The following is a 72089-nucleotide window of genomic DNA, read 5'->3' as shown; positions in this document are numbered from 1 at the left end:
CACATAGGAGAGAATTAACGAAGAGCTAGGATCACTCGTTTAAACGTTACAACCCTCGAAAGTTCGGGTTGTCACATCATCCCCAACTTGAAAGAAATTTCGTCCCGAAATTTGACAAGTAAGCACAAAGGAGTGAAGTGAGAAATCAGGGTTGTTGCAGGTTTTCCCCAGGTGCCACATCATCCCCAACTTGAAAGGATTTTCGTCCCGAAAATTGATCTAAAACCATGGCTGGAAGTGAGTTCCGACGAACTCGATCTATAGATACTTTACAACGCCTGGGGGGCTAATCTTGTGATCGGTGGAAATCATGGTATGGTTGTTAGCGTTTTGTTATATCAGTTGCCAATCAAAGAAACAGGGAATTAATGAGGTCCGTACAAAGAATCGAGCGAAACAGGGGTCCATTAAACATCCGAAGGATTTGGCCAGCAAATTTGTTGTCTAGAAGTAATTTCCAGTAGTGGTGCATGGCGGCATGGCACAACAGGGAGGTTCGTTACATTGCGGTCGCGCGAGTGTATCATTTGTCCAATACAGAGTTTGGTGGGTAAAGATTAGTGTTGCAAAACGACAAACGCGGGTAACTGTGACTGCTTCACTTCTAGCGGCGATGACAAGTGAAAGTGATACGGTTCGTTTACAGGGATGCGTGGGTATAGTTCTCCTAATCCCGTGTTCGTTCGGAAGTTCCATCTAGCGATGCCATCACATGGTTAGCTCTATTGAAACAAGGGTGCACTGGAGGCCCTTGTGATCGGTCTAATTGGTGCATTCGGTACCGTCCAAGTAATGCCTCCCACTTAAATCCAATGACCACGGTTTCCACCGGAGATTGTAGGTCGTGCAGTTCCTCTCCGTAACACCATCATGGTATATCGCTGGATCATCGGTACCCTCGGATAGAAGCGATGCTCCGCGTGTTGTAGGGTTGGGTTTCAAAAGCTGAAAAGACGTTCCCCGATTTTATTTCTCAGGAATCCACAGCTCCCCGCTATGCTAAGGAGGTTGAAGTTGCGAAACCTTCGAAAATCCTATGATGAAGTTGTGATAGTATCCAGCGAACCTAAGGGATTTCTGTTTCCCATAAGGAATCTGAAATTGCATAAGGTCAATCTGAAATTCCACCTAACGATGTGGAAGTAAACCAGCTCACTCTTCAGAAGGCATGTCAGGAAATTCATGGATAAGTGGAAGACACTCGATCTTCCTTTCTTAAAGTGGCGAATCGGTGACAAGAGCTAGTATAGCAGAGTAGCCCTTTCGTAGACACTTCTGGGCTTTCATGACTAAGACGATGCCGACAATGGCACCACTACAATGACCTTGAACTGATAAGGATTCCCCACTGGGGAGAGGGATACGCACGATTTTCTTTTTGCAAAGAATTTCTGCTCAATGACTACGTCAAAACTTACAAGAATATCGGGAAGTAGGTCAATGTCGAACACTTGACCCACGAGATCAAGTTTACAACCAAAAAGAACATGAGAAGCTTCTATCGATTTACTATCAGTTAATTCTACTACCAAGTTTACACACAATAGGGCAGAACCCTTCTCACGCTCATTAAGCCTCACTGGGACTTGCATGCACCTCGCGTTATTATTATGTGTGCACCCATAATAATAAGGCGATTTGCATGCTTATCTCAGTGCCTCTTAACTTGCGCTAAAAGGTTCCCCACATTCAAATAGCAAGCGAAAGGTTTTATAGGATCAAGAATCACAATGGTCGAAGGGTAGTGTCACACTAACAGTTCACATAATAGGGGTTGGTAATATAAGGGCTCATGCTGTTGTGCCAAGTGTGCATTCACGTGCAATGTCATACATAAGTGTACACTAGATATACTATGCAATCGTAAATGAGAAACGAACCTTGCAGTCTGGAGCTGAGTGTCATGGTCGATTTCGGTACTGTTCGGTTATAGTCTGGTTTTATAAAAACGTTTTAAAACCAAGTTCACTATAACCAATGGCTCTGATACCAAACTGTCACACCCTCAAAATACCACCTAGGGAGTGTCCCTGATAGGCGTGTGACGTACCAATAACGAGCCACCAATTACATTGAACCCATACAAGTTATAATTAAAATCCCCATTATTAATAAAAATATCTTCAATAAGTTTAAACGAAAACCAATAAGTTCAGCGGAAGCAAATAGTAAACGAAGTTAAACTGTTTCAAAACCAAAGTATAATATCAAGAAAACAGTCACATAAATCCTCCCTGTCGACCCATGACCACTCCAGCTACTCCAGACAGCAAGTTCCCCAAATCCAAAATACCTAACGACCTGCGAGCATGCAACAAGTGTATCAGACAACGCTGGTGAGTTCATAGTTTTACAAAAACGTCGGTTACCAAGTGTTTAGTTAATCCATTGAATTTAATTCCGAAAGTAATGTTGAAAACAATGCTGATAATACCCCAATACAAGACGGCTTCTGATTATTTTGCCCTTTCTCCAATGCTCCTATCAAAGCATTGGTCATGACTAGGTCATTAGTTCAACACCCGTCCTCCCAGGTACGGGGTGAGGTTGCCAAACCTAAGTAGCGCTACTAACTAATACCATGTTACCTTCCTGGTAACCAAACAACACGGAGGGACTTTAAAGGTGATAGGAAGAGTATATTATCCAACATTCCCGTTTTTACCCAAAAGACTTATCCCTCCCAGGAATACCCACTGACTGTCCCAACCACCGGGACGCATGCTCAAGAAAGATGAACTCACCTTTGGTTTGCTCGGTTAGATTAAATGCTCGTTAAACAGTTGATCAGTCAAATCCTATCGTGGTTACCAGAGACAATCAGTTTAATGAATTCACAATTCACGTATCTTGTCACACGTATTGCTCAAACAATAAACAACCAAACACGTAACTATCACGTATGTCATAATAAGCGTAGTTTGTACGATCACACAAGTTGTAGCAAGTATTCATACTGGTACACACGCACATTGCAAGTTAGAGCTGTACACGCATGTTTCGTTTTATCACTTGTATCTAGTGTGCCAATCACAAGAGATTGGAACCCAATCGATTAACATGTAACCCAAGTGTCTCTTACCCCTCTTACCCGGCCCAACACGTCCAATATATAGTATGCACCGTACAGGTGTGGGGCCCAATATAACTGATCCGATCTAAATATGTGTGTGGCCCAAATATATGTGTGTTGCCATCTTAAGTTTTATGCAACCCATTAAGGTAAGGCGGCCCAACAACCAAAACATCAGAATACATTATCATGCTAAGTTCTCGTGCTTCGTACTAGACTACTCTACAAATCTGAGTTTCATTTATACTTTCAACAACTCAGTCAATCATGAACAACACATACCCTACACTCTATGTCTTATTTATCGTATTAACACCTAACATGCAGTAACCATTTGAATCACAAAAGTTTTGCATCACAATCACACTATCCTAATAAAAATTGACAGCCCACAGTGGTTCTTGCGATGGTGTGCGGCCCAGCGACTACGTGAGGCCCATCACGAGTGCTGCCCGGTCCAGTGGGATACCGGCCCGACATATCCTGGCCCGCAACTCTTTAACCCATTCTGTTTCACCTTGCGGCCCAGCGGAACAGACCCAGATCTGTTGTGGTGCAAAGCCCCGTTTATGTATATAAAGCTCAAGTATGTATGAAGCCCAGTTTATTAAACCCCTTAACCATCCTTTTATCATTCAAAAAAATCACAATTCAAAAGTCATAACATATTATATGATCATCAGTTACGTATGAATCCAATTCAATAACAATATTTAGTGACATATTACATTATTATGTTGAAATCATTTATAACCCATGTAAATCATGGATAGCATGTGCAAACACAATATAAATCATATAAACTAGTAACCTATATTCCATATACATCCAAAACTCATTAATTATCCTGTCAATTCATGTATAAGCAATCCCAATACATTAATCAATCATCAACATATCAATCATACCATAATCACTCATGCATGTTAACATAATAACTCCTAATCATCATCACTATTGTCGGCCATCAACTATTGTCAGTTGCTGTTGTTTGAGGTCCAATAGGATTTGTATCTATTAATTTAATTAATCTAACATTAACATGTTATGATCGATCCATTTATCCTGTAACAAGCACCCTCCTAATATCTTATCATATAACCACGCAATCCAACAACATATTAATCAACACAACCTAATCGGTAATCATAGTCATGATTCGTACCACTATGCATGAAAGACAAAGATGATTTAGAGATTTGAATCAACATAAAGATATTACATACTTTTGCTAAACATACACATAAAGAACAATCCAATAACAATTAACATAGGAGGAATTTACTAACCAAGATCCTTGATAACAGTAGGATATCTTCACGAGGGGGGGGTATGCCGCTGTCGTACGTATGAAGGAGAATAGGGTTTTTGTTTGAGTTGATGATATGAGATAAAACAATTCACGCACCTAATATGATAAAGGTTTGGGGCTGCCAAATCCTTTTCTTGATCAAATTGGGTTGCCATATAAGTTGTATCTTATAAACATTGAGTTTACGTAACATGAAGGGAAGGAGGGGATGGGCCGAGTTTACTTAATGGTTGAAACGGCCCAATGAATGGTGTGTGAGCCAAGGGTAAATTTCCATCGACCAAGAGAAGGAGAGTGTATGATAGGGTTCGCTACTTGTTTTCCTAATAATACGTAGCATATCTTTGATATATATGCATATACTTCACGGGTAGAGACCATGATTGTGGCATCACAAGGTGTGTTTTCGGGTTGGGCTCCAGGTACGTGGGCCGAGATGAAAGAATTAAGGAAATCTGACACACTCACAAGCATACTCGGATACGTTACACATTAGACACATTTATAAAAGTTACTAGCGTTTAACAGGATATTATAGTACGGAACATGTAACACATAGGAGAGAATTAACGAAGAGCTAGGATCACTCGTTTAAACGTTACAACCCTCGAAAGTTCGGGTTGTCACAGTATGCATCCGTAGTTTTTTTTTTTTTCTAACACATACACACATATATTATTATATTATTATTACTACTACTATCCTGTCATCACGTTTACTGATATGGATTCATCCAGAAATCCATATTGCGCTCGTCGTACTTCCAGACGAGACGCTCTCCCACCTGTCGCATTCGATCACTGCTTTCTAAAATTTCCTCCCCAAAAGTCCTAAGTTCCTGGACATTTTCTGCACTCATTGGGGGTTCCTGATACGGAGGCATAGGGGCCTGGTACGGGTATGGATTCTCTAAAATTTCCCTACCGTATGCATCACTAATGTTGTAGGGATCTTGAGGATCTAACCCTGGATAAGCTCCTAAGTTGGGTATTGGCACATTTTCCTGAATTGGGTTTTGTTGCACGTAGTCCCTAACATCGTCCCACCAGGGGTCGTAGTTGTTTGGGTCTAGAGGATCAGGTGCAGGTACCCTAGGTATCTCCTCCGGGTTGAAATCAGGCATTTCTATCTGGTCTTCTACTTCCATTGGTTGGTCAGGATTTTGTGGTTGTGGTGCTAGCATTTGTTCCAGGTTTGGGTCGGCAGCAGTGGTTGCTAAAATATGGATATTAGCGATACCCCTATTGAGCATATCCTGATTATAAGCATCAGTTTCTCTTTTTGCTGCGGCTAACACTCGCTGTTCCTGCAACTTTTTCATTCTTTTCCTACGCTCGTGCGCTCCCCTACTGAACCATCCCCTCTTTTTCTGAGGAAATGGCTCTTCAGACTGAGCCTTAAACACAAAGATCCCTTCTTCTGTGTCAGCAGAATACCCTGAGAGGGCAGGCTGAGAAGAGGAGGTGCCTTCGCTCCTAGGCGAACCAGACAGTTGACGATAGGCGTCAGAAGGTCCTTGGTCGCTCATACTGTAAACTAACAAATAGTCAGATAACACATAGCAAGAAATACAATTATACATGTATTTTCATAATTTATTTCCTAACACTTTGAATTTTGATGTCAGCAGAACACTTCTGTGGCGGAATCAGTGGCATAGCTCTGATACCACCTTCTGTTACAGCCCCCGATCCCTATCTCCCGGGAACGGGCGGCCGTGAGCCAGTTTCGGTGGTATCACATTTATTTATCCAATTTGGCAGCGGAAATTTTCATCAGGACCGTAGTTAGGAAATATTTAATCAGAGTAAACCACCATGTTTTATTCCATTAAACATATGGGTAAAAACCCAAGTTTTCAATACACACGTTTCATAGGGATAAATTCTATTTATTTAATAAAAACATCCATTTTATTCTTAGGTAACTTTATTGCCACTTTTCCAAGCCTTCAGTGCTGTCCAGCTGGCTTCTATTTGGCTTTCACATATTGTTACCTGAAACGCGTTTTAAAAACATTTTGTCAGTGGGAAATACTGGTGAGTGAATCCCAGTTTAATCAAGTTTAAATAAAAATTCACAGTGAACAGTATTGAGGGCGCATCCGCAATTACATTTGTTTCCAAGTTATATCAATTACCACCACACGGTAATGTCGTTCCGACTTATGGTCATGTTACTCCTTTACCAGGTGGTAACAAATTTTGTATACAAAACCCCAAATTTACCGACTGTAATTGTATTCTTACAAATACTCAATAACTGTTATTCGCATGGAAATTTAAGGTTTTGTAAAAACAGTTAACAAAAAGGTTTACAAAAAGTGGATCAACTCACATTGCTGTCTTAGGTGATTCTTTAGGGTTTCCTGGTGAATATCTATAATTTACACAAATGCACGTGTGTTAGTATAATAACCCATTTTAACATTAGTAATACCCTCCCCGAGACGGCATTCCAACGACTACGTCGGGCAGAACCACGACAGCCGTTACGGAACCCTAGATCAATCGGGCAGCGTATCTAATACGTCTCCAGGGGTTATAATACTTACATCGTAGCAGAACCTCGCTATTTTAGGGGGTATAATGCCCGGCTATAATATCACTACTACAGAAATTGTGATTGAGGATCGAAAATTGAACGAGCAGACTGAAGGCCCGTTGCCTTCTATTTATAGTTGTGAAATCTGGTTCCCACGCGGCCCGCGTGACATTTGGGCAGGGCCTACACGGCCCGCGTCAATCTCGGTCAACGGACTAGCTTGTCCGGCTCACCCCCTAGACTCGCCACGATGATGACACGTGCCATCACCGGGCTGCGCCACTATCTTGGTCGCTCGCGGCCCGCCTTCACTTAATCAAACATGTACGCGGCCCGCATAAACTTATGGTTTTGGCTAAGTCTGGTCTCATACTTGCGCGGCCCGCATGAACCTGAGGTGAGGCCCTACGCGGCCCGCCTCAGCTAAATAATTATTGTTTTTATTTATTTTATATAGTATAATCTATTTTGGGGCTCGGTTTTCACATACGGGTTGCATATAAAGACAAGTTGATATATTTAAAGATATATTAGGGTGACATAATTATTATGAGAGATGTCGGTTTTACCGAGGGTTGTTATACCTACATATCTTCTCTTCTTTTTAGGTTTTGCTTTTTCCAGTGGTGGAGCTTGAAATTCCAGTGGTTCCTCTATGTCAGCAATGTAACCAGTGAAGTTGTGGGAGACTTCAATTGGCACTGGATAGAGGTTGAGATTCTGAAATGCTTCCGACATCTCATTCATGCTGAGCAGCATATATGCAAAATGTACAAAATGCTAAGTTAAAACTTTGGAACAAAGTTTAACAAATAAACATTTTTATTGTACATTTAATTTGTACAACATAACAGGAAGGAGAACACACTCAGGTTTATTTATTTATTTACTGGGAAGTGTTGTTACTAAACTTAGGGTTTTAAAGATTTGCATGTTCTGCTACAGTAGCTAGCATATACAGGTTTGCCCATTTTTCATCTAAATTATCTAATTCCTGGACTTCTGGATTAAACCTCACTCTCTTGACTTGGGGTTTCTTTTTCTCTTGACCCTTTTTAAGAATTGAATTCCTTTTCTCCGGGGTAAGAGGGTTTTCATAATTTGCCTTACGGACAAAGGTTCTTTCCTCTAACTCGATGGGAGATTTGGAGGAAGAGGTTCCCTGTTCTTTAGGTGTACTATCTAATTTGCGGTAGATAGCAGAAAGCTTTTGTTTACCCATACTGTACTACCAAATAAGCAGTTAATAAATCACAGAATCACAGAATAGAGGTTAATAGAATTAAGTATTTTATTAAATACTTAATTTCATAGGCTTAAATCAGTGGCTCGATCAGTGGCTTAATTAATATGGCTCTGATACCACCTTTTTCCTGTCACGGCCCTCGGGCCCGGTTTGACCCGGTTCAAGAGCCGCGGGGCAGGAAATCCCGTGGTATAAATTTTAAGCGACAGCGGTAGTCTTTTACTACAGGATCTTTTCACCGAAAATGCTCGTTTAATATATTACACAAAGGTTTAGGGATAAATTCCCGTTATTAACAATAAGTTGATTTCACAAAGAAATCTTTATTTTCAAAACATGTTTTATTTATTTATATTGAGCCAAGCCACTTCTCTGAGCTGGTAGTGCTTTACTGCACTTTTCCTGGATCATACAGATCACCTGAAACATGTTTGAAAAAGGTTTTGTCAGCGGGGAAATACTGAGTGAATCATTCAAGTTTCTAAAACGACCCGTTAGTTACAATTTACAGTATTAAGAGCGATTACAATGTTTCTGATATCAATCCAACTACCCACAGTATTTGTCACTCGACCATCCATTGGCTAGCCCATTTGTCCAATGGTGTCTGTGACTGTGGTCAGATCACCCCTTGGCCACCCGTTTGTCCAAGTGTGACGGGAAACAAGTAATGTATACAAAACCCCACATACCGGCTGTAATTTGGTGATTACATAGACTTAATCCCTGTAATTATAACTTTGGAAATAACTTTGGAGTTTTGTAAAACAGTTGATAAAAAGAGAATGACTCACAAACTGTGAGAAAAGAGTTTATAAAAAGGGAATGCAGATTTACGAGCAGAGTATAAGCTTTACTGATTAGCCTTCTAACCTAATTTAAATAACCATGCACACACAAACGAGATTAGTAACTAATTCAGCAGTTACGTCAATTCACGAGATTAAACCCTCACAACTATTATCAAGTGCGATACTTAACAATCCAATGGATTCACAACGAATGACAGAGCATAGTCCGAATTCGAACAGCACTCAAACATTCAAGTCGAAATCACAATGAATAACAAAGTATAAGCTCAATTTGAGCAGCACTCGGACAATCGTTGGATAGTTATAATCGACCAGACGTTGAATCGTAATAGCGATCGAGTTATTACCCTGATTGCGGCAGCACTTCGTGATCGGTGTGTGTTGTGAATGATATTCGCTATAACTCGATGGTTACAGAGAATTTGGACGTCGAAGGAACAGAAAACTTCAAGTGCCAACCCCACCTATTTATACTGAAATTTTGTCTTTCTCGCGTGTCGCGACAGGGACATATGTACCTGTCGCGTGGCGCGACGGGTAGCAATTCTAGGGTAGGGTAGGTTCGTGTCCAGATAGCTTGGATGAGTTGACACTGAAACGAAATTTTACTTCTACAGCAAGAATTTAAGATAATTATCAGCTAGGGTTTACCCCCCCCCCCTGAGTTTTAGGGGCCCTGATCCTGATTCCGATTGTTATGAAAATTTTAGGGTATATGCAGAATTGCTTGGGTTTCTTAATTAGGGTTTCCTTAATAGTTAATTACCATACTAAATATTAATTTTAATGAGAGTTGTTACAGCTGGGGACCCCTTGGGCCGCACGGTGAACACTAAACATACTCGGGGCCCTACTGTACACTCGGGTTAGGGCATTGGGTCTAGAATAGTGTCTGTTACACATTGATTAAGTTGCAAAACCGATAACTTGTATGGTATTATTTTGGTGCTACTTGTGGAATGTGGTGTTTATATATGTATAATGGTTCACGTGTTGGATAAGCAATATGTAAATATGATATGGTTAATACGCGATTCCTAGGTGCTATTTGTTATATATTTGTGAATGTGACCATACTTGAATGTGAGCCTAATGTTAAATGGAATAATAATAGGGCGTGGTCGGTTTAATAACTAAAACACGTGAAACACTCTGCCGAGCACACCAAGGTGAGTTCACACACTTCCTAAGGAATGGGATTCCCGGTGGTTGGGAATGGGTTAAAGAACTAAAACGGAACCTACATATCCTCCTTGGGTAGGATATTTACTGCCATCCTCCATGGGTAGGATGCCAATATTAATCCTGCGTATTCTCCTTGGGTAGAATGCGTACGTTCGTCCTCCTTGGGTAGGATAACAACCTTAAAACTTACTAGACAAAACTCTATCTAGAAGTCCCTCATTTTTATATCGACTTAATCGTCGGGCCAATGGCGAGCGGGTCATTAGTTAATAGCGCTATTAGGGTTGACAAGCCTCACACCGTGCCGGTAGGACGGGCGTGTACTAATGGATCTGGGCACTCAGTCAATGATGATAGACATTGACTTAGGGCACAACTTACTTTCGTCAGTTGTCGATATGGTAACGTTCTAGTGGTTCATATGGGGAAGCCCCCACTGATTATCAATATGATTTGGGAAACAAAGATACTGGTTAACTCGTGGTTTACGAAACAACTTATGGTTTTCAAAACAAACTTGTAAAACTAAACAACCAACTGTGAACTCGCTCAACTTTGTTGTTGACTCGTTGTTACATGCCTTGCAGGACTTTAGGTGCATATTGTTGGAACTTGCTGTCTGGGATGCTGAAGTGGTCATGGGTCGAGATACATGGAAACGTGAGACGAACTTAATGGCTTTCACACACTTGGTTTATGAATTTCTTAATTAATGTATTATGCTTCCGCTGAACGTTAAATAATGTTTTGTAATGCTTCTATCAATAATAAATGAAAGTTTTATTTGGAATAATTGTTATGAGTTCAACATAATTGGTGGCTTGGATCCTGGTACGTCACACGCCTAACAGGGACATTCCCTATGTGGTATTTTGAGGGTGTGACAAAGTTTTTATATATAAAAGGTTATAACCGACCTTACTTTCAAAAGTTTTCAAAATCCACTCTCATCTTCTTCTCTAAATCCGGCGATCATCATCATCTTCACACGAAATTCTCACACTTGGTGCACATTTCACTCTCATTATCTGTTTCAAGTCGATAGGTAATCCGCACCATTTTTTCTCATAAATCTTCCTGTTTGATGGTTGTTGTTCAAGTACTTATAATTATCTATTAAATTCGAAACTTGATTTCATGAATCTGTAAATGTTGAGATGTTTTGAGGGAAGTTGGACATAGGATCATCGAAAGTTTGAAATCTGCTAAGTTATTTGATAATCAGAGATGATCGTTATGTGATAACAGTTAAGGGGTTTTAGAGGGGTTTAGTAAGAAAAAGATGAAGACAGCGAAATTACGATGCATGTGGCAAAGTTGGCGAAGTTACCATAAATCAGGGAATATCAAAAGTCTTGAACGCGAGTTCGAGCAGCCGGCGAAGTAATCTTATTTCGCCGGTAATTCGGCCCAGACGAATGTCTTCGCCGAACTCTGTCTTCGTGACCAAACTCTATCTTCACCGATGTTCGCTAGAAAAATTAAAAATTGAAACATGTCTATTATCGGCGAAATCACTCTTCACCGGCCTTTGACATCGGCGAAAATGTTTGATATGTGCCGTAACCATCGGCGAAATACGGGACGGTCGTTGCCAACGAAAACACACATGTTCCGATGTTGTCGCCGGCGAAATAGCATGATCTCGTTAACAGTTATCTGCGAGACAGACATCTGGGTTGTTAGCGAACTTGACTGTTAATTATTTTTAAATCTTTGTAATTATCTATTTTAACTTTTTATTATAACCTAATTTTCGTAAATATTTTCTAATTTTATTTTCCTTTAATAAAATGTAAATACTTTGTAAATACTGTTTTATTTATAGTATTTCATTGTAAATAGTATACTTTTATCTCGAATATTTTCTAACTTGCCTCGTTTCTCGTGTCCAAAACAGGATGGTGAAGAATATTGAGTGGGATAAGACGTTGAAACACAATCAGAGTATCAATCTCGAACAAGTACCACAGGATTTCCAGGACGCAGCAAGATGGGTAAGATCTAGCAGGATTGGCTACGTAGTTGAAACAGAAGTTCCCGTTTACAGAATCCATATTCAAGACTTCTGGCAAACCGCTAAACCAGAAACTATCAACAATGCCAGAGGAATATCTGCAACCGTCCGGAACAAAAAGATAGTCGTAATGGAAGAAAGGATTCGCAAGGTTTTAAAGCTGAACGACAATGCACAAGATCCAATCCGCTTGAGCAAGGACGATATTTTGGATGGTTTTTGTGGCATGGGATATGCAGGAGACTTCAGACAAAAGAAAGAGATAAATAGAAATGGGCTCACAAGAGACTGGAGATTCATCGTTCACTTAATTGCCATGAGCTTAGCTCATCGTAAGGGTGGTTTTGATGGCATGAATCTGGAATGGTCGGCAGCAATGTTGAACTTGTGTTTGAATCATAAATTCAACCTCTCTGGTCTGATTTTCAATTATATGATCGAGAATGTAAGAGGGCCGACTTGGGCAATGTATCCCAGATTCATCCAAATGCTGATAAATGATCAATATGAAAATCCACCGCATGATGGAAACCTCTACACCTTTCATGTTCCAACAAGTCGTCAGTACACAGAAATCAAGACAAACGAATGGGTAATGTTACACGACTCGATGTATTCTGCAGAAAGGCTGCCATTGGTCAAAGAAGCTTACAGAAAATACAAAGAGGCACTTCGAGAAAAGCAACAAAGGATTGCACAAGCTGAAGCAGAGGCTGCAGAAAAGGAAGAACGATTGAAAGGAAAAAGGAAGGGAAAGCAAGCAACTGAAGATGAGCCTCCAAAGAAGAAAAAGACATCTGAAAACCCAGAAAGACTCATGGGTGCAAGCTTCAGAGCTCCTGAAACAGAGGAACATCATCGTCATATCCAAGATATGCAAGAAATTCATGCGATGCAGGAAAGAGAAAAGAGAGAAAAGAGCCTCAAAAGAAAAGAAATGTCAGAATCTGAAAGACCGGTTACAGTAACAGAGGAAGTACAGTCACTGGATGATTTTGTTGATGCATTGTTAACAGATCCGGATGAAGTTTCAGCAAGCAAGAAAACTCCTCCAAAGAAGAAGCCAACAGATGAAGGGTCTTCCAGAGTTCCTCTTGTAAAGCCAACTAGGATCTCAAAGCCACCGGTTCCTCCACAAAGGGTTCGTCCATTTCAAGAACTTTATGATAAACTTGTCAAAGAAACCGGTCCATCTGCAGCCAAAGAAATATGTCTCCTCAAGAACCAAGTGAATGATACTAACATCTTGAGAGAAAAGCTAAAGGATCAGCGGAAGAAGAACAAAGAAATGAATGCTTACGTGGCAAAACAGTCAAAGTTCATAAGATTCCAACAGCAAGGGATTGAGAAACAGTATAGAATGATAAGGAGTTTATGTGCCAAGATGGAGATAGAGCCTATGTTCTCGTTCGATGAAGTTTTCGACTTTGATGCCTTCATAGAAGAAGAAACAACTCGAAAAGCCAAAGAAGTCGAAGCTAAGAAAAGGCGTCTAGAATCAACCGAAAAGGTAACTGAAGGAGATGAGAGCGATGAAGAAGAGTTTGATAGGGATGAAATGCCTGCCAAATTTATCGAGTGGGGATTAGAAGAGGAAGTCGTGTATGAGCAGGAAGATGGAAGAACTTTCTCCCCACAGCATCCCGAGTGGTTCAAAAAGGAAAGAGAAAAACTCCCTGACTTCTATCAGGTGATAACTGTTGAAAAGACTGAGGCCACTGACAAAATTATCAGCTGGATGTATAGCAATCTGAGGGGAATGTTTGTGGTTAAAAGAAGAGGCAGTGTAATTCAGTATTTCAGAACTGGGTTTGATCTTTTCTCACTTCTAAGGTGGGATCTACGTGAGCTCGGTCGACTGGATATGCTAAATCCAGAAGATAGAAGCGTTGGCGGGGATTTTGAGCGCCTAATTGCTAAAGAATGTAACAAGGGTTTCCCAAATCACAAGCCACAGCGTCCAAGACGGAGAGTGTCCAAAACAACTAAGGATCCTGTTACTGGAAAAGGCAAGGTGACGTGGGTAATTAACCCTGCTAAAGTTGTCACAAGAATCAAGCTTCCTGACAAAGTTCCAGTATGCCTCAACAATTTCAAAAAGTGGTTTTATGATAGCCACACTGGTGAAGCAGTGATTTGATCAACTGAAAACGTAGATATTCGAATCTTGGATCCAATGGATGTGTTTATGTTTGGACTCTCCGGTCTAACAGTGTTGAATGCAAGTCGTATAAATGTTGGAGCTGGGAATGCTAATCTTGAAAAGGCCATGTTATTTCAGCGAGCAGTGGATCGAGCTTGGAAGATAAAGAGAGAGATGCTCGACCTCGTAGATAAAATCGAGAAAAGAAAGGAAGCTGATGAAAATAAGAAGGAAGAGAGAAAGAAGAAAAAGCATGAAAGAAAGAAAGAGAAGACTTCCGCATCAACAACAGAGCCCACCACAACTTCTCAGACAACATCATCACCTCCGGCCTCATCCACATATGAGGCCACTATGGAGGATCCACCAACAAGTGAAGCTGTTATTAACCAAGAAACTCCCGCCACTACTATTGAAATTCAAGCATTACCAGAAGCAGCCGGACATGAAGAAGTCCCTCAAGAGCCTGAGAAGAAAGCTACAGAGAATCCAGTGGAAACTACAGAAGAATGAAAAGACAAGTATGCAACGATCTAGGGGATATTGTTGGAACTTTTGAGATCGTTCATACTTGTACTGGATTAGTTTTATGATAGTTTGTAGCTTATTTTATAGTCTAGGGGCTTATTTTGTAATTATTTGAAACTAGCAAACCTGACTTGGTGTAGTTAAGATTCCAGCATAATTATAATTATGCTGGCAAGTCAGGATCTATAAATACCCAAGCATTGTAGCCCTAGCCAAGCTTTTGGCTCTTTGGTGAATGAAGTGTTGTTTACATTAAATCTCTTGATATTGTGCTCTAATCAGATTTCCAAGGTGCTTTATTGATTTATATACTTGTTTGGATTCAATACAACACTTGTTGTATTCATCAATCCATTAGCTTCATCTTCATTCTTGATTGTTCTTAACTTTTTCATAGTTCAAACACTTAATCAATAGGTGTTTTTGACTAAAACAATCAACCACTCTGATCCGGATTGATATTGGGATCTACAACATTATTGGGCAATATATTTTGTAGTAAAATAAAATTAAAAAAAAAACACCTAAAAATCTTATTGGCCAAGCAAATGGAATCTCTAATGTGATTGGCCAATCTTTTCCCCATTCGGCGTTTTTCAAACCACGCCAAGGAGCATTTTTTGCAAGATAACGCCCAATAACGGCCAGATGCAGTAGGGAAGGGGCGTTATTGGGCGTGATTAGGCAATTTTAAAAAAAAAAAAAAAAACTCCACTACGATCTAATAATAAAAACAAGCTAAAACCTAAAAAAGTAACGATATGAAATTAAGTTAACTAATAAAATCTTCCAATTTTAAAGATAAAAGATTAAAACCAACGAAGGCAACGTATGTGCCGATCAAAGTGCTGACGAACCCAAATGCAACAACTAGCTGGCATAGTAGCATATACAAAGTCAAAGTAATAGAAAGATAACTGAAGCTAAATAAGTTGGTTATATTATGTGGCAAGGTTGAAGATAATAATGGTTTATGATGATTTTATTTTCTAAAAAAACTATTCCATTCGATCAAATTATATTAAATGAAATCTCTTTCCAATATTTTATTACATCAGGTTATAGGGTGTAGTTATTACTCTTATGAGGGTGTGGTTATTACTCTTATGACCACCATGACCATCCACGTCAGTGTCATGTAACTCACCTCTAATCAACCATCCAAAACCATTACCCCTTATTTATTTTAATTTATCTTTGTCTAAATAAAAAGGAAATGATTTGTTGAAAAATGAAAAGAAGGATTATGGTTGTCATGGTTTAATCCATGCAAACCATGGTAGATCAAGCAAGGGGTGGTGTAGCCTTTCATTCATGTTCATAGATGACAAATCATGACCCCCACACCCTTTAGCCTCATATTAGGGTGAAGGGGGTGCACCCCTAATTAGGTGAGTGAAATTTTTTTTTAACCCAATCATACGTTGCCATGTCATTTCCTCTCTATAACTCCCCTCTTGTCCAAAAACGTACGGGGTGCACCCCTCTTAGGGGAGTTGTTTTTTTATTAAAAAAAAAACAAAAAACAAAATATTGATTGGTTGTTACAGCCATGGGGCCCACCATCTCTCTCTCTCTTGTTCGGTGACTGACCACCCAAACCGCCTCACCGAAATGGGTAACCGCATGAATGGCGGTGCATTACCGCTCGGCAAAAACAGTCCCCGCATGGGGTTGCCGCTTACACCCCGTTCAGCCTTATATTATATTGTATTATATCATATAACATTACATATATATCATATAAGGAATTTTCTTTAAAAACTATTCCATTTGATCAAATTATATTAAATGAAATCTCTTCCCAATATTTCATTACATCATATTATATTATATCTTATCATATCATGTAACATTACATATATATCATATGAGGAATGTTCTTTAAAAAAACTATTCCATTCGATCAAATTATATTAAATGAAATCTCTTTCTAATATTTCATTACATCATATTATATCATATCGTATAACATTACATATATATCATATGAGTAATGTTTTTTTTAAAAGTTATTCCATTCGATCAAATTATATTAAATAAAATCTCTTCCTAATATTTTATTACATTATATTATATCGTAGGGTAGGGTATGTTATGTTATTACATGTTATAGTTATACTTATACTTACCTAATTATTCAAAATCAGTGCTATCCTGTAGTTATAGTTATTTTCTTATATACTTTTAAACACTTATTATTAGTCTCAAAACATTTATTAATAATCTAAATAAAAATTTCAAATAACTTAAAACCAAAGCAAAATAACTCCGGGAATTATGATTCAACTTTTTCCGACAAACCACTCAACCAAATTTATGCCTCTTGTGTTAAAACATGAACACATTTATATCCATTATTATTTTAGTAAAATCATTATTCATTATCCTATATATTAAAAAAGGAATGTTTTAAACAGTAGAATATATTTAGTTTTTTTAATAATTTTTATTCACTCCTTTACTTTTTAAGTTAGATAAGCTTGTGTCAACCGGTATTAGTATCGAAAATATCAGTACGGTTATTGGTACATGAAGGTAAAAACCGACACCAGCTTAGTATAGAAAACACCAAAAGTCGATATCGAATTTATTTTGAAAATCTTTTAGTTCGGGAAATTCAGTACTGCTACCCGGTATCATTTGCTCATTCCTAATCACGGGTGTCGTACGAACAACAACGGTATCGTTCAACTTTTTTTTGTTGATTTTCTTCAACTTTTAATGATTTCCTTTTTTAGTTTCAGGGGTAGGGATGTGCTTGGTGCCAACCAATGCCGAATTGGTACTGGTACCGAAAATACAAGTTATGGTACCCGTATATGAAGGTAAAAAACGGTAGCTAACCGGTACCGGGAACGCCAAAAGTCGTACCGAATTGGTACTTAAGATCTTTCGGTTCGGAAAATTCGGTACCGGTACCAAATATCATTTGTTCATCTCTGACCACAGGTTTCATACGAACAACATTATTACCATATAACATTTTTGGTTGATTTTCTTTTGGTTATCTTTTAGTGTTTTTTTCTATATTTTCTTTTTATTCTTGTCAAAGGTTTCCGTACGCAACGCGCTCGTAGTGATTTCAAAACACATGTAAACACAGACTAAACAACAAAAGACGTTCGCCGCAACGCGACGATAGTTAAAAACTAGTTATCTTTAAATCCTAAAATTATGTATTTAAGGGTAATTTGGGCACCCTTCGGTTTCGTCACTCAGATTCCGGTTTAATTGGCAACACCATAGCCACCCATTCGGTTTGTGAAATCGGTTTTTGCTACCTGATAAGTGCATATGTAGTGGGGCGCCATATGTGGCTTTTTTTCATCCATAACGCCCCATAACGCCCCGCACACCGTGACGGGCGGCGTTATGGGAAAAAAAAGGGGGAGGCGCCATATATTTCACGGCGTTATGGGTTTTGCTTTTCAACCTTTGACCAATCAAAATAAAGCATGGTTTTTTATAATTAATTAATAAAAACAAAAATTAATAACTAGGTAATGATGGGTAGGGGCTTTATGACTACATGCTCTAGTGATATAACGCCCCATAAAGCCCTTGTGTGACGTGGCACGACACGTGTCGCATAACGCCCCAATAGGGCATTATGACTACAAATTACCTAAAGAAACTGTCCTCAAACATTTAAATGGATAAAAGCGAATTGGATACACTTCCAACACCACCCAAAATGATTTAAGTACTTTTAATTGATTCCTTAAAAGTTAAAAGTAGTTACTTTGGGTTGTGCCCATAACACTTTAACCATTCTTATAAATTTCATTAGGTTTTTCTAATAACCAAACATATTCTTGATTTTTTTTATCAATTATGCATTTTATTCAAGGCTAATAATGTATTAAACCTTATAGATATATCAACTTTTATTTTAGTTTACATGTTATGTAATCATATAACTATAAACGTTAGATAATAAGGGTAAAGTCATCCTACAAAGTCTCTTAAATTTAGAAATGATATAAAGACAGAGTAGATCGCAAAATATAACACGATGGATCATAAAATATAACACAGTGCCGATGAAAAAAAAAAGACATAATGGATTGAAAAAAAGACACAATGACGAAAAAAAACACAACGTCAAATAAAAAGATAAAAATTCCAACATCTACAAGCTAAGAAATTCAAAAGCGAAAACCTAAAATTTAATACCGTAGAATTCATCAAAACAGTTCCAATATTGCTAGTATGAGTTCAATCGTAGTCCATCCATTTTTAAGAAATTATGCATATTATATGAGCGTTTTCCCATGTAATAAATGCATATATGTTTATTTTTGTTAATAATATTATTACTGTATGTTATAAAAATCTAGAAAAAAAAAAAAGATAATTCCAATTGCTAGATAAGCAAACACGTCACTACTTTAGTCTCAAAAAGTCTCCCCATCCGTATAAAAAGTCCTGAGAAAGAAAGAAAGAAAGATAGACCGTGGTGTGATAGACAGCGGTTGTTGAGTCAAGTGTGAACTGACTCACTGTGACTCGCTCATCGGGAACCACACCCGACGGTTACTCACAACAACTTCACCAATCGGATTCCAGAACCTTCACGAATGACACACTGCGCACCATAGCACAAGCATTTTCATCTCCATCTCACTTGTTGATCTCCATGGGCAATTGTGGCACTCGCGAGGAATCTGCAACTACTTCCGATACAAATAATGATGGTACACTCGTTATGTTCATACAGTTTTCAGATCTAGGGCACGTTGTTGTTATACGAACGGTTTTGAAAGGTTTAGGTGCTGTTTTTGTTGTTTTGTTTGTAATTTAACCTGCATTTGTGTTGTTTGTGGTTGATGAGAGTTAAACTGTGTTGAATTGCAATCGGTGTGCTATTAATTTGCTGCAGGTGAGTGTTTTTTATGATTTTTTAGGTGTTAGTGTTGTTGTTCCGTTTGTAAGTTAACCTGCATTTGTGTTGTTTGTGGTTGATGATATGTGAACTGTGTTGAATGGCAATCGGTGTGCGGTTAATCTGCTGCAGGTGACATCTGCATTTGTGTTTTTGTTATGAAAATTTTAGGTGTTGTTGTTCAGTTTGTAATTTAATCTGTATTTGTGTTGTTTGTGATTGTCTGATTGATGATGTGTAAACTGTGTTGGATTGCAATCGGTGTGTAGTAAGTTTGCTGCAGGTGAGATATGCGTTTGTTTGTTTTTTGTGATTGATTTAGGTGTTATTGCTGCTGCTCTGTTTGCAATTTAACCTGCATTTGTGTTGTTTATGATTGATGAGAGTTAAACTGTGTTGAATTGCAATCGTTGTGCAGTTAATCTGCTACAGGTGACATCTGCATTTGTGTTTTTTCCTTGTGAGTAATTTAGGTGTTATTTTTGTTGCTTCGTGCACAATTGAACCTGCATTTGTGTTTGTCTATGATTAATTTAGGTGTTATTGTTGTTGTTCCATGCACAATTTAAGTTGTATTTGTGTTATTTTATGAATGATGATGGCTAATTGCAATCAGTGTGCAGCTAATCTGCTACAGTTGACATCTACATTTGTGTTTTATATGATTAATTTAGGTGTTATTGTTGTTCCGTTTGCAATTCAACCTGCATTTGTGTTTTTTTATGATTCATGATAGCTAAACTATGTTAAACAGTGTGCAGTTAAGTTAATCTGCTGTAGGTGACATCTTCATTTGTGTTTTTATGATAAATTTAGGTGTAACTGTTGTTGCTCTGTGCACTATTTAACCTGCATTTGTAATTTTATGATTAATGATAGCTAAACTATGTTAACCAGTGTGCAGTTAAGTTAATCTGCTGTAGGTGACATCTTCATTTGTGTTTTTATGATAAATTTAGGTGTAACCGTTGTTGCTCTGTGCACTATTTAACCTGCATTTGTAATTTTATGATTAATGATAACTAAACTAAGTTAAATTGCAATCGTGTACAGGTAATCAGCTACAGGTGACATCTAGTTTGGAGAAGAAGCGTAGTAGGTCAATATCGGGACTCAGCGAGCCTTCCACACCTCGTAACGACATGAACATTAGTGAAGCATCCAGAAATAATGCTATGTCATATAATACTATCACGTCGTTCACGATGTTTGAGCTCGAAACCGTTACCAAAAGCTTCAGGTCTGATTACATTCTGGGAGGAGGTGGTTTTGGGACTGTTTACAAAGGTTATATAGATGAAAATGTTAGGGTTGGTCTCAAATCTTTGCCTGTTGCAGTCAAGGTCCTCAATAAGGAGGGCCGTCAAGGCCACAGAGAATGGCTTGTGAGTTACTGTTTAGACCTACATTTGGTTTATTAATTTATACCTTTTTTGTTATGTTGTTTGATTGATATGTATGATTAATGTTGTCTGGTCTATCGTTGTATGGCAGACGGAAGTCAGTTTACTTGGTCAACTCAGACATCCAAATTTGGTGAAGCTGATAGGATATTGTTGTGAGGATGATAACAGGTTGCTTGTCTATGAGTTCATGTTCAGAGGAAGCCTCGAGAATCACTTGTTCAGAAGTATGCACCTTTGTTCGCTTCCTATGCCCTTTCGTTAGGCTTGCTACTTATTTATAGTGTTCTTGTTTTTCCTTTCATCCATGTATAAATATGGTAATTGGTATTAATTTTGATATGATAGTATTTTGATTGTGCCTTTTATAGTAGGGCTAAGATAGTAATGACAAATTTGGAGAGAGAGTCACATTCGATCTAGGAGTTTGACCCGCATCGATTCTTACTATTCCAGGATTCAAGAATATTGTTTTAGTTAAATTTGACCTAATTCCTTTTTTACCATGCATATACATATAATATAACATATGACACACGTGATAATCAAATGCATAGCGATGATCTTTAAGACGATGACCGGAATAACTGTGTATGATTAATTTTGCTTGTTGTGAGTTGGCACTAAAAGATTGTACATTGACATTTGGATAAGGTATTGAATTATTTATGTAGTTTTACTTGATCATCACCGACATTCTTTATAGATTAATGTCACAATAATCACTTACTTTTTAAGCACATTTACGGCATTTAATCTTTTTGTCGTTAAGCATGTTAATCGTCATCTAATCCTTTTGTCTTCAAGCGCTATAGTCAACCATGTCATCATCATTTTATATTACCTTTTCATGTAACTCAATTATTTGGATTATGAATTGTAACTTTTGATTTTGATATTGATCATCAGTTTGATACCCAAAACTCCCTTCCAAGGAGTTAAAATAGGAAAAACGTGTGCACTAAAGCTTGTACTATGTAAGATGTGATGATAACAAATTAACAATCGCCAAATAGGTAATTTTTTATTTGGTTTTGTAAAAGGAAACATTGCTACTAAGATGGATATTATTAGCTTATATAGGTCTTAAAGTTGTTTTATCTTTTAATATTTAATTATGTATAAGTACTAAGAGTAGGAAGTCTTTTAGTATACAAGGGTCATTAGGTTTGTAATTTCATTATGCTTCTTATGCTAAATTGCTTACTTATTTGGAAATTACCAATTAAGAGAGCCTATTGACCTCTAGAATGTTGATTACCGTTTCATTTGCGCTTTATTATTTTCGCTTGTCTTCATCACAATATCGATAATCTAGAAGTATTAAGGGTTGTCTGAAACTAATGCGTCCCAAATTCTGTAACTAAAAATATCGAATTAGCTGAAGAGTATCTGTTTTGTACTGATAAGTTACTATTATTGGGTGCTTTTATTTTGTACTGATAAGTTACTATTATTGAGTGCTTTTATTGTACATGTTGACACTGTTAATGCAAATATATATATTTTTTCTTGATTTAACATATGCTTTTTTTGAGGTTTTCAGAAGCATCTGTACCATTATCATGGTCAAAAAGAATGATGATTGCTTATGGAGCTGCAAAAGGTCTTGCCTTTTTGCACAATTCGGAATGGCCCGTAATTTATAGGGATTTCAAAACATCAAACATTTTGCTGGATTCGGTATGTATACATGATCATTTACCTTTTTTTCACCTTAGTTCTTCTCTTTTATATCTAATACTGTAACACTTGTAAGTTTCAAAACTTATAAATCAGTAGGAGCAGAGAATTGTTCGACAAATAAAAATACTCCCTCCGTCCTAAATTTTTGTTTCATGTTTCTATTATATTGTCCCAAAATAATTGTGCATTTTCAGAACCGGAAATTTATAATATACTAATTTTTCATTTTCCCTTTACTGACCCTTGTCATAAAATGTTTCAAGTTTTTCAATCAAATGATAATATGATATCTTAAATGAACCGAGGGTAAAATTGGTATTCCTGCTAATTCAAATCTGCATTAGTTGTAATTAAATATGTGCATGTGGGTATTATATTATTAGGTTGTGATCTAAATAAATTGACATGTATGGGTTGGAAAGTATCTTTGCAAATTTCGGGTTGACTCGGGAGTTGGGTAGAAAGAAAAATATTTCCCTACTTTTCCTTTCGGTTTTTGGCATAAAATATCAACGTATTCATTTGTCCCGTTTTAGTAATTGTACCTTTTGTACATAATGGTTTTGTTTACTATTTGGTCATAGTGTAAACCGTTTAGTTAACAATTATATATAAAAACTAACACTACATAGTCTGGCATTTTATACATAAATTTATTGATTTCATATAAAGTTTTTGCTTTTTGAAAGCTGGTTTGTTGCATACAAAATGACCTTAAATGGGACAAAGTCGTCTTTTAATTACTCAGATGTACACAAAAAAGTACAATAACGTAAACAGGACAAATGAAATTTACATTGACAGATTATTAAATTTAAATCTTTTCTTTCTACCCATGTTAACCGGAAACTTACGTAATAGACACTCGCATCATATATATTATTTCTCAAGTAATAATCAACACCCGTTAGTCTATAGTTTTACGAACTTGCGGGTGTTTCAAATATTGTAAGCAGTTATTAGAGGGGGGTAATTAGTAGTGTGAATATACAGGATTATACAGCTAAGCTATCTGATTTCGGGCTCGCAAAAGCTGGACCTCGAGGGGACGAGACCCATGTATCAACTAGGGTTATGGGTACCTATGGTTATGCTGCTCCTGAATATGTCATGACTGGTATGAATTTCAATATTAATTTTTATTAATCTTTACTTTAGGAATTTGATCTCCACACTTACTTTTTTCTATTCAGTAAAATAATAGTCAATCAAATAACTAAGATTTGAGTAACATCAGCACACAATTTATAATTCAAAACTTGAAATAGGCATGTCAAGACAGTTGAATAAGTTTTCTTGAAAGAAGCAGGTATATATTAATATTTTATTACTAGCGGGTCAAACTTGTAAAATAAAATAAAATAATATTAAATTAAAACCTTTTTTTTAAAAAGGAAACATGTCAAAACATTTTAAAAATCTCCCATAACATAATCAAGAATTCAGAACCTCCTAGATTGCTTTAACAAAAAGTTTGATCATTATTTTAATAGACAGTTTCATCAACAGATTTTATATATTAGTTATTTATGAAATTCAAAATAATACAAAACATAAATTGTTGCAGGGTTAACCCAAGCAAGCACGTTTCTCTATAAAAATGTAAACGTTTTGACCTGATCCCTTTTGACCCGTTACCCATGTACTTATAGATGGGTCAAACGGGTAAAATAATAGCTGAAAAGGAAATGAATCAAATAGCTCAATGGGTCAATGTGCATTAATGTTTAAAACCTTTTTTTCTTCCAAAAAATTAATACTGAAATAACATAATTGTTATATTCGTATTTGACACACTAACTATTTGTATTATAAAGTTGGACGAGTATCACTTCGGATCAGCCCGAATCGACCGACTGACCCAGTCCGACGTATACAAATCTGACATGTGGTTCTTGTATTCTGAGCAGGACATCTTACAGTAAGGAGTGATGTGTACAGTTTCGGGGTGGTTCTTTTGGAGTTACTAACAGGAAGAAAGTCAGTCGACAAAACAAGACCAAACAAAGAACAGAGTTTAGTGGACTGGGCCCGGCCCAAACTCAAAGACAAGAAAAAAATGCTGCTAATTATAGACCCGAGGCTACAAGATCGGTACTCACTTAGGGCAGCCCAAAAAGCTTGTAGTTTGGCATATTACTGTTTAAGCCAAAATCCAAAAGCTAGACCCTTGATGAGTGATGTGGTTGAGACTTTAGAGCCTTTACAACATGGCAGTTCAAATGATGCTACCTTGTCTTCTTCCATGTCTCCCCTTGCAGGCGGTGGCGGCTCAGATAACCGGATGGGTCATAGGTTCGTTAGGACAGTAGGAAGTGCTGGCGGGTGTCGGTCCCGAAACATGGATTGTGCTCAGGGAACTCCCGTTCCATGTCGGGTTAGATAAGAAGATTGAATGGCGGCGGCAGTTGCTCAGATTAACAGACTGGTCACAAGTTTCTTAGAACAGTAGGTGGTGGTAACTAAAGTAACTTTAAATACAAATTGTCTTGTTTTAATGATTTAGAGAAATGATGAGTTTACTTTATAAATGTATTTAAGCTTTATTTTGTACTTTATGTTCGTAGATAATTTCATAATGTTTTGTAGCTTTCTCATATGCCAATCAGTGAACCAAACCCAACGTTGAGTGGTTCAATTCTAGGTCTGTTTTGGCATTTGTAAGTAGGGGTTCAAACGAGCCGAAGCAAACCCAAGCTTGTATAAGCTCAAACTTGGCTCGTGCATAATCTGGTGTAGACTTTTAGAATTATATAAGAATGATCAGCTCCTTCGGTCGGATATTTATTTAATCAATCTACAAACCAAACTGTTTAGTCCGATCCAAAAACGTTATATAAGACCCCACAAAACCAAATTAAGGATCGGTACAACTTTGAATCGGACCATGAGCACAGTATCTTATCAGTACCAAGTAAAATAGATAAATAAAACCACTAGAAATAGCTTTAACATTATTATAAAGACAACACAATACTTTGGGGATTAAAAGAAACAAATTTTAGCTCCATAAATCTACAGGCTATTATAGTGAAGAATACAAAATTGTATTGGTGTTTTTGCTACTCAGCTACATACATACCCTATATGATATGCTTAAATGTGTATGTATGAATTAATCACCAGATACGTAACTCTTACTCTCATAATACCTTCTCTCACTTTCTCCCTTCCGTTCGTTGCGTTTCTGAACCGAAAACAAAGAATAAATAAAAAACCCATACTAAGTGTAAAATTATATTTAAGCAAGTTCAGATATTTTAAAATATGATTAAGATAAAAGAAAGTACTTCTATTTTTCTTTTCTGCTAGAGTAAAATGTCATTTTCGTCCCTGAGGTTTGGCCGGTTTTTGCGACTTTCGTCCAAATGTTTGTTTTTCCGCATCTGGATCCAACAGGTTTGAAATCTTGCCATTTTCATCCGGCTTGTTAACTCCATCCATTATTCTCGTCAGGGGTATTTCCGTCTTTTTTGTTAACTTAAAGGGCAATTCGGTATTTTTACATAAAGTGAAAAGGACCGAGGCCCTTTAAGTTAACAAAAAAGACGGAAAATACCCCTGACTTAACAGAGAAAAATGGATGGAGTTAACGAGCCTGATGAAAATGGCAAGATTTCAAACCTTTTGGATCTGGATGTAGAAAAACAAACCTTTAGACGAAAGTCCCAAAACTGGCCAAACCTAGACGAAAATGGCATTTTACTCTTTCTGCTAAAAAAATGTTTTCAGTTAGAATTAAATGCTTATGAAAACGATGCATCTCAAGGGAAGTAATGGAACCTGATAAGCCTCATGATTCGATACAATCCTTTTTATGATTGTGCTTGTAGTGATATCCAGAGGACTTTCTAACAATTTAAATATCTCCATACTTTTTGGAACTTCGTAAGGATCCCGATCATGCTGTGAGCTCATCAGCCGATATGTTAACGTCAGAACAGCTATGGCCGTAAGAAATTTATTAAAAAAGAATACAAAATCAATAAAATATAACATACCTTTTCAAAATCATCATCTTCCGCTACTGTCCCGTGAACAACCAAAGAGATATTGAAGGTTGTGATCTGCATTATGTGATTAAGAACACTTTTAGATTTGCACGTTTATTAATTTTGGGACAACACTTATTACAGAAGTGACGTAAATTATTGGTTTGAATTATGATCATGTATGTAACTCACCATATCTTTTGAAATCTCCCATGGAGCACCAATAATAACTTCATCAACGTACCGACAAGCCAAAACGCTTAGGCTTCGTTCATGGAGATTCATGATTGGACGGTGTACTCCTCTATTCGCACTGAATGAATAAATAAACAACAAAAGAATATAAGACGAAAAATCATTAATAAGTTATGAAACAATTTATGTAAGCCAAATATTATACAAGATACTAAAGGTAGGATGTAGGTGAGAAGGATAACATGCGAATGAGTTCATGTTGAAAGTTGAAACACGAATTGGTTCCCTTATTTAAAAGGAAACAATAAATAATTGATATGTTAAAACTTAAATATGATTACAAAAACAATATTATCAAGGACATTACTGTCCTTTAATGCAACATATTCTATTCAAATAAATTTTTATTAACAATTGAAGGTTTCTTTAAAAAAAACTTTTTTGATAATCATGAATGATGATTATATCGTGTACTTGTAAACATTATGATTTTAGCTTTCAGCATTTCTCATCCAATACAAGTGTACTTTCTTCTAGTTGGTACATGATTGAATTAAAGCTACCAGTTTTTTTTTTTTTTTTATTTACGAGTAATAAAAAAATTAAACAAAATAAAAATCAATAAAATTAAACATATGTTTTAGGGAATCAAAGTGTCTTCACACATATCAAAGTCTTCTCACTTGATCCACATACCGTATACATGTGCATATAGAGAGAGAGAGAGGTCATAGGGTCATACGTTACAGTTTGATCTGTGTGAATCCCAACAAGTAAAAAGTCTCCAAGCCCACGAGCAAGTCTTAAAATCTGTGAAAACACAAGATGTTTGATTTCAAGCCTTAAAACATGATATTAGATAAGGTGATATGAGCCTACCTCCACATGTCCAGCATGGAACAGATCAAATGCACCATCTATATAAACTATGCGAGCATTAGGTCCAGCTGCCTGCAAAAACCGCAGTTTGACCAACAAACCAGAGTTATTTTACGTATTTACATATAAAATATCAGGGGAAACTAAAGGGTTTTTATGCAAAGTTAACAAAAGTGTCAACTTATATACTCCTTCCATCCCTGTTAAATCTCCCCATAATAACTGAATAAATGTCAACGTAGTTTGCATAATATAATTCCATAAATGCTTCTTAAATTGTTCAACTGAAGAGGGCATAAATAAACCTATAAGTATACAGTTTAAAAGAAAAATGTATGTATCAACCAACAATGAATGCAACTTGTTGATTAAAAAAAAGGCCACCATATATTGAAACTACTTAATAGGTGATCCACGTATGGGTCCGAAACATGCCGGAATATTGTAAAATGACAAAAGCAGCCTGTTTTCTTCACATCAGACTGTTGCCTTTTTTAATGGTATTATTGTTTTTTTTTTCAAATATTTAGAAGACATTTTCTTCATTAGGTATTTTTTGTCCAGATTCAGTATAAAAGAAGACGATAGATACTTGGGTGGGCAGGTGGCCTATAAAAAGTAGTTTCAATAAATGGGTTTCGTTTGTATACATTATCCCGAAAAAAAAAATAGTAAAGTACACGGATGGTCCCTGTGGTTTACAAAAAAAATTGGATTTGGTCCCTAGCTTTCCAAAAGTACACGGATGGTCTTTGTGGTTTGCACTTTCTAACGCATTTAGTCCCCAGCCAACAAATCTAAAGTTTTTCACATGTCCAAGTTAGGGACTAAACGCGTTACAAAGTGCAAACCACAGGGACCATCCATGTACTTTTGGAAAAAGCCGGGGACTAAATGCGTTACAAAATGCAAACCACAGGGACCATTCGTGTACTTTCGAAAAACTATGGACCAAATCCAAAATTTTGGTAAACCACAGGGAGCATCTGTGTACTTTACTCAAAAAAATTATAAGCACCTTTCCATTAGAAAACTGAACAATCCTGCGAGATGTAGGAAGAAAATGAGAAACACGGGTCCCACTGCCGGAGCCACCATCGTCACGTTTCTGGTTATGACCATGACTAAATTGTCTCTGCAACGAAGCATGACTCGGGCTCTCACTACTAGTGCGTTCTCGTACACAAAGAAGCATCCGTCCTGTATTCATCACATTCCCAAACAATTCAAAATTACATAATTTAGTGGGACCCGTTTCCATGATGTGGATAGAAAATAAACTACGATGCATACCAACAATGTCTGTGCTTGATACTCCTTCCGTACGCTTTATTTGTTTGTAGCGACCGGCTTTCTTCGCAAGGGCGTATGCATCAGTTCCATCGGGAAGAATGCATGGATCATCTCCGTGAATGATGTAATCGATATTGTATTCATCAAACAGTTTCCTCATAAATTCTTCGGTTATAGCATAAGGTGCATCGGGAATGACTTCATCAACCCACTTTACAGCACTAACCATAAGCATCCTAAGATTAAACAAAATGGGATGAAGTGTGTTGTTGAAGTATCGGATAAATGATTTGATGTTTATCTTATTATGTATTGATGTTCGTAATATTCCTTTTTTGTTATTTTGGGGAAAGGCATTTAAATAGAAGAATAGATGAAGAAAAACAAGAAATTAATCATAACTTAAATGGAAAAACACAATTGAGCATAATTTGGGAACATATAAATTGAAGCATTAAAACCTCAACGCATAATATCGGCTACAAGCCAACAAGAATATACCAAACATCTTAAATAAAGAAATAGAAAATTGAATGATGGGACTCGATATAATCTCTAAGAGGCCATGGATCCAAACACTGCTGCAATGCCTAAACGCAAAAAGTTTATGCAGGATTCTAATTCTACAATTTCTCTGTTTTTAATCGTCAAAATTACACACAGAGCATCATGACTAGCTCAAGAAGTTGCCATTAATGTGGGATATCTATTTTCATACTTTGTATTATGTTGTTGAGTAACGTGAATGCCAGTTAAACTTAATGAATGTGTTTTCTATTTATTTCTTACAATTCTAAATCTATGCAACAAATCACATTGGCTCAAGAATCGCCAGAGGGAAAAAATTCACAATTTGGTGGAACGATCCCACAAACGGAATGAAAAGACAACAAGCACCAAAAACAACTTATAGGGCGACTAATCACTATACAATGGCTACTACGATTTTGAACTACAAGAAAACAAAGAGGTAAAGTATGTGGTAGAAAATGCATTCAGACAAAACAAAAGCAAGGAAAATTTTAATTTAGTTTTCCTTCTCATCTTTGTCATTAAGGCCAGCCACACAATAAGATAATGCGGTTCACTGTCACAATTTCCCCCCTTGTAAAAATCACAACCAAATAGCTACCAAGTATTGTACTTGCCAATTCATAAAGCCCCAAATTTGAAAGCATCGTCGTCCAATTAATTATTTATAAGAATAGTTTAGACCAGTAAAACCCTGCCTACCATTGCTCAAGCTTGAAACCACTAACCTACTTAATTTCAAGTTCAAGACTTTAAGCTACTCTACTAATGGTATCTAAATCACCAAAATAACAACACATAAATCTGAACCTCCATGAAACATATCCACGCAGAAAAACAGTAAACCTAACAAAATTACACAGCAATTAAACCAAATGCATCAACTATATCATCACACTACAACAACAAAAACCTAATCCACAAACAATCAACATTATCATCAATCTCCGAATCAAACAGAAACACAACAATGCACCTAATGTATACACAATTCAACAACATAAAAGACGCTGAAAACACAACTGGAAACTGAAATTAGAACCGAGAATCAACCTTTCATGAAGAGGTGTAACCGGAGGACCTTTATTAGCAGTGATTTCAGCATCGCTAACAACGCCAACAATCAACTGATCTCCTAACGCACGTGCTTGCCGGAGTGCGTTACAGTGACCGTAATGCATCATGTCAAAACAACCGTCCATGTATACACGTACAGGTTTCTTCTTCTTCTTCTTTATCTTTCCGGCAATGTTTACCGGTGAGTATTCCGGCCAAACGGCGGTTATCGCCACCAGTGAAACGCCGGCAACCAGACCTCCGATCAACCATGTCGCTAGAAACCGCCTCGAGGTTTCTAGACCTGCATCTGAAACCATTTTTATTACTATTATTTGTTCAATAAATTGAAAAATGAAATGTGTTTGTTGTTTTTATTTTACCACTTTTGTTGTTCTTTATTTATTTAGCTTTTTTTTTTAGTTTGTGGTTTGGCTTTTCTTTTTATTCTTTTTTTATTTACTTTTCTATATTCTATGCTTCTCCTTTTGAATATATGCCCAAAATGGTTTTTGTTTCACACAATTTTTGTTATGCAAAATGTTAAAAAGGATAGCTTCAAAATTTGCAAAAAGGATTATTTGAGTATATTCTTTTGTGCCAATTGTGTTAACACAATACTACGATTCAGTTTGAACTTTGAATATGTATTGGAAGATTCATCGTTAGGCCGGTAGGTGTGGCTTAACGCCAGCACGTTAACGAGCAATCTTGGCATTTTCGAAGTTGATGGTGGTTAAATGGGGGCGCTATAGTGTAAAGTGGGTAGTTAAACCATACCCTCCAAGTTAAAGGAATGGGCTTTAAAACCCCCTGTGTAACGTGGCGTTGAGGTGACGTGATAAAGCCCCTAGGGGCTTTATACCACACCATTGAATCCTTATTAGCCTTGTCATGGGAAGTTGTGGACTTGTGTCTATGACCAAGTTCTAGTGTATAAGAGCAATTGATTGTGAAGGCCACATGGTAATATGAGGTTTTCACATTCGATCACGAAAAGAAATCATAGGTTATAAGTGGGTACCAATTTTAACATGTACTATGTGTAGTACTGAGTTTCTTTCTTTGTTTTTCTTTAGGAGACGGTGAGTAACTTACCGAAGATACAAGAACGGAGACCTAACCATTTGAATTGATTTAGAAAAAAAAATTGGTAGGTGAAGTCGATTATTGTTGAATGTTTACACTAGGTTTACAAATGTCTCTCTCATCTGATTGTTCAACACATTTTCTGAAATCGTTCAACATTTTTCTCTCAAATGTGCCCGTTTAATCGTTTTTACCCCTTTATTCTCTGAATATTTGTCACATTTTGTGGTTTGGCTTTTCTTTTATTCGATTTCTTTTCCATTTATATTCTATCCTCCACCTATTGAATATGCCCAAATAGTTTTTGTTTCATATTAGTTTTTTTTTTTGGCAAATCAAATTTTGCAAAAAGTATATCCCTTTTACGCCGGTTACAAAACATAAATAATGTTTAGAATAGTATCGGGATTAGTCAAATAAAAAGTACAAACATAAAATTGTGATTTACAAGGTTACGTTGCGGTATGGTATTACTTCGGTACTGGTAGTGAAACAATACTAAAAAATATCGACTTGTATCGAAACCAACCATAAAAATGAATACTGAGATACCGATGTTCAAGTGGTATCTATATATACAATGGTTTAATTACATAAAAGTTGTTCACGTGTTTATATCGATTCAAAATCATAGAAACGAATACCAATATCGTATGTATATTGTCCGGTCGATATCCGTTAGGTTTGTCACAATATCAGTACTTGGTATTTAGGATACCAAAAATATTTTATTTTGAATAAAAGTCCATTTTCAATCAAATTTATATAGCAATATTAAGGAAAATGACATTGACCCTATTCATGAGTTCTAAATATTATATACTAGTTAGTTTATCACCCGCACTCTACGGCGGGTCTGAAACATAGAAAAAGATAAACAAATCATGACATGTGGCAACAATATTTATGAAAGTCACCAAAAAGTTACGTCGTTACATACGAAAACCAAGTTTTTCGAATAAAATTTACATTAAAACATATATAAAAATAAACGCGACGACCACGCGTTATATCGGATCGGTTTAAACCTGGATAAACAAACACATCATGTATTTAGAGATGAGCGGCGGACGATTTAAAAAAATATATATATTTAAAGCAACCAGTTGGTTTAAAAGCAAGTCAAAATGTAGATAAAAAACTCCCGCGAAGCGTTGATATAAAAAATGAAACTCATATAAAAAAGCACGTAATAGAAAATTCGTTAAAATTTTAAAATTAAAACTTTATTAAAGTGTAGTGGTTATAGTGTAAATCAGATAAAGAAAGTAAAAAAATCAACCAACTAAATTGCAAGGGATATAAATATAATCAAACTAAAGTTTAGGAGGAAACAGGACTGTAAACGAATCGAATAAACACGAACAAAGCCGAACGGTTCATGACACTCACTGAACGAGATTTTATGTTCATGTTCGTTCATTAAGGAAATGAGCGTGTTCACAAACACAAATAAATTCGGCGAACGCGACGAATGCCAACGATGGATGGCGGAGATAGCAATGCTGGAACTTGAAGCCCTAAGCATGGAACGGAAGTCGATAGTATTCATCGATGTGAATAATGAAAAAAGAAAGGGGAATGGTGCATAACAAGATGGAAATAAGGTTTCCTAGTTTAGTTCTTAGGGTAATAATAAAAATATAAGAAGTTTAGATAAATATATGTAAGTACAAATATCTTTAATTAACAACACAAACAAATGAACACAAACAAATGCAAATTCACGAATGTTCACTAACACGTTGCCGAACGTTCACAAACACAATTGAACGAACGACACCTCTATTCATGTTCGTTCAATTAAATAATCGAACAAAATTTTTTCTTCATGTTCATTCGTTTATTAAACGAACTTACTGCCGAACGGTTTACGAACTGTTAGCTGAATGTTCAGTTTGTTTACAACCCTAAGTCCATGTGTAGTGGGGCGTTTTTTTTTTTAAAAATTCAAAAAAAACGCCTGAAAACGCCCACCCCTCCATTACATGGGGCGTTTTTTTTGAAAAAAATTTCAAAAACTTGAATTTGGCGTGTTTATGATAATGCTTAAAGGGGAGTTTGGAACTCTGACAATGAAGGGGACTTTTAAAGAAATTCACTTTAGTCAACCAATCACTTTTGCCCATTCAACCTGACATCTTGACCCTTTTTTTTTTTCATTAAAAATAATATGGGGGTTATTGGCATAATGCCCCACTACGCCTATTTTGCTATAATGCCCCATGTATGACTAGGATGACACGTGGCGTATAATGCCCCATGTTGGGGGCATTATTCTTGTTTACCACTACGGGTGGTCTAAGAGGAAATGAACAAACTAAATTGTGAGAGGTGTTAACAAAAATTAAACGAGAGATGAAATTGAAAATTAAAAAAGTAAATAAAAAAAGGTGATGTGACTATGGCTACAGTGATTTTTTGTGTTTGTGGCTGCAAATATTACATATATTTTATATTAGAGTTAATTACTATTTTCGTCCCTGTGGTTTGTCAAAAATCACTATTTCAGTCCATTAGTTCAAAAATTGCGATTTCAGTCCCTGTGGTCTCACTTTCGTAACCATTTCAGTCCTTGTGGTTTCACTTTCGTAACCATTTCAATCCATTTATTATGTTAAGTACAGGACTGAAATGGTTACGAGGTAGACTAAAATGGTTACGAGGTGGACTGAAAAAGTTACGAAAGTGAAACCACAGGGACTGAAATCACAATTTTTAAACTAATAGACTAAAATAGTGATTTTTGACAAACTACATGGACAAAAACAATAATTAACTCTTTATATTACTTGTTCAATCGGAGCAATTTTATAATGAGAGTAAAGTGATTGTTAACTGACGCCTTTTGAGAGATGATCTTTGTAATATTCAATTCCGTTCGTGCAATACATGGTCGTTGTGGACTGTTTGTAATATTTAATTGCGAAAAGGTACACCTTCTAAAGTAATTGAATTATTTGCTATCCCTTGATCACTATAATATCCCTGATATTACAAACAACCTAACCAGATAAATATATTATAACAATCGTGAAAAAAAAACAAATATAAAAATAAAATTAAAAACGAGTTCGCGGTAATCACATTTCTACCTAACTTAAATACCAAACAAAAAACCAACTAGAAAGCAGTTCTCCATATAACCATCAACAGTAACCGCAATCTCCTCTTCATCTGGACAAATTTTTCGTCCAAATAACTAGAAATACACACAGATCGCCAGATCAGCATTTGCAGATCATCATTTTCTGGAAATCTGATCAAGATATAAGTTTCTATTTTCTTCAAATTAAAGAATTTGCAGGAAATGATCAACTGGGGTCAAGGGTTGACATTGCAATCGGTCATGTAACGGTTTTCAAGGTCTAAATATTTTCTCCAGTGAACTTTATAATTTGAAATGCCGAGTTCAAGCCAGGGTTTCATGTTGCCGTTGAAGTGCAATACAGCTGCTTTGTTAATAGCTTCATTAGTAATACCGTAATTGTGACCCAGTCCAGATAATACCCATGTGTCATCAAGATCCATAAGTAAACCTCGAAAAGTCAACACGGTTGCTCCTAGTGTTGTTGTTTCAGTCAAACGCTGTTCACAAAGAAAGGCGATGGTCAAAACGTCTCCTTGGTACATAACATTTGTTGGCGTGGCATTTTTGACCCGTAACCCGTTCAGTTTCAAATGGGTTGACTCTAGTTATGATTTATCTCCAACGGTATAGCCCAAATAAGAAGTTTGAAAGAAAATGGGTCAAATGTGTCGGTTTGAAATTTGAAATTCACCTAAAGTGAATCAAAATATGCATAAAACCTCATCATTATATTAAAAAAAAGCTAGATTACTAATTTAATATTATATTATATAACTCTCTTCATATTCAACACATTAATTACTCATAAAAAGTTTCAGGTCAAACCATATTGACCTGACCCGTTTGACTTTACTAAAAGTTACTCATTTTGATCTGTTACCCAACCACAACCCAGCTGGCCTAACCGTCCATTTTCGTCCCATTCAATTTTACACAAAATTACTCGTTTCGACCTGTTACCAGACAAAAAGTGGGGTCACACGGATACTTTTCTGAGTCTAAACCACCAAATCAAAACACTTTTTGTCACAAATGATATATTTTTTTAATAAACAGTTTGTGTCAGATATTACATTTCATATTTAGATATTTTGTTTGACCCTTTAGGGATAAACCATAACTCGAATCAACCCATTTAAAAGTTAACGGGTCAAAATTCCCACCTCCAACCAAAACTTGGTTTTAAATTGCGTCAGATATTTTGTTTGACCCTTTAGGGATAATCCATAACTCGAAGATAAAAGTTGTGCTTTTTGGTTCAAATCAAGCATACTAGAATGTTTCTAGAACCACAAAAAGTGTTTAGGAACCATAATGGTCGAAATCAAGCATACTCATATATAATTATTGAAAAAAACCAACCCATTTCATAAAATCTGGAGAAAAAAAAACATAACAAACAATGTTGCGTGCATCGGAACGCATTATGCGAAATCGGCGCAATATTCTCGCATCATGTAAACGCAATGCATGAGCTGTGGCAATGCACCCTCATAAGCGCATCGGGCGCATCACGCATTATGCACGCATTTTAAAACCAAGGACCGAAAACGAGCGAAATGAAGTAATAGATAAAAAGATAACGCACCTTTTGTACCAAACTTTGAAACATTTTAGTAACATCATGTTCCCTCCACCGATCCAAATCAATAATATTTAACCCCGACATCCACGTACAAGAACTACTATCATAATTTTCCTTCCCCAAATAATTTTTAATCGCACCGAATTTCACGGCACAAAAACGCACTGCACCAATGACTTTTTCATTCATGTCAAGATTCCACAAGGCTGACAAATCGCGCTGGACAACAACATCGTCATCAAGAACAACGATTTTCTTCAAATTTGGGAATATTTTTGGTAGGGCGTAATGCCAATGAGAAAACACGGACATGTATTCGGTTCTACTTTCGGAAGTAGATAGGAAAGAGACACGTAATTCTTGGCGCATTGACAAATGAGAAGGTGTTTGACCTTTTAGAAGGTCAAGATCTTCAATGTTCAAAACTTCAACTGTTGCATCCTTGTAAGCATTAGTAAAGAACCACATTTTCATGGAGAAGAAGCTTTGCTTATCTGTTAACACATGAAACACCTGCTTCCTACTGACCTGAAAATAATGCTGATGAGTCTCTAGTACAGAAAGATATGATAAGTGGTAGAGGTGGCGGGTTTGACCCATTTGTTACTTATAAATGGGTCGAAGTTGGGTAGCGTTTATCTCGAACGGGTAAAAAACTATCCAGGCACGTAAAAAGTCACCCACTGTAAAACCTCAACAGTCATTTTATTTAAAAAAATAGATTATTATTGACAAAATATAATTTTGGAATAATTTCAACTATATCATTCCAAAACTTTATATTTGGGAATGTAAAATTTACCCTTTACACACTAAAAAAATGATATTCAGAGTAAAGTACACGGATGGTCCATGTGGTTTACCAAAATTTTGGATTTGGTACCTAGCTTTTCAAAAGTACACAGATGGTCCCTGTGGTTTGCACTTTCTAACACAGTTAGTCCCAGCCAACAAATCTAAAGGTTTCAGTAGGTCCAACTTAGGGGCTAAATGCGTAACAAAATGAAAACCACAGGGACAATCCATGTACTTTTTGACAAAGTCATGTACTTTTTGACAAAGTTGGGGACTAAATGTGTTACAAATTGCAAACCATTGGGACTGTCCGTGTATTTTTGGAAAGCTAGGGGCTAAATCCAAAAAATTGGTAAACCACAGGGACCATCTGTGTACTTTACTCTAAAATTTACTTATTTATAGTAGATAAATTATAAAAACAGTTCGCTCTGGATAAATGAATAGGAAAACAATGTTGATACTATGAATCGTGTCAGTGCACAATGCCCTCTTCATTTATTCAGTGAAACGGGCTGTTATAAGTAAGTAATCGATTTATAAAGCTTACTATGAAATAAGTAAATTACAACTGTTTTAAAAATGTGTGTACGCGCATACACACATAGATAAAACATTGAACTTTTAGAACGATATCTATGTCCCTAGGGCTGTAAACGAGCCGAGTCGAGCCGAGCTAGACCCAGCTCGAGCTCGGCTCGAACTCGATTTGAGCTGGCTCGGCTCGAGCTCGAATTTCAAATCGAGCTGAGATTTGAGGCTCGAGCTCGACTCGATTAGAATTCGAGCTAGCTCGGCTTGGCTCTATCTAGCTCGAACTAACAAAGAACCGCAAAATTTACTACTTAAAAAGTCCTTAAAATGAATTTCTTCATAGACTAAGGGCCATAATTGCCATTTAATTTAACCATATGGCTAAATATGCAAGTAAAATAGTTAATTTACTTTGTACATTGTCTTTACCTTCTTTTATAGTGGAATACTCCCTTAGTTTTTGTTTTCTAAGCGATGTGGGACAAAAAAAAATGGATGTAAACCTTATCGAGCCAGCTCACGAGCCGAGCTCGGCTCATTTACAAACCGAGCCGAGCTGGCTCATTTACAACCGAGCCAATTTCTAGCCGAGCTTTTTTCGAGCGAGCTACAAGTTTTTTGAACACCCCTATATGCCCCTTTGGCTTTTGTAATCACATTTGACATGCTAATTATCAGCCAAAAGAAAAAAAAAACAGATTTACTAAATTTGAAAAAAAAAAACTGTCAACTCAACCCGTTTTGACCAGTACAACAATCTACCTATTTGCCACCACTAATAAGTAGCTTAAAAAAGAAAGGAAGGAGAACATACTTTTGCATGCATAACAGTCGAATTAATTACTACTGATGATGCAAGCACGTTGTTGGAAAGTATAACATAGTGATGCAGGTCCGGGTTCAACAAACTCTCTGACACATCAGCATCAAGTGGTGAAGTTTTGAAATACTCAACGGTTAGTCTCATTGACAGACAATGGTGACTTTTTGGTGTTGTTTGGACCGCTAGTTGGTAAAGAAAAGCACTCTGTTTCATATGAAAGTTGGCTTCGTCTTCCGTTAAGTCAACTAATTGTCTTAATTTTTTGTCAACATTGTTACAGTCAACAACGGCTGCTTTTGCTTTGATAATTGTAGTTTCCATTTTCTGTATCAGCTTCTCAACCCTGACAATGCCCACAATCTTTATTTTTAGTGTCTATGGGAGTTAAAAACATAGCAACACAATATTAATGAAGAAAAAAAGGACAAATTGCACAAGACAGACAAGCTTTACATTTTTTCCTGAATTTAGCAAACATTATATTGGGTGCAACATAGATTATTACAATGAATGACATGTTAAACCAGTAACAAGTCATTTTTGGTTGAGTTTTCAAAAATCGCTGACATGTCATTTTAGTTTATAGGTGTTCTCACATGGCAACTAATGTGACATCTAATAATTATTGGTACTATCAAAAAAAAAATTCAAACTTGTAAATATATATTTTAATTTTTGGGATAATGTATGAGACCACCCAGATATTTCCATGTATATATACTATTTTGTATATATACATAAGAAATGTATATTCAAGCATTAATAAGAAATGATTCAGTGGAAAGAAAAACTAGGGTGTTTTGGTCATTTTTCAAAATTCGAGCATGTTTTAACTGGATTTGGTATAAATGAAATTGAATGCATAGTTGCATACTAAAGTTGAATACTTGGATACCCTCCACATAATATATCCTATCCTAATTTCTTTTTGCATATGTGGCATCTAACGTGGAGGGATATCAGTAAATTTATACCATGCAGAACTTATACATATACATATACATATACATATATAAAACACAAAACATATATAATTATAATAGTAATATCAAAAGTCAAAACTCAAAAGTGTCAGTATCTGAAACATGATCTAATCGTAAGACATGAAATCTTCCTCCAAGCCCACATCAACCAAGGCATCCAAAATAACGGTCAGCATCGGTTACATATCGATCAAATGACGGTCAATACGAGTAAAATAATGGTCAATAGCGCTGATAACCGCTATCCCACCGCTATTGAGATCTTAGGACAGCAATCAGTGCACATAAGCAATTTTCAAGTAAAATCACTTAAAATACAGTTGTTAATAAATCAGAAATAAAAAAAATTAAAGTTCTGTTCTATTTCGTGCAGTTTCCCATATAATGAAAGGAATAAATAAACAGAGTCTTAAGAACTTACTGTGGTGGAAGATCTGTATCTTCAGTACCTTCACTGAAAATGTGTTCAAATTGTTGAATATTTTGCTTCATTTCTTGTGAAAACTGGTCAAGTTTTGGAAGCTTTGCAATACTAGGATAATAAGCTCGAGCCACATAAAGCTGGTCTTTCATTTTTCTCACTATTAGATCTTTCATTTTTTCCTTATGTTGCTGACGCCATAAGCAATAGCTCCCATATTTTAATTCACACGTTTTTTCATTATCACCAATGACTTGAATTGTTTTGGTGCCTTCAGCTGATGAGCCAACTCCAACATTCTAGATGATAGAATTAATTAAAACATGTACAAAAATATAACATAAAAAATCCTTTTAAGTGAATGAACACAACTGAACATAAACGAGCGAACACAAATGAACATAAACGAGCGAACATAAATGAACACATTATCGAACGTTCACGAACATAAACGAACGAACGCAACCTCTGTTCATGTTCGTTTGTTTAACTTATCGAACAAAATTTCTTGTTCGTGTTTGTTCATTTATTATACGAACGAACATAAACAAACTTCCTAACGAACGGTTCAGAAACTGTTCGCTGAACGTTCGGTTCGTTCTATGTACAATTAGTATGCATTCAAATAGCACTAATGCACTATGACAACATATCCTTCAAAAATTTCATAATTTCATATATATTCTTCTAAATTTCATAATATCATACTTACCCTTTACATACACCATAAATATAACATTTACCCAGTCGGCTGGAAATGGAATAAAACTTTTTACTTATAAGTTATAACTGCCAGTTTCACTAAATAAGATAATAAAATAAAACAAAGACGAAATTATTTGTTGAGATGATTCAGAGTAATAACGTTTTTATAATCGGAATTTCGAAGAAACAAACTGACATAAGTACTGATTTCATCTTATTTGTTACAGCCTTACAAAATAAATAAATATAACATTTTTAGTGTTTCAAGGGTAAATAAGATATTATTAATTTGGAAGGGTATATATGAAGTCAATCTCCTTAAAAATCAATAAAAAATATACATATATTTCGAGGAATCGGGGTAAATAAGATATTATGAATTTGGAAGGGCATATATGAAGTCAATTTCCTTAAAAATCAATAAAAAATATACATACATCGCCTTTTGGAGGTGGCTTTGATACTTGTGTAGGTACAGTAAAACCTGCAGTTATTTCAAAAATGCATAAACAGTTTTGCCTATGGTGGCTGAAAGACAGTGAAAAAACAAATGCGTTTGAAAGTGCAAAATTTAAAAAATTTAGGAATAATGATCTACCAGTGGTTCTATTCTCAGCTTCCTTGACAGACTTCCTTCCAAAATCCTAAATACAAAAAAATGCATGACAGTTAGATCAACACCATATATTGTCCGCATAAAAAGCTTTCTTAAGCTTACAGATAAATCACCTGGGAATCTAAAGACCTAAGGTAAAAAAAATTGATTATTAAATTGAGTCAAGACCTAAGGGTTTTTTATGCATGTCATTTAGTATAGAAACCAGTCCTGAAAAGAGTGAGAGAATCCATAAGTAGCAAATATATATAATTGATTGAATAGTTAAAAGATTAAACGCATGACATTTTAAAATGTATGCATTATTACATAGTTTATAGGCCAATCCTGGAAAGCACTGTACATAAGTAGCAAAGAAATATAATATTTATTTAGTTTAGAAACCAGTCTTGAAAAGGAGGAACACAAATAACTGTCAAATGAATATAAAGTAAGCGGGTCAGAAGCTACCAACAACTGGTCTAACCGGCAAAAGACTTAAAACCTTTTTACCTAATGCCTGAATAGCAGTAAATCAAGTTCGATATAAGAAATATTAGGTTATTGTATTTGTACGTTTAAATACTGAAATAATATAAATATGGATGTTAGTGAATATGGCTTCTATGATATGTTTCAGTAGTCTGGAAAGGTAGTGTTCAGAGGAACTGTTAGTACTTAAGCTAGCAAATTATAATTGAGCAAAAGATACAGGGTAGAATAGCAGTTTGTTAATTACAAAGAGTAAAAAGATTGTTTTAATTATCAAACATGTCAAAAGTAATGAACAAGATGCAAATGTTTACATAAAATTATATGCGTAATGTAGAACAACGAATATGCTTTTCATATGCATGATCTGAATGTATAATGATAGCTTGTAGATGTTAGGTGATAGAATATATCACTGATTTACTGTTTCGGTAATCTGTACCATTTGCTAGTTACCGAAATAATCTCTAGTGTTAAACTTATTGTTATGGTTCTTGATATATCACTTCATATGGAGAATTAGAAACTAAGATTTACAAAGGAAACACGCAAAAAACACAAGGCAAAATTAACTTTGAACTTTGTAAAAATAGCTAAGTAGTCCTAGTTACATACTTACATAAGAATTATTTATTCGATCTTTCCTTAGACATGTTAATCAACAATCACCTTAAACAGACCATTTTCAAAACAGGTACAAAAGGTAATCAAATTTATATGTAATTCAGTTATATGATAAGAAGAGATAATATTTTAGAGTTCAAATGCTAAACACTCACTCTCGGTATGAAATCTTAAATAACCATACGTAGAAATGTATAAAAGTCCTTGAGCAAATAACTTGACCCGTCTAAATTGCTCAAACTATTTAACATTGTTTATTATTCACAGTATAGAGCATAATCAGATTTTAACATAACTACTCATTGGTCTATTGCCAACAGATTAATACTAATAGTACAAAAGTTGAGTCTTAACCATCAAAGCAGTATGCAATGAACCTTTGGAAGAGTTGGTCCGAGATTTTTCAAAAGTTCATGTACACGTGTTGATGGCCCTCCCTGCAAATAAACAAAGTTAGTGCTTGAGAGAATCACCTATTCAACTAATATCATAATAAGCATATCAGCATATGCTGATTCATGGAGAGTGATGTTTGACTGTGTGGGTGGTTAAACATCAAGCATAAGATAACTAAACTTATTTTCTGTAAAATGTTATGTTAACACATGTCAGAATAAGGTCTTACTTTAATTAACGGCGAATCTAAAGTCACATTCTGTCTTGATGAAACAGAGCTCCTTTTCTCAGTAACATACCCTGTGAAAAGCACATCCAAACACGTAACTAGTTAGTATTCACTGTCCAAAACAGATTTACAAGTAAGATCGATATATTGCGTTCACATTAAAACAATTCACAATCTCAGATCTAGATTCTAAAATTCCGCAGAGTAAGAAAAAACCTGACTAAACCTTTACACTCCTCTGAATATCACTCCATAAACCTAAAATTAAGATAATCAAATGCATACAGAACAACATAAACAGTACAGATCTGAGTAGCAAAGCATAAAAATCTTCAAGCATAGTCTACAGATTAATCAAACTAACAACATATAGATCAAAATAAAGTACACACAACATCCGATTGTACATCAAGTAACAATTACATCAATCACAACACTCGATCCAAATCCACTAATCCGATTCAATTAGATACATAACCAGATCAACAACAGTTGAACATCAAACGAATGAATAACGATACAAATTCAGCAACAAAACAGATCTAATCAATCCTGTAACCAATCTAGGGCAAACCGAGGATCAAACCATATACTTTGGAAGTAAAATCTAACTAGACCTTTACTCTCCTCTGAATCTCACTCCACAAAGCTAAAATTCAGCTAATCAAATACGAAAACAACAACAAAAACAGTACAGATCTGAGTAGCAAAGCATAGAATGCAGAAGCAGAATCTACACACCAATCAAACTAACAACATACAGATCACAATAGAGCATACACATCATCAGATTACACATCAAGTAACAATTACAGTAATCACAACACTAGATCCAAATCCATTACATACATAACCAGATCAACAACAGCAGTTGAATAAACCTAAACATCAAACGAATGAAGAACCGTACAAATTCAGTAACATAACAGATCTAATCAATCCTGTAACCAAATTAGGGCAAATTGAGATCAAAATACAAACCTCCAGAGTAGAATCCGTTGTGGAGACCTAGGAGAAAAGCTAGAGGAACGAGCATCGAGAGCAACACGAGACCTAATACGGCGATTACGAGCCAACTCCACCGTTTCTTCACCGGCATGGTGTGGTATGATGTCATCGCACCACCCTTCATCCCCGACCATTACCGTCACATCTACTCTTCACTCTATTTATTGTAGTTGCAAGTGATGATAGTGTTGAAAATATGTTGTATAAGTTGGCCTTCAACTTTGGTTATGTACATATACAGCCCCTTTGTTTTGAGATATTATTTGAAAGTTGAAACAACAAAATTTCGTTTAGTTTCTAAAATTTTTGTATTCATCTTGTAACTATTATTATTATTATATATATCAAATTACATAACCACTTTGCTACAGTGCTATTGTTGATTTTTTTTCTTTTTTTTTTCCTTTACCTTTCTTTCTTTTCTTTTTTTGGTTTTTTTTTTTTCCTATTTTACTTTTACCCTTTAATTTTAAGCATTGACTCTTACAACCGCTTAACTTTCTAAATACTTTTTAATCGAGTTTTACGTCTTTATTTTTATTTACGTGTCGATATAAACTTAAGTTGATTTACATTTCGACATGATTTTTTTTGTGTTTATTTATGATTTTGCCCCCAGTATAAAATTCGTTTTAATATTTTTTTACAAGCCTATGGTAGTGTTTTGTTTTAATTGGTTGGCTCGATTTAATTTTATTCGTCATGCCAAGCGGTAATTTTTCCATCGTTTTAGATTTTTTAGCAAAAATATGGTAGTATTTTGTTTTACTTTGTTTATTCAATGTAATTTTTTTTGAGATCGTGTTATGAGTAGTATGTACAAGTAACTAAAACACAGACGTACATACTATGAGAAAGAAATATTCGGCATAATGCCCGCAATGCGGGTGGGCAAAACCTAGTTATGATTAAAACTATGATTGTCGATTGTGTCGGTTGGTGAATAGGGATCAAGTTGTAAGCATGTTAATCTGGTTAGTGTGGTGTAAAAAATGTATGAAGCATGTCATACACGGGTTATCAGTACAACATGTTTAGCTAAACGGGTTGGCTGATCGACCTGTTTAACTAAACATGTTGGCGGATCGACTTGTTTAATTAAAGAGGTTGGCATGCCAATTTGTTTGATTGAACGAGTTAAAAGCAAACCGAATACAACACATTTAATTAAACGTATTAAACCAAACACTACCCATTTATTAAATGGGATTTATATGACGACTCAAAAGCTGATTATTTTAACTAAACCCGGCATCCTTTTAATCAAGGAATATTGTATGCAGTTAATTATTATTATTATTATTACTATATATTACTATATATTATTACTATATATTACTAAACGAATTGAAATGAATAGTGATTTTATTATTATAATAATATATAGTTTTTTTATACTTTTATTATTTTAATATTATAATAATTGTTATTTTCTTTACTTTTTAACTTTAATCCTTTTTTTAATATCTGGGATTGGGATAAGGTTGGTGTCAACTAGTATCGAACCAGTACTGGTATCGAAAATACTGGTACGTTCCTGTTCGGTATCAGTACATGAAGGTAAAAACCGGCACTAATACAGAAAACGCCAAAAGTTGGTGCCGAATTGATCTTGGAAATATTTTGGTTCGGGAAATTCAGTGCTGCTACCCGGTACCATTTGCTCATCCCTGATCACGGTTACCGTACGAACAACGGTATCGTACAACTTTTTTTTTGTTGATTTTCTTCAACTTTTTATTTTTTCTTTTTTTAGTTTCAAGGGTAGGGATGAGCTCGGTGCCAACCGATACAGAATCGATACTGATACCGAAAATACTGGTTACGGTATTGGTATATGAAGGTAAAAAAACAGTAGTGAACCGGTACCAGGAACGCCAAAAGTCGGTACCGAATTGGTACTTAAGATCTTTCGGTTCGGCAAATTTGGTACCGGTACCCAGAATAATTTGCTCATCTCTGACCACGGGTTTCATACGAATAACATCGTTACCATACAACTTTTTTTGTTGATTTTCTTCCAGTTATCTTTTAGTGTTTTTTTCTACATTTTCTTTTTATTTTTGTCAGCAGTTCCGTTCGCAACACGTTCGTAGTGATTTCAAAACACATGTAAACACAGACTAAATAACAAAATAAATTCGCCATAACGCGTCGAACTGCTTTAAACCTAGTTTATTTAAAGCACTGAATTTAGAACTTTCTTGTCAAACATAAACTAAAGTAATTGGTAGGTTTTGTTTTTATTACATGTTAAAATTGGTGAAACCGAAAATAATGAAACGAAATCTAAATGAAGGTGTGGGTATGTTAATTGAATGACAAGCTTAAAAATACTTCAGTTTTGTTACTGTTTTATTATATGTGTTTAAGCAACAATTTATATTATCAAATTAGAAATAAAGTTAGAATAGTGAAGTATTTATATAATCCGTTCTTTCGTTAATCATACACACTATGACTATTGGTATTCTGTCATGTTGATGAGCATTAGACTTGGATTCGGTTGGAGACATGATCACATGAGAGGTTGTTTACTTCCTCCCTCTTATTTGATAATATGTTTTTTTCTTTTAACGGCAAATTTGATGTCTTAATAAAGTGTACATAATCTTGAAGGGCGAAGACTCTCTCCTCCACGTCGGAATTGTTACGGGGACCCTCCCTCTCTCAGCCTCTCACGTTTAGTGTAGAAGAATTTTAATCCCTACCCACGCCACATTAGATCAACCGTCTCCCCTCTTCCACATCGGCACGGCTGCGGACATGCCCCATTACAGTACAATGCGATGAAGATGGTCTAATAATATATTAAGAATCACATTGGTTTTTTTGAGTTAACGAAAAACTTGGGTGGATACATGTGACACCAATACTTTATAAACCCTTTTTATAACCATTTTTTGAGTTATTTCACTAAACTAAAATTGACTCACCGTGTTGCGGGGCCCTTTTTTTTAATGTGGTTAGAGCGTATGGTTTTTTTTTTTTTTTTTTTTTTGCAATTGTCTTTGAAAAGAAAACAATGAGCTATTACATTTCCAGTCCTTTAGATACTTCATTTGAGAAATTAATTGTATTAGGATCTCATGGTGTGTTAATGTGGTTGAACCATCTTACCGCACTTTTGTATTTATTAATCGTAATTAGATCTCATGGACTGTTTCAAATCGAATTTTTCAATTAATTATAGATTTTTAGTTAATATACACCCGACACAAATACTAAACTCATATGACTTCATAAAAATTAGAGTAAAGTGCCATTTTGATACCTGTGGTTTGGGCACTTTTGCCACTTTAGTCCAAATTTGAAACTTTTTAAATCTGGGTCCTGTGGTTTCGTTTTTGTTGCCATTTTAGTCCAAAACTCAAATCAGGTCAGATTTAAAAAAAAAACCTGCTATTTTGTCCTTTTCTGAAGGGTATTTTGGTCATTTTGCCTGCCCCAAACCCCCAACCACATTATACTTTATAAGTATCTTCTCTCTCTCTCTGCAATCATCTCTCCCCCTTCAACCATCCACCACAAAAACCTGTCTTCACCGATCTTCTCTCTCACACCAAAAAAACCATCACTGATCTTCAACCATCCACCACAACCACCTTCACACTTGCCGCCGCACCACCGCTAACACCGCCGTTCTACCGAAGCCTCTAATCTTGTCGATCTTCACCTCCACCTTCACACTTGCCGATCTCCACCTCCATCTTGTCGATCTTCACCTCCACCTTCTCTCTCTAGCTGTTCTGCCGTTCTGCTAAAGCCTCCATCTTGTCGATCTTCACCTCCATCTTGCCGATCTTCACCACCATCTTGCCGCCGCACCACCGCTAACACCGCCGTTCTGCCGAAGCCTCTAACTATCAACGACGGTGCCACCGCACCACACTTGTCGATCTGCCGAAGCCTCTAACCGTTTCTCTCTCTAATTTGTGTTAAGTACAACCCTAATTAGGGTTTGGATTAGGGTTTTCTGGTGAAATTGGGTGAAATGAGGAAGACAAGGGTGGTGGGGGTGCAGTGGTGGTCCGGTGGGGGTGGTGGTGGTGGTGGTGCAGTGGTGGTGTTAATGGAAGGGGTGGCGGTGGTGAGAAGGGGGAGAGAGAGAAAGGGGGTGTGGTGTTTTACCGGCGCTGATGGTGGTTGTGGTGTTTTACCGGCGTCTCCGGCAACGTCGCACCAGCACCGGTGGGATGGTGGTGGTGGGGGTGGTGGTGGGGGTGGTGGTGTGGTGGCAGTTCAGAGAGAGAGACCAGAGCTGTATGTGTGTATATAAATATATATTAATTGTTTTAGGGTATTATATAGATAATTGAGTTATAATAATTCCAAAATGACGAAAATACCCCTGAGCAAAAGGACAAAACATGGGGGTTTAAATTGGGGAGTCTTGCCAAATTTGAAATTTGGACTAAAATGGCAACAAAATTGAAACCATAGGGACCCAGATTTAAAAAGTTTGAGATTTGGACTAAAATGGCAAAAGTGTCCAAACCACAGGGACCAAAATGGCAGTTTACTCTAAAAATTAATTAAATTTATAATTCATTTTAATTTAATTTTATAATTATATAATAAGGATGTTATTAATTAAATAAATACAAAAGGGATGAAAATTACAATAATATTAATTTAGATTTTTCATTTAAAATCTCCATGAATTTATTATATGACATCATATTCCACATGGTTGCATATAATTATATTTTTGAGTTACTTACGTGTCAATGTAGTATTTACTGTAACTAAGCAATTGTCAAATTATATATATACTAGTTAAATACCCCGCGCGCGTTGCGGCGCGCTAAACTGTATAATTCTTAGTTTGATAACGTCTGCGTTTGTCATTTAATAACTTAGCAAAGGTATATAATGATATAATCCCAAATTCTAATTACTTTTTATTGCTATCGTAGTTGGGGATCAATGTGAATTCCAAAACTTACAATTTCAATCAAAATATATTAAAAGTATGGTTTACACAACATTTATTGCTATTCTTTCAAGTAGTAGGTAACTGGTTCAAGATAAGGTTATGGTTTGATTTGAACCTGGTTTTAAGCTTTGAAGGATAATCTTTTGTGAAAGGCTCTTATATTAACAGATTTGCAGAAACAACACAACACAACACATCCTAAATCAATAACCACCAACACAGGCACGAAACAATCCAAATAAATGCGATTGTAGGTGAAATCGACCAGAACTTAAGGAAACAAAATAAAAAAATCAGGAAACGTACCATTAAATAACAACACGATAACCTCGAGTGAAACTGGTGTCGTTCGGCTCACAATTCTCTCCGGCTGATAACGAAGAAGCATCCATCATTATTGCCTTATACTGAGAATTCTTGATCTGGGACCAAACGAACAGCAATTGTGAAAATGATCAATAGTGTAGTATCTAACTTTTATATTGAAACCCAAGATTCCCAATAAATAAATATACCTGGTCATTTGTATAAAATGAATTTATTAGTGATTACATCTCCCTCAGATAATCAAATATTAAGCTATTGATAAACTAATAATATAATCCCTAATGGATAATAACCTATGTGAAGATTCATTTTTCTGGTGTAGTTTCTTTCTAATGCATTTATTATGCTATTGTCATTTAAAACAAAACCCACTGTATTTGTTTCATAAGGATAGTATATACCTCGAAATGGGTAGCAGAGTTGCAATCTCCAAATAGTTACCAACAACAATTAAAGACATGACCTCTTTGCTGCGAGCAAGCTTGTTGCCATGGTCTTCGCTGATGTGATTTGAATCAGAAATTGGCGGACCGGCAACGCGTAGAAGATGCGATCCTCGTCAGACATAGGAACGACTGGTGGCGGTTTCAGTCTGCAACGGGGACTTTGCTTGATCATTAATTAAGACAGAGAGAGGGCCGATCCTCTTCCTCATTCTTGGTCTCGACAACACGGATAACAATCGAGCAAGGGAAGAAAAACCCTAGATGCTTTCTTGTATGGTTCACGAAGCGATGGGAAGCATCTGTAACGAAAACCACAACCACCGGTAATCACCTATTTCGTCACGGCTTTCCGGTGATGGATAAACAACCACTGCTCACCACAAACAAAACGAAATCGCCATCAGTACGATGTCCTCTCCCTGAAGATGATGAAATCTCTGAATAATAACAATACTAATAATACGCTTGTGTTGCAGAGAAAGAAAGAGAGAGAGAGAGAGAGATGAGAGATTTGTTTGCGTAGAAGAAAGAGAATGAAGGACTGGTAAGTGTGTGGAAGATGATGGCACAGCAAAAGAGATTTCTTAGGGGCAGTTTTGTAATTTAGTTGGTTGGGTGAGGGCATATATAGTAATTTGGTATGGGCACCGACCTTTGTGTTTAAGATATATAATATATATATATATATATAGAGAGAGAGAGAGGCTGGTTATCATACAATATGCTAATCGTACATTACGTACGTTATAACCACAACCGTCAGATCATCTCAATTAAACCCCGTGCTTAACTATTATATTAATCAAATTAAAATATATATGAAACCGCCAAGGTTAAAATCGTCCATTACGAAATCAAAAACCCTTGATAATCAGCAAACAAACCCTCAAAATCATACCGTAAGATTCTTATTCAAAATCGTATTTGAAAATCCAACAAGTAATCAAAAATTGGTCGATTCTTATTCACCAACGCCATCTGCGAATTGAACTTCTGATGAATTTGGAAGTTCAGAACTGAAACAAATCGATAGACAGTCTATCGAAGAAGATGATGCAGGATGAAAATCAAATAAAATATGCGAAATACATATCAAACGTGCGAAAAACATTTGAGACAAAAAGAAAGGTTGTGTTTTTTGTAAAGTTTGCGAAATTATATAACATTACATGCGATTACAAAAAAAAAAGGTAATATGTTTAAGATGACTTATGATGTGCGAATTCATGCTTTTACACATGCGATTTCAAAAAAAAAAAAAAGTTAATAATCTTTGAAATTTCTTAAAGTTTGTGAATTCATTCTTTTACACATGCGATTTCAAAAAAAGTTAATTATCTTTGAGATTTCTTAAAGTTTGCGAATTCGTTTTCGAATCAAAAACGATTTTGAATAAAATGCTGATAATACTTTCAAATTACTTTGTCCTAAAAAATGAAAAAAAAAAAACTACGAATTAATAACTAAAATAAATAAAAATTAACTATTTTCTATAAAAAAAAACCTTAATTTATTACCGATGTGACTGTAATTTGACATGTAATGATCAATTTTACAATAAATACTACTGAACTTACCACTCTACCTACATAATAAATTTACTATTTTAATATAAAATACCCAAGTAACTACCTTCCATATTAAGACATAAAACACAAAAAACACACACAACAAACCCACAAAAAATGGCATCTGAAGATTCAGAAAAAATAAAAAACATTGCAATAAAAGAGTTATTGTCAACTCGCACGTTGACAGAAATAAGCACCGATGTCACCTCTTCTCATTTGATTCTTGATGTGCAGGAGAAAATTCTTGAAGAAATCAAGAAAAATCAAGAGATGTGGGAGAGACTACTTGAAGAACCACCATCAAGCTTCAAAGACGCAGCTTTGAATCACATAAAGGAGCAATCTCGAGCTGATGACTTAGCATTCTCTTTCCTGAAAGATGCTCTAAACACTATGAAGGAAAAGATGGAATTCAGCTCAGCTGAACGTGACAAAATTTTTGCTTCAAGTAACTAAATTTCTGTTTAATCGTTTTATGGTTGTAACTGTGTTAGACAATAACAACTATTTTATATTTTGGGTACATGTTTTGAACAAAATCTTATGCTTGATTATAATATAAAATCGCATGAGTGATTTAGACATCTTTGTCACTAAAAACAAGAAAACTCAAAATCGCATGTACTAAAAGTGAAATCGCATGTAAGAATAATTATAAACTGATGCATCTAAAATCGCATGTTTATATACTAAAATCGCATGAAAAAATATATAAACAGATGAATATAAAATCGCATGTGTATCGTATAAATTCGCATTTACATTTAAAAAAATTAATCTTCCTCATCATCTTCTGAAACCTCCTCCCACTGATCTTCTTCTTCAGATCCATCATCACTACTACCACTGTAATCTTCAAACTCATCTTTCTCTTCATCGTCGTCTTTGTCTCTGAGATATTTTTCAATCTGGACGCCCTTCAACTTCTTCTTTTGTTGTTTGCCTTTCAGTATCTCGCAAGTCCGAATATCATGGCCTTTTACATTGCATACACTACATGTCCTTGACCTTTTTCCTTTGCGGCTGATAATTTGTTCCTTCTTGGATTTAATCCTTTTATGCGAGCCGCGACCTTTGTTTCTTATACCAGCCGGCACACGGACAGTAGGAGGTGCATTAGTTACTGGTTGTTGGTAACCAATCAACTTTGAAAATCGGTCATATTTTGGATCAAGTTGCTTGGTTATACGACTCTGATAAACTCTCTCTTTAAGCTGCATCATTTGATCCCTCACTAAAACAAGTTGATCAAGGTCGGAAATCAAATTGCTAACCAAATACTCGCCTGTGTGGATGATTTCACGAGCAATCCGTGTAGCCTTGTGTTGCACATTCTTGCCACCCACATTTAAATTGTACTTCACATCTAATTCATTCGGCACCACATCCTTTCTCCATCTCTTCATAACATATTTGTTTGGTATTTCTTTAACACCAAACATATTGAAAAGAAAATAGATGTGTTTACATAGCAGCCCATACTGCTCAAAACGCAAACAGCTACACTGTGCAGTTACATCATTTTCAAGATTCTTGAACCACACCTAAGAAAACCGAAAGAAAAAATATATATTAAAAATTAAAATCGCATGTGTAAATGAACAATTTCGCATGTCTAAAATTCATTTAATTGTATAAATTTAAAATCGCATGCGTACATCAAAATCGCATATTGCAAAATCATGTTCTGAAAATGAAATTCGCATATAGGTTTTCAAAATCGCATGTTTGAAATATATATGCTATAATACCTCTAATAAACCATCTCCATGGCCTTTAAAGTCTTTCAACAATATCCTGATATGTGGACCCTCGATTTTGGTGTCCATCGGCAGACATTGGGAAATTGTTCCATAAATCTCTACTTGCTGATCAAAGAATATAGACCTGGTGTATATCTTAGCAGCATCTTTTTCCAAAGTAGTTTCGCTCCAATCAGCAAGCTCAGTATACCTTGAAATATGATCATTCTTTCTATGATTGAACCTTTGGACATCCATTGCACCGTCAAAATGATTCATAAACTCTACAAGAGTGAGTTGTGAATTTGACACCTGGCAAAAAAAAAAAAGATTCTCGCTCTTTGATCTCGAAGTTGTTCGCATGAGACCAGACATGGGCTCATGCCGGTAAAAAGCAGGAATCCACATGTATCTCATCGAAAACATATCATCAATCCATTTTTTTCAGTGAGACCGAACTCAATCATCACCAACTTCCATTGTCTCTCAAATTCTTCAGGCTCAATGGAATCAGTGCATACAATGTCGCACATCCTCCTTTTAAACTCATCGTTATTGCACAACTCATGACCAACCTATACCGATAAATGCTTTTTATAAACGCCTATAACAAAATCTATATTATAAAAAACGCTAACGAAAGACAATATAGCATGCTATACCTTATCTGCCACTTTTTTCATTATGTGCCACATGCACAATCGGTGTCTGCTGGTAGAAAAAACGTCTTCAATAGCTTGTTTCATAGCAGGGTCTTGGTCCGTCACTACAACCTTTGGTTGCCGACCAAATGACTTTACGAATGAATTCAGAAGCCATTTGTAGGATTCAATGCTTTCCGATGCCAACAACCCAGCTCCAAGGGTTACATTTCTACAGTGGTTGTCAATGCCAGTGAACGGAACAAACACCATCTTGTACCTGAACAAACACATGCAAAATATACACTGAAACATGCGAAACAGACATATATCATATGCGAAAATATACAGTATAACATGCGATATATTCAACACCAAGTCTTCAATGTCTACACATGCGATATTGCAAGTTTAGGAAATCGTATAACATGCGAAAATAAATAAAAAACATGTTTGTCATGAAACACTTACCTGATTGTCTTGAAAGTTGCATCGAACGATATCACATCCCCAAACTCCATAAAGTTAAGCTTGCATAACCCATCAGCCCAGAACAAACCAGTTAACCGTTTGTCATCATCAACAGAATATTCAAACGAATAATCAGCTAAATACTATTTTTTGTCGGTCATCCTATTAATCGCCATGTCAGCGTCATATTCTCCTATATAGCTGTTAATTCGATTCCTAAAATTTTTGCAATCATCAACCGTGGCACCAACGTTCTCGAAACCACCATAACGTTTCCTCATTATATGGAAAACTTTGACATGATCAAGGTTTAAAGTGCCTAGTTCCCATACCATCTCCTCCTGGACATCTGACAATTGTCTGTAAGCTGGAAGCATATGAATATCATGTGGACATACAAACTTGTGATTATGGCCATCAACAAATCTCTTTACTGTATATTATAATCTACCATCCACCGTGCAACATAAGATGAGCTTTGCATCTAGTTCTAATGGTACCCCTGTTCATTGATTTGTATGGCTTTTTTGACTTCGAATAACGATCTTCAATACACACTGCCTTATGACCCTCTTTAGAACAAACAAAATACTTAGTTTTGGTTATACCACCACTGTGTACTTCACCACCCTTCCGAGTAGAAAAACCAGCTAACTTAGCATATGATTTGTAAAACGCATATGCTTGTTCAATAGAGGTAAATTGCATTCCAACCACAGGTGTAGCTGATGCTTGAACCTCCGAAGTGTAAATCCTTTCATCTACATAAATCAAATTAAAAAAAAACCACATGCGACTTATCGGACTACTTACATGCGATATATTAATAACTGCATAATTTCAACGTAAGAACAACAACACGTGCGAACTGTAGGAGCTATAACATGCGAAAATGATGATTTTGATGAATATGTTTTACACATGCGATTTATTATATCAAAACATGCGAAAATCCGTAACAGAATAAACATCACATGCGAATTGAAAAACTCATAACATGCGAACTTATACATGTTGCTTTCGTATCAAAATGCATGAAACATTCAAACTTCAAAAACAGCTTCAACAATGCAAAATCATTGCTACGATTAAACAAAACAAGTCTACGAACAATTTAAAGATCAGCATTAACAAAATCACCATTCGTTTCTTCGTTTACAGCACTTGTACTTGCAATTGGATTTGGATTTGGATTTGGATTTGCAGGTTGCGGATTTAAAACATCTTCAATCGAAACTCTCTGATATGCAGATAATTGAGCATGATCACCGATCGGTCGAGTTTCTTCAAAATCAACATCTGTTCGTGCAATGCTGCTCTGTGGATCCATCAAAAAAAAAAAACAATTGAATGAAACCCTAACGCAGAAGAACGAAAACTGCAATTTGAGAATTATGAAAAATTTGAAACTGATTCAAATGATAATTACCGGGATATTAGTGTAACGAACTTCTCGTTGATTGAAGAAGAGACGAATTTGCCCTCAGATGATTGAATTAAATGTCTGATTTAACCTTATCAAAGAAAAACGAATCAGGACACGTGTACGGCCACTACTGTCGCGTATGTAATGTATGATTAGAGAATTTGTATCCTACACTTTACCTATATATATATATATATATATATATATATATATATATATATATATATATATATATATAGGGAGAGGATCATGAGAAAACTAGATATAAATGAGAAAACTAGATATAAATGAGAAAACTAGAAAACTAACTAAAATCCACTAAAAAGGAGGGGGGGGGGAGACTTTTAATGAAGGAGGGGTAAAATTGGAAAAACAAATATATAACTTTTCAAACATTTCCCATTTCTCCATACGTTATCATTTTAAAACAAAAACGGCACCATAAGATCTCAAATTTTCTTATCTTTCATTCAAGTATATTCGAGCATATTTTTTATGACATAAAAAAAGATTTATGGTGTCGTCTTGTTTTCAACACTATTATTATAGTAGTGCACATGTGCAATATAACATGTACTACAATTGCATTACATGCTTAAAATTAGCTTTTTGAGTCTAGTTTAGCTTTTAGGGTTAGTTTTTTTGGAGGTTTAGGATTAGGATTAGGTTTTTGGGTGTGGGGGGAGGGGGGTTTAGGTTTTTTTGGGGGTGGGGGGTTTTGATTTTTTTCGGGTTTATGTTTAGGGTTTAGTTTTAGGTTTTTGGGGGGTGGGGGTGGGGGGGGGGTTAGGTTTTTGAGGGGTGTCGGTGGGGGGTGGGTTAAGTGGTTTAGGCTTTCCGTATTAGTGCACATGTGCAGTACAACAAAAAAATTATTTTATTATTTTTTTTTTTGAAAATTTTTTTCCATACATAAAAAGTAGCGATTTTTCTTTAAAAATTTGTAAAAAAAAAAAAAAAAAAAAATTTGGTATTCTTTTAGGTATTTTTAGTTAGTTTTTTGGTTTTCTCATTTAAACTAGTTTTCTCATGATCCATCCCCTATATATATATATATATATAATAATTCCAAAAGTTGGTTTCAAACCTTTCAAAACAGAACATTGTTAAGAAAAATTGTGGTATTGCACCGTTCACTATAGGTTCACGGATCGGACCGGCTAAACCAATCTTAAGAACACATGATGTAATAAATAATTTGGTGGTTAGAAAAATATAAAATACGATAATTGAATGTATTTATATTATCTTTTTTATAAATATAATTTAACTACTAAATTATTTGTTACATCATTTCTCTCTTTCTTGAGATCGGTTTATTAGTGAACTTATAGCTACCACCAGTCGGGTTCTAAAAGCAGTGATTTGGTTAATACTTACGTGTTAATTGTTTCACTTGTTTTATTTCATAGCTTTGAACCTAAACACTACGAAGTCCCGAAGCCATTGTGGTAATTTCCCACAACTTTTCATCTAAATAGATGAAGAAACAACTAGTTAACCATTTATGTTATCTACGTATACGTGCAGGCACTACTTTCTACTAATCAAGTTTAGAATCATATATGTACTTTACAGTTTACATCACCTATGGAGATGAAATTTGCAACCTGGATATATACTTGGTCATCTTTGCAATAACCTCAGGATCGATGAATGATATTGCTTGTGCAAGATGTCTGTAATGCCCTTTGTTTAGTTGTGTATAGTCAGTGTTCTTAATTTTAGTTTATTACAGTCCTGCCACTTTACCAACCAACCTACTGACCTAAATATTAATAATAATAATGTTATCAATCGTGCTGATGAATTGATGATACTGTATCAAGTGGAGTTAAGTTTCTAGCGTTTAGCGCTGGAGATGCTTTAACTCCCAATTTTCTTTTATCAAATATTTATGAATTTCTTTTTTATTTTATGTATCCTAGAGAAAATTTTCTATTAGTCAGTTTACTTTATAGCAGAACAGGCAAAAGCAGTCAAAACCGTCGATGCTCCTCTCCAGTGGCGGAGCATCTTGGAGGCTTGTGGGTGCCCGGACCCTTCCGATTTTTCGCTCGTAGTGTTAATTTTATCGAAAATTTCCGAATGTTTTAGTGTGAAATACTAGATTTTTAAGAGTCCGCCCCCCACTGATTTTTTGTTCAAGCTGCGCCAGCCGCCGGTCATCTCCTCCGTTATTTGACATACCGGATTTTGGTACTGGGCGAGCTGCATAAGCCGGCGGCCTAGTTTTTCAAAACATTGGCGACAACAGAACAAATACACCCAATAATTTTACGTTTAGACGACCTTAATTTTATAACTTATATCATCTATTTGTCATATTTTGAGTGCTACAAAGCAAGCATATGTAAAATTCTATTAAGAAAAACTTCATTCAGTCACTGTCAAAAATAATTTTTACCAACAGTAGAACAACTTTATTACAACAATACATGAAGTTGTATGTTAGCAATACACAAAAAGAATTTTAAATACAAGAAAACCACTAACCAGAAGAATTACTATCAGATAATTTCCGGGCTTCTTCTCGAATGCTAAAAAGGTTCATTTGTATCTCTCGGGAAATCCGGCCTTCAACAAGTTGAACGGGCAACCACATTTTCGGCTCCACTTCAACCGTGTATAAAAGAGTTGTATCATATTGTTGACCAGATACACAACCACTTGGTTCATACTGCACCATTGATAAGCTTATAACACAATTGCGAGTAAATAAATAAATAAAATTCACAGTTGATTACCCGAAATGAGTGTTTAGGATTGCTTGTTGATTGTTATCAGTGTTTATCTCCTTATAGCCTTTTGAAATAACCAGTTTGGAATGAGCACCTTCAAACTACTTATCTAAAACAACTTATTCAACATATTTAACTCACAAATTATTTGATAAGCAGTTTGAATAAGCAACCTCAAAACACTCTCAAACTGGTGTATCAAAATGCAATAAGCGGATTAAGCGTTTCAATAAGCAATCCCAAACACCACCTTATTCTAGGGGTAAGCACGGGTCAGGTCGGTTATGGGCTAAAACTGAACCTACAACCATCGATTTGGTTTTAGATTTTCATATGCGATTGGTTTCAGTTATAAATGGTTTCGTTAATTCGGTTATTAGAAAAGATGGTTTGGTTAATTTGATTAACCATCAACTTTGAATGTGGTTGGATCCAATCTAAGTTCAAGACTAAATCCAGTTATATTTTGGGTAAAAATAATTGTTAGCAATGTTTTTAACCTATAAGGAGAATAAACGGTAATTTTTTTTTTGGAACAGCAGAAATAACATTAAAAGAAAAGTTAATTACTGTTTTCGTCCCTGTGGTTTGTCAAAAATCACTATTTCAGTCCATTAGTTTAAAAATTGCGATTTCAGTCCCTGTGGTTTCACTTTCGTAACCGTTTCAGTCCCTATGGTTTCACTTTCGTAACCATTTCAATCCATTTATTCTGTAAGTACAGGGACTGAAATGGTTACAAGGTGGACTGAAATGGTTACGAAAGTGAAACCACAGGGACTGAAATTGCAATTTTTAAACTAATGGACTGAAATAGTGATTTTTGACAAACCACAGGGACGAAAACAATAATTAACTCTTAAAAGAAAAAAACTAGCAAGATGCTAGCAATATTCATACGAGTACAATTAATGAAAGCAAAACAGGGGATCGGCACCATTCTAACCAATATATGTTATATAATAACTATAACAAAACCTTTCCCACGTGTAAAATATTCTTTACAAAAAAATGAAAATTATAAATAGTGGTTTTAATGTCGGTTATTTATACACATATAATCGTAACCAAACCACAAAAATCAGTTGTAACCAGATCATAATCGAACAATTGATTTCTCAATTGGTTCGGTTTTTTCAGTTATACCAGTTTAGTTTTTTTGGTTAGTTCGGTTATGATTTAGGTTTTTTCTCACCCCTACTTTACGCCAACCTAATTTCATAATATGTGAAGTATGAGATATATGTAAATAAGAGCCAATGCAAAAGGACTAAATATGGAAGAAATTGCACATAAACTGCCAATAATTGTTTGTTAACAAAAGAGAAGAGCTGACCTGCTCAATGGACCATTTTCCTTCAAAGATTGTAAAATCGCCTTCAATCATCTTAAAGTCGATATCACGCCTTTGACCATTTGGAAGAACTTCAAAATCTTGTTCATAACAATCAATAACGCCTTTAGCACTGAATTTCCATCCAAATGCCAGATTTTGTTGCCCAATCTGTGAACCCAAATTGAGATACAAACCAATATAAATCCATGATTGCAACCATAGATAAGTCAAATAACTGAAATAAGAGCTTACGTTCACAAAATTCAAGGGTTTATATTCAAATTCAGTCATAGAAATCCTAACTCCACCATTTCTCCCAACATATAGAGAGCTAATAAATCACATCAAAGTCCAAACAAACCTAACGATTTCATACTTCAATCCAGTCATAGAAACCCCAATTACACCAATTCTCCCAAAACACAAAGCTAAAAATCACATCAAGGTCCAAACAAACCTAACAAATTCATACTTAAATCCAGACATAGAAACCCTAACTCCACCAATTCTCCCAACACACGGAGCTAAAAAAACACATCATTGTCCAAACAAACCTAACAAATTCATACTTAAATTCAGTCATAGAAACCCCAACTCCACCAATTCTCCAAACACACGGAGCTAAAAAATCACATCAGTGTCTAAACAAACCTAACAAATTCATACTTAAATTCAGTCATAGAAACCCTAACTCCACCAATTCTCCCAACACACGGAGCTAAAAATTCACATCAGTGTCTAAACAAACCTAACAAATTCATACTTAAATTCAGTCATAGAAACCCTAACTCCACCAATTCTCCCAACACACGGAGCTAAAAATTCACATCAGTGTCCAAACAAACCTAACAATTTCATACTCAAATCCAGACATAGAAACCCTAACTCCACCAATTCTCCCAACACACGGAGCTAAAAATCACATCAATCTCCAAACAAACCTAACGATTTCATACTCAAATCCAGCCATAGAAACCCTAATTCCACCAATTCTTCAAATACATAACTAAAAACCACATCAACATCCAAACAAACCTAACAATCTCACAATCAACTAACAAAAAACAAACAATCATACTTCAAACCATCAATCAGATCCAAATCACAACAAAAATCAGTACCTGAAGAAGACGAGCAAAGTTTTCTCCCTTATCAAGCACCTGACTCACAACGAGACTAGGTATAATATCAGCCAGCCGTTCATAATCGGTCAAAATTCCCCAAACTGTTTGTAAACTAGCGTCAATAGCAACCTTAGACCTAATTCTCCGTCGATTCTTACTTACCTTTTCAACCTCAACTTCAATTCCATCAGCATCACCGGAATTCGATTCCGGTTCCGGTTCCAATTCCGGTTCCGATTCCGGTTCCGGTTCAGATAACTGTACGGACGATTCCTCAGAATCTCCGTTGGAAGACGACGCAGAAAATGCTTGAAATTGAGGTGTAAATGATGAGCTGAAGGCTAGTTGTGGTGGTTTGTGTACGGTTATTGGTGGATAACTGATTGTTTTGGCGGGAAAAGTGTGGGTGAAGATACCGTCGGGAATAATAACAATGGCGGCATCTACTACGGTTACCGGAGTGATTGGTAGCCGGTGTAACGCCATTTCTGGTGATGGTAACCACGTGGATTGAGTTTGTCATCTCTATGGGGTTTCTTTCGTATGGTTGTGAATTGTCGAGTGGGGTTTTTTTAGTGTTTGATTTTTGGAATATCTAAGGACCGTAATGTTTGATTTTTGGAATATCTAAATAACCGTAATTGAGTCGAGTCGAGTCGAGTCGAGTCAGGGTGACCTTGAGCTCGTGCTTAAAATTCAACGACTTAAGATTGAAGTTAAACGAGCTTGAGAATGAGCCAACGGCTCAGTTACAAAATGAGTCTGTTAAACTCAGCTCGTTTCAGATTAAGTTTTTTTTAGCTAAATCTTTTTGAACTTTAGTCGAGCGAGCTACGAGTCGAGCTGCAAGCTGGAAGCATTATGAAACGCTTAGGGCTGTAAACAAACCGAACGTTCAGCGAACAGTTCGTGAACCGTTTGGCGGGAAGTTCGTTTACGTTCGTTCGTTTAGTTAATGGACGAACATGAACAAGAAATTTCGTTCGATTAGTTAAATGAACACGAACAACTGTCTCGTTCGTTCAATTGCGTTCAAGAACGTTCGGTAACGTGTTCATGACATTCGTTCATGTTCGTTTGTTTATGTTGTTCATTAAATGTTTTTTAGCATTTATTTATTTTATCTAAGCCTTTTATATTTCTTAATTCTTATTTATCTCATTACCCAAACGAATAAAATAGGAAAACCTAAATACAATTGAACTTCGTCGATTTTATCTGTGTTTGTTTGTGTTCGTGAACTGTTCACGAACACGTTCATTTCCTTAACGAACAAACACGGACAAAAAATCTCGTTCGGTAAGTGTTCATGAACCGTTCGTGAACACATAATATTCTTAACGAACGAACACGAACAAGGCCTTGTTCGTGTTCGTTCGGTTCGTTTACAGCCAACGTTGTATGAATTTAATATATAGTGATAATAGTTTTCTTAAAAATAAAATAAAAATACGTTTGAAATTCTAAATATATCTATTTCTTATTTTAAATAATTTTAAATTATTTTAAGCAAAGAACTGCGAGAATCGGGTAACATGTATCTACATCAGTGGCGGACCCGAAAATTATTTACTGGAGGTGCGGATGAGACGTTCAACCATATTTTCAAAGGGTGTAGTTAGTTTTTTTTTTTTTCCTAAGATATACATTAATTTTTTTTTCAAGGGCTGCAGCAGCCCACCCACAAGTCCACAACTATGAGTAGGTTCGCCTCTGATCTACATGTAGCTTGAAAGGTTTACTTGTAGTTGGAAAAAAGTGACATAAATGGCTTGTATTATATGTATCACATTTAAAAAAGTATTAATTAGAAGGAGAGTTTGATAATTGTTTTATATATCATAGTTATATATATATATATATATATATATATAGGGGAAGGATGTATAGAAAACTTATTTGTGCTAAGAAAACTTAGGAAACCCAATCTATAACCATTGATCAAGATCATCCAATAGCTCATAAATTTTGAAGCCTTTTTTAATTAAATTTAATAGAATGATGAGGTCAACAAAAGTACTTGAAGGGTATTTAGGTAAAATCAACCATAATTGTAGTACATTATATACATTATAATATTATGTGATGTGACATGCATTAAAGGAGGTGCACAAATATCTATAAGAACTAATCAAATACCCCAACCTCATTTCAAACATTTCAAAAGACTCAACCTAAATTCATCTCTTTCTCTCTCAAACAATTGATCTTTCCAAAACCCACCGGAGAAGAAAACGGGCACCAGAGAAGATGATCTGACCGGAGAAGAAAAGGGGCACCGGAAAAGGTGCTACAGTGAATCGCAAAAGAAAATAAAAACAAGGTACGACGGTGAATCGAAATCACTAGATATAAGATCAACATTTCAGTTGTTATCATCCGGTAAAAGTTGTCAGAAATGGAAGAAAGCAAGAACCAAGTGCAGAAGCAAGTAAGTTTGGTTCGATTTTTTATCAACAGGTGTTTTGATCGGTGATGATTTTTGCTTTTTTCCGATCGGTAGGTGTTTTGATCAGATAAATGTTGGGTTTTCTGTTTTTTCCGATCGGTAGGTGTTTTGGTCCGATCGGTGTGTGATTTGATCGGTGGTGATTTTTGTTTTGAATGAGACTAGAAAGTGTTAATGTTGGTTTTTATGTTTTTTTTCAATCGGTAGGTGTTTTTTGGTTCGATCGATGGTGATTTTTGTTTTGAATGCGACTAGGAAGTGTTAGTTATTTTGAGTAGAAACAGTCTCGGGTTATTTATTATTATTTTTTTGGATTATCAACTTGCCAACTGCACGTTAAAACTATTGATTTGTAACATGTGTTAAACCCGTCTTGTTTTCTGTCCAAAACATGTGTTAAACATGTCTTATATTTTTATCAAAAACATATTAGGTAAACCTCTGATATTAGGGTACAAGTCTAAGGGCTCAAAAGCATATAAATATATTAGCGTAACATGTGTTAAACATGTCTGATATTAGGGTACAAGTCAACGGACTCAAAAGCATATAAACATATTAGCGTAACATATGTTAAACCTTCTTATTAGGGTACCATGTGTTAAACCTCCCTGATTAGGTAAACATATTAGTGTAACATATGTTAAACCTGTCTCATTTTTATCAAATGATGTAAACGTGTGTTAAACCTGTCTTATTACCATGTGTTAAACCTCTCCTATTAGGTAAACATGTTAGTGTAACATGTGTTACACCTGTCTTATTTTTATCAAATTATGTAACATGTGTTAAACCTGTATTATTTTTATCAGATTAGTTAACATGTGTTAGGCTCTCATATTTTTTCCAAGTTATCTAACAAGTGTTAAACTTGTCTTATTTTTATAAAAATAGGTAACATATGTTAAACCTGACTTTATTTTATCAAAAACATATTAGGTAACCTGTTTTATTTTAATGAAATTAAGTAACATGTGTTAAACCTGTTTTATTTGCAGCAACAAAGAGAGTAACAAGATCGCAAACTGGTAAGATACCGAAAAAGCGAAAGAAAGTAGACGAAGAAACGGACGATGAATGGGATGAAGAAAGAGAAGAAGCTGAAGGGGAGATCGTGTGTAGGAAAGTTGCGGATGAAGTATGCCACTCATATTCTGTTGTCGCCCTCTAACACTTTGAACGGCACTCATATTCTGTTGTCGCCCTTTAACAAATGGGAGCAGGAAAATGAAGGAGGTGAGAAAGTTGCGGACGAAGTATGCCACTCATAATATTCTGTTGTCGCCCTCTAACACTTTGAAAGGTAAGATAGAAGCTGCCTCATTTATGGGAGGGCGCTGAGTGTGGTAGTGTTGTCTTTTCTACAGTTTTTGTGGGAACATCTATGGTGGTTTTTGTAGTTATCTTGGGTACCACAACTTTTGTTTATAACAAGTCAACTGGCTAGTGATATATGCGTGATGGTTTTTGTAACTATCGTAGTCACCACGAATTTTGTTTATTTTAAATTATGGCCATAACCCAAAATACAATATGACCATTCTGGTCTTCTCTGTAACATGTTGGTGTCTGGATGTTAAATAGTTATGGTGGGAAATGTATTTGGTTACCTGTTATCAGTTAACATGTGTTATTAGTTAACATGTTTTATTCATTACCAATTGTAAGAAAAGTAGTAGACGAGCATTGGGTGGTCAACATATTGTTTCAATTGTAACCTTTGATACTAATTAACAAGTGTAACATGTGTTACACGGGATGAAGTAGAAAACAAGGTACATACCTTTAATGTTACTTGGAAACAATAAGCAATTGTAACATGTGTTACACATCTTACGTAAGTAAATGCAGTACATGGTGGAACATGTAAGTAACATGTGTTACATACGATGTAGTGAATAAAAACAAGGCACATATATAGTGAATAACATACATATACATGTAACATGAGTATATGCACCACAAAGGCATACACATGTTACATGTGTGTATGAAACACACTTGGTATATATAAAACACTTAGTATATGTAACATATATGCATCCAAACATGCTAGTACATATGATTTGTAACACACGTTACAAAAGTATATGCAACACATGGGAATCATTATCATCTAATATAATCGAAGTAATCACATAAAACAAGTGTGTAACATAAGTAATACATGATGGTTTGATTGGTTACCGAATTGGTTACAGAGGTGCACCCTTTTAAAAACAAAAATAGGTCATTAAACATAAAAAGTGGTAAAGGTAACATATAAAAGTGGTACCATACACAAGAATATACACATCTAGTAAAACAAGTTAAGGGAAACCATGCCATTGTCAAATTACAACCAAAATACATGTTGAAACACGAGCGGGATATTGTTTATGCTTCACATGAAACGTACATACGTTAAACTAAGTAACGAAGAACATACTGAGCTTCACCAATCATGTTGTACCTGAGAAAAAAGAGGGTAGGCGGTTAGCACAAAATCATGTTACATGTCGGGGGTAACACATGTAACAAGTGTCAGAACTCAATAAAATGCATAGTCTTATTCAAACCCTTTACATTATCCAGATACATGTCACAATGACTGTTGTTATTTGAAAAAGATAGACAATTTTAAGATGTGTAACACATGTTACAACTACCTATTCTTTTCAAGTAACAATGAAAAAAGATATCTTTACTGTTACTTCAAAACAATAAGCAATTGTAACATGTGTTACACATATTAGGAAAGATTGTAATATAAGAGCTACATGTGTAACACATGTTACAACTGCCTATTGTTTTGAAGTAATAATGAAGGAATCTTTTTTCACAACATTATACATGTACATGTAAGAATGCCTATTGCTATTTCAAAACAATAGATAATTCTAACATCTGTAACACATCTTAGAAGGCCCACATGTAAAGGTGTCAGAAATGTAATATGTGTACATGTGTAAAGTTTTGCTATGTAATATGTGTACATGTGTAAAGTTTTGCTATAACACATATAACACACGTTACAAAACATGTGTTACATATGTGCATCCCCCTTTCTGTTCAAAAAAGGGGTTGGGGGTAACTATAAGTAACATGTGCAACGTTGTTACTACATATAAGTAACTTTTTTTATTTGTAAAATAAAGGAGATATTCCAAATAAATTATGAAGTTTCTAAAGGTAATGAAAATGTGTTATCCAAGTGAAGTCCATCTAAAAAACATTTTTGCATTTAAAATCACTATTACGTTAAGTATATATGTGTAACTCCCTGTAACAACATATATTACCTCAAAGTGTAACACATGTTACAAGATATAGCACAAGCAGTTTAGAATGCAACTGGTATAAATGTAACATACGTATCTAATTATGCCAGCAAAAAATGTAATAACGTACGTATACATGTAACATGAGTATATGCACCACAAGTAACATGAGTATATGCACCACAAGTCATACGCATGTTACATGTGTGTATGAAACACACATGGAATATATGTGTATGAAAAACACTTGGTATATGTAACGTGTATACATCCAAACATGCTAGTACATGTGATTTGTAACACAAGTTACAAAAGTATATGCAACACATGGGAATCATTGTCAAATAATATGAACCAAGTAACCGCATAACAACAGTGTTTAACACAAGTAATACATGATGGTTTCATTGGTTACCGAATTGGTTACGTGGGTGCACCCTTAAAAAATAGGTCTGTAAACATGTTAGAATGTGTTACACATGTTAGAATTGTCCATTGTTTTGAAGTAACAATAGGCATTCTAATATGTATCTGCATAATGTTGTGAAAAAGGATTCCTTCATTGTTACTTCAAAACAATATGCTTTGCTCCTTGATAACCATCTTCATCTTGAACACAAAACATCCATTCACCTATAACACAAAAAAAAAAAAAAAACAGTTAGTATTAAGATCAAAAGCCCCAAACAAGCAACCAAACTAAAAAAAACAGTTATTGTTCAGATCAAAAGTCTCAAACAAGCAACCAAACCAAACACAATTTTTTTTTTATAAAATAAACGAGATCATCAACGATTAGATTATGGACTTTTTAAAGGTAACTAATATATAACAACAACAACAATCATTATCTCAATTCTAAATTTTTTAATACATTTAAAACAAAAAAAAATACCCAACAAACTATCAAATCTATTTTACTAATACACACACAAAATCATTCAACTTTTACCAAATAAATAACATTAAGACATGGAACCAGTCCATGTCATACTTGTGAGCATGTTCTTTGTGTTCTAACAACTTTTTCTCTTAACCAAAACCCATGAACCAAATGATTTCTGACCTGCTTCTCTCTCACACAATTGTGTGTGTGTTCTTGGTGTTCTAACAACTTTCTCTCTCTAAAACCCATGAACCAAATGATTTCTGACCTGCTTTTCACTCGCACACTTGTGTGTGTTTTTGGTCTTGGTGTTCCAATAATTTTCCCTCTCTAGAAACTCATGCAACCAAACGATTTCAACCTGCTTCGATCTTCAGATCTGGTGGCTTCGATCTTCAGATCTGGTGGCTTCAAAAGAAAGGGATGAGTACATGAACACATGGTGTCTTCGATCTTCAGATCTGGTGGCTTTGATCTTCGATATTCAGATCTCGTAGCTTTGATGGTGGCTTTGATGAAAAGGTGATGTTTCTCTCTCTAATATCTAATGAATTATTTTGAAAATGGTTAGATGAAAAGTGATATATGAGAGAGAGAGAGAGAGATGTGACATAAAGAAAATGATAGGATGGGGAAGGATGAGGTGATGGTTTAAACAAAATGACTAAATTGCCCTTTGATCATGTGTTTTTAATAGATGATATGGATCAATCCTGTCCACACAATCCAGGTTTCCCAAGTTTTCTAGATTAAATGGGTTTTCCATAGATACTTACATTATATATATATATATATATATAGGGGAGGGATGTATAGAAAACCCACTTTAATTTAGAAAACCCGGGAAACTCAAAGCTCCCGATGTTTTTTTTTTCTTGAAAAAATTTACACATGTTATATACATGTTTTTAAGGGTTTTGGGCAAAAAAAATCAAAAAAGTGCCAAGTAGATATTTTAAAAAAAAAAATAAACAAGTTTTGGTGTAACACATGTTACATTCATCTGACATATTTGTAACATGTGTTACACCAAAACTTGTTTATTTTTTTTAAATATCTACTCGTCGCTTTTTTGATTTTTTTTTGCCCAAAACCCTTAAAAACATGTATATAACATGTGTAAATTTTTTCAAGAAAAAAAAACATCGGGAGCTTTGAGTTTCCCGAGTTTTCTAAATTAAAGTGGGTTTTCTATAGATACCTACATTATATAATATATATATATATATATATATATATATATATATATATATATATAGGGGACCGCTAAAATGAAAACCACCTCCAGTTGTAAGAACCGCGAGAACCAGTTCCTAGCCATTAGATCTTCAAGATCAATGGATGAGATTAAAAGTAACTAAAAATAATATAAAATACTTTTTGTCTTATTATGTTTTTAATATTTTAATCCAAAAGGGTAATTTAGTAAAATGACTCTATTTTGTCTTTTTGTCTTTATTATTTTTTTATTATTTTTTTGTTTTATTATATTACTTTTTGTTTTTTAAAAATAATTTTTTGACTAAAAGAATTTTAAAATTCAGATTTTTTTTAACAAGACAATTTTTTTTTGCGCGCCGATTTTTGCACGCCGGACTTTTTTAAGCATCGTTTTTTTTACGGGCCGGAATTTACGCCGGGTTTTTTCAAGTGTCGTTTTTTTAACGTGCCGTGTTTTACGCGTCGTTTTTTCAAGCGTCGTTTTTTTAACGCGCCGTTTTTTACACGTTTTTTTAATGCGTCGTTTTTAACACTTTTTACGTTTTACGTTAAACTTTTTAAACTTTTTACGTTAAACTTTTTACGTTTTACGTTTTACATTAAAATTTTTACGTTTTACGTAAAACTTTTTACGTTTTTACGTTTTACGTTAAAAATTTTACGTTTTACGTGAAATTAAACTTTTTACATTTTATGTTTTACGTTTAAAACTTTTTACGTTCTACGTAAAACTTTTTACATTCTACGTAAAACTTTTTACGTTCTACGTAAAACTTTTTACGTTCTACGTAAAACTTTTTACGTTTAACGATTTTACGTTAAAAAGTTTACGGTTTAACATTTTTTTATACAAAAACCTTTTTTACACAAAAACGAACGCACCCAGAAATCGCAAACTCGGGAGGTGTCTTAGATATATTGTTATCATCATTAACTAGGGGGGGAAAATAAAAAACCAACAACATCAAAACAAACGGTATCTCGAAAAAAACGGGGTTTGGCTCAGATTATCCGATAATCAAAAAGGCTGCAAAAGTGGGGTTGCAGGTTCAAAAAACCTACCCTCCGCCGTCCTTGTCGCGTCATCGTCATCAAAATCTACGTTTTTTTTTTTTGCATCATCGCCGCCAAATCGACCATATCAAAACCAACAGATTCAAAAGAACACAAATCAAATCCCGCTACCTAAGAAATTTCAACAATTTCAAACAAGACTCGTTGGTTCCAAAAATTCAACCTTTGAATACATTTGTTCAATCAAATTCCAAACTTCAAACTTCATTTAAATCATAGATCAAGAAACAGGGGCATTAAGAACGATTGCCCTTTCAAACTTCAAATCCAAGTTCAACTCATAGATCTAACAATGTAACACCCCAAAATGTCTAATATAAAAATTTAGTGAAAGTAAATAAGAAACTTAACTTAGTTAATGGAAAAATGTTATAACTACAAGTATAAGATGTGTAGTGTTTAAATTAATGGGTGAACAAACTTAAGGGACCAAAGTTGTAAGAAGCCACAACTTAGATGAATAAAAGATTAAAAATCAAAACACACACCCTAGGTGTGTGTGTCTGATCGATCGCACAAACAGGAGCCAAGGGTGAAAACCTAGTTTCACCAATTCCATCCAATTGAGAAGGAAATTCAAAGAAAAATCGAATGCATGAAATCTTATTTCGATCATCAGACCTTGTTCAGTAAAATGGTAAGTTCAATTTCGTGATTTGATGAATTTCAAGAAATGGGTTTCATCTCAATCGTGAGTTTTGATATGATTTGTGTAATTGGATGTTAAAAACTATCTTCTAGAACAGAAATCATGCTTGGATTTAGGTCAATTGAAGAATTTTAATATGGTTTCACCTTATGAGAATGTGTTATGAATAAGGTGAACAAGGTGAGTATAATTATGTGAAAATTTAACTATGATGTCCTTGTGATACTAGAATTCTTAGACAATATGGTGTAGGATGAAGGTTAGCCATGAATTTGATTGAATGTTCATGAATTTCTAGAAGAACTAGTCAAAATCATGTCCTAGGATAATTGTGTTAGTGTCCTACAAATGCGAAACCCGCCAATTGTTCGATGAAATGCTTAAGAGAATATTTATGTGAGATTCGGAAAAATTATGATAATGTTGCTTATTGATAGAACATGTAAATAGTGAAATGATGTTCGGATGAACTAAGTGATAGAATGAACATGTTAATGTAGGCATGAAAGAAGAAAGTTCAAGTGCTACGAAGACGGAAAAACGCACAAGACCGAGGTATGTTATTATGCATACTAACTCCTAGTAGTAAATTATTATTCATGCCAAAACCATATTTGATATTTGTGTTAGTTCTATAGCAAATGGTTAAATCCGTTTGAATGATTTACATGAACCGTAGAATTGTAAATGAATATATGTTATGACCGGTCCTTTATGGGATAACCGGGTAATGAGAAAGTAAGCCTAAAAGGAAAAGAATTCGTTCGTTGTAAACGAACTGAAGGAAAGTTTGATCATGAATGATACTATCTGTTATTAACGAATTAATTTATGAATGAAAGGAATTTAACTCGATCCGTCATTCATGGGTTAGAGTGTATGTAAATGTTATGTACGAATGAAAGTGTCCGTCCCAACGGGACAAGTATGGCTTGATATATCTCAAGTTTTGAAGTTGTATGCTTTGACCCGTTTCATGAGGTGAGATAATGCGTGTATAAGATGAATGCATGAATGGGATTAAAGTTGTAATATTAGTTTAGAAGTGATGTAGCTAACGAGTTTTAACTTGATGTTTGATGTAGGCAAATCCTTGACTTCATAGCTTGGCGACTCGGAACGAACACACTCGATATCACGCCCATCTAGCGCTTCCGAAGATGTCACATTAGTATGGTCTTAGTTTTGGTCATATGTATTTTAACATATGTAATCTTTTTGGTGTCCTTGTGAATTGGGTAAAAACTTGGTTAGTAAGTAGCTTTTGTATTAAAACAACTTAAACATGTTGGTTTTGCTTTGATTTATGAAAATGGGTCTTTTAAGTTAAGCGTCTTATTGTTAAGCAGGAAATTGTCTATGTTACGAATGGGTCATGCCCAATTTTTGTAAAAATTCATATGTTTTTTATAGTCTTTTAAAAAGGGTAAGGATTAGGGCGTTATAAACAACAACAAAAACCATAGATCTAACAACAACAAAAACCAATAACAACAACAAAAATACCAGAAGACGGTTGTGGATCTAGCTTGTGCAGCGAAGGTTTCAGCCTTCAAAAGAGAGGGTTTTCAGATCTACCCTACACCACAAACCGCCCGTCAAAACCCACCACCACAACCCACCACAAACAACC

At 35.3% G+C, this 72089-nt stretch overlaps 4 protein-coding genes and 3 long non-coding RNA genes across 10 annotated transcripts; 2 read left to right on the top strand and 5 right to left on the bottom strand.

Moving 5' to 3' along the window:
* Positions 1-19290: 19290 nt before the first annotated feature.
* Positions 19291-25395, top strand: LOC110884421 (probable serine/threonine-protein kinase PBL8). Its single transcript, XM_022132133.2, has 6 exons — positions 19291-19560; positions 20802-21133; positions 21243-21378; positions 22698-22834; positions 23831-23954; positions 24748-25395. Exons 1-6 carry the CDS (start codon positions 19503-19505, stop codon positions 25221-25223), a joined length of 1263 nt encoding a protein of 420 aa, XP_021987825.1. The 5' UTR covers positions 19291-19502; the 3' UTR covers positions 25224-25395.
* A 362-nt stretch (positions 25396-25757) lies between these two features.
* Positions 25758-31180, bottom strand: LOC110884420 (ethanolamine-phosphate cytidylyltransferase). Its single transcript, XM_022132132.2, has 9 exons — positions 30781-31180; positions 29197-29432; positions 28922-29103; positions 27904-27975; positions 27767-27834; positions 27022-27142; positions 26839-26904; positions 26621-26743; positions 25758-26024 (listed from the first exon to the last, which is right to left on the bottom strand). The coding sequence occupies exons 1-9, from the start codon at positions 31101-31103 to the stop codon at positions 25953-25955; spliced, it is 1263 nt and encodes a 420-aa protein (XP_021987824.1). The 5' UTR covers positions 31104-31180; the 3' UTR covers positions 25758-25952.
* A 3628-nt stretch (positions 31181-34808) lies between these two features.
* Positions 34809-44327, bottom strand: LOC110884419 (probable galacturonosyltransferase 7). Of its 3 annotated transcripts, none has more exons than XM_022132131.2 (9): positions 44127-44327; positions 43146-43216; positions 42875-42957; positions 41408-41453; positions 41247-41293; positions 40105-40403; positions 38692-39043; positions 36552-37076; positions 34809-35460 (listed from the first exon to the last, which is right to left on the bottom strand). In XM_022132131.2, exons 3-9 carry the CDS (start codon positions 42875-42877, stop codon positions 35197-35199), a joined length of 1536 nt encoding a protein of 511 aa, XP_021987823.1. In that variant the 5' UTR covers positions 42878-42957; positions 43146-43216; positions 44127-44327; the 3' UTR covers positions 34809-35196. The 3 variants fall into 3 exon arrangements, with proteins under 3 accessions (XP_021987823.1, XP_021987821.1, XP_021987822.1); XM_022132129.2 differs by having other exon boundaries at positions 42898-42957; positions 44127-44326; XM_022132130.2 differs by lacking the exon at positions 42875-42957 and having other exon boundaries at positions 44127-44326.
* A 4968-nt stretch (positions 44328-49295) lies between these two features.
* On the bottom strand, positions 49296-50392 carry LOC110881133. The gene is made up of 2 exons (XR_002559602.2): positions 49821-50392; positions 49296-49514 (listed from the first exon to the last, which is right to left on the bottom strand). It is a non-coding gene; the product is annotated as an uncharacterized LOC110881133 (long non-coding RNA).
* A 7683-nt stretch (positions 50393-58075) lies between these two features.
* Positions 58076-61495, bottom strand: LOC110884418. Its single transcript, XM_022132128.2, has 3 exons — positions 60915-61495; positions 59794-59961; positions 58076-58396 (listed from the first exon to the last, which is right to left on the bottom strand). Exons 1-3 carry the CDS (start codon positions 61401-61403, stop codon positions 58208-58210), a joined length of 846 nt encoding a protein of 281 aa, XP_021987820.1. The 5' UTR covers positions 61404-61495; the 3' UTR covers positions 58076-58207.
* A 4188-nt stretch (positions 61496-65683) lies between these two features.
* On the bottom strand, positions 65684-67670 carry LOC110884415. Of its 2 annotated transcripts, XR_004869277.1 has the most exons (3): positions 67579-67670; positions 67042-67259; positions 65684-65818 (listed from the first exon to the last, which is right to left on the bottom strand). It is a non-coding gene; the product is annotated as an uncharacterized LOC110884415 (long non-coding RNA). The 2 variants fall into 2 exon arrangements; XR_002561154.1 differs by lacking the exon at positions 65684-65818 and having other exon boundaries at positions 66866-67259.
* A 237-nt stretch (positions 67671-67907) lies between these two features.
* LOC110884416 lies at positions 67908-71742 on the top strand. The gene is made up of 3 exons (XR_002561155.2): positions 67908-68034; positions 70957-71011; positions 71542-71742. It is a non-coding gene; the product is annotated as an uncharacterized LOC110884416 (long non-coding RNA).
* Positions 71743-72089: the final 347 nt, after the last annotated feature.

This window comes from Helianthus annuus, chromosome 10 (genome assembly GCF_002127325.2).
Source record: "Helianthus annuus cultivar XRQ/B chromosome 10, HanXRQr2.0-SUNRISE, whole genome shotgun sequence".
NCBI classification, from domain to species: Eukaryota; Viridiplantae; Streptophyta; class Magnoliopsida; order Asterales; family Asteraceae; genus Helianthus; species Helianthus annuus.
This window is presented reverse-complemented; position numbering and strand designations above follow the sequence as displayed.

Coding starts and splice junctions, on each gene's coding strand:
- LOC110884419 (XM_022132129.2), bottom strand. CDS start 44,277: ATGAAGGGTGGTGCGATGACATCATACCACACCATGCCGGTGAAGAAA. Junction 42,958..43,145: donor TAGATTCGCCGTTAATTAAA/GTAAGACCTTAT, acceptor GTTTATTTGCAG/GGAGGGCCATCAACACGTGT. Junction 41,294..41,407: donor AGCTGAGAATAGAACCACTG/GTAGATCATTAT, acceptor AAATAACTGCAG/GTTTTACTGTACCTACACAA.
- LOC110884420 (XM_022132132.2), bottom strand. CDS start 31,103: ATGGTTTCAGATGCAGGTCTAGAAACCTCGAGGCGGTTTCTAGCGACA. Junction 27,835..27,903: donor TCCATGCTGGACATGTGGAG/GTAGGCTCATAT, acceptor GTGTTTTCACAG/ATTTTAAGACTTGCTCGTGG. Junction 26,025..26,620: donor CGAATCATGAGGCTTATCAG/GTTCCATTACTT, acceptor TTTTCGGTTCAG/AAACGCAACGAACGGAAGGG.
- LOC110884418 (XM_022132128.2), bottom strand. CDS start 61,403: ATGGCGTTACACCGGCTACCAATCACTCCGGTAACCGTAGTAGATGCC. Junction 59,962..60,914: donor ACTTTGCTCGTCTTCTTCAG/GTACTGATTTTT, acceptor TTGGGTTCACAG/ATTGGGCAACAAAATCTGGC. Junction 58,397..59,793: donor GAAAATGGTCCATTGAGCAG/GTCAGCTCTTCT, acceptor TCAATGGTGCAG/TATGAACCAAGTGGTTGTGT.
- LOC110884421 (XM_022132133.2), top strand. CDS start 19,503: ATGGGCAATTGTGGCACTCGCGAGGAATCTGCAACTACTTCCGATACA. Junction 21,379..22,697: donor CGAGAATCACTTGTTCAGAA/GTATGCACCTTT, acceptor TGAGGTTTTCAG/AAGCATCTGTACCATTATCA. Junction 22,835..23,830: donor CAAACATTTTGCTGGATTCG/GTATGTATACAT, acceptor GTGAATATACAG/GATTATACAGCTAAGCTATC.